Below are 56,339 nucleotides of genomic sequence, written 5' to 3' on the forward strand. Positions count from 1 at the left end.
TTATCACTAATTGAAGATACTCATTGATTGATTGATTTATTTATTTATTTTTAAATTGATTGAATTATAAAATTTATCAAAGTTTGGAGGAACCCTAGTATGAAAACAAATAAGTCTTATAATAATTTATGAATCAAATCCATAATCTTTTATGCACATTATTACAGTTAAAATCAAAGCAAAACATTTAATGAAATTATTCAATCACGCATTTAAATTAAATATGCATTTCATTTAAAAGATGATTAACATATTCATTTTGTCAAATTTATAGAAGATGATTCAAACATTTTAAAACCAAACCAAATTAATTTTGTCAATTTTTTTTTGAAAATAATCAATTTTCATTGATTCATTTGGAACATTGGAAATGGTAATCAACCCGATATAAATTTTTAAACCAAATTAAATTAAAATATAAAACAAAATTTTTTTTTGATGCCTAAAAAATAAAATATATAATCAAAAATTTTAAAATAATATTCATTTGGTTTTAGGATCCGGATATCCGAATCCGATTTACTTGGATCCAGATTAGGGGAAATTTGGCCCTGGTGCGGGAAAACCCTCAAAAGTTGGCCCCTCACAGAATCCGACCCATATCTAGGTTTACGGATTCATTTTTTTTTCCGATCCGAACATATATATATGTACCATTATCCCTATTTGAACTAAATTTTTCACTACAAATGAATATCCGATAATAGTAGTTTACCACATATCATAACTATTTTAATTTGAAAAAGAGTTAAATATTTTATGATTTTGTGTAAACCCAAAATAGAGGTAATAATTTATGCCTATATTTGTGTAAACCCTAAATAATTTATTATCTTTTATAAATTATTAAATTAGTTTTCAATAGGGGATATATATATATATATATATATATGAAAATTATTAAAATAATATATTTTTTTTTAAAGATATAAGTAGTTTTGTTTTAGTGGATAAAAAATAAAAATAAATAAATAAAAATTACAAAAAAAAAAAAAAAAAAATTACAAAAAAAATAGGATATCCGAAATCATTTGGCCCTAAAAAAATCCAAATCGGATGGATCCAATCATGATTTTATGGTTTGAATGAGTTTTCCAGATATAGTAATGAAAAAATCCAATCCAAACCCGTTCCATTTCCTGTCGTAATTTTACTTTGTTTTGGGTGTGGCAGCCCTTGATAAAATAAATGGCGCCTTTATAAAAACTCCTATACAAACTTGTTTACTTTTAAAAAGTTAATTGATATCCACGTTATCAAGTATTTTTTTTTGCACGCAAGTAGGAAATCCACGTTATCAAGCAACCTAGCTAAGAGCCTATGAATGTAAAAGTTGATGTCCACGTGCCACGGTATCTTCATCTTTCATTCAATTCCTAACCTCTTTGAAATACTAAGATGATTCATGCATCACCCGCAAGAATTGACAAGTAGAAGTATTGTATTTTATTGCACACCACAATTCTACTAGAAAATCTCACAAGGAAATCTCTATAAAGTGTTGCAGCAAAGCCAAAGTTAGGTGATGAGTGCGAGCTGTCCTCGGAAAAACGAAGTCACTGAAACTTCGAAGTAAAACATAGTTACACTACATACATCATATTGGACGAATGACGATATATATATATGTGTGTGTGTAATGTGCAAATTATATCTCCAATAGACTATTTTGTGCAAGTTGCATTTGTTAATTATTTTCAGTATCATACAACTTAGTCCACCAACATTTTTAAAGAAAAATAATATGAATCTCTAATACCATTGAGATTATGTATTAGTAGTTAGGAACATGTTGGAGAAGCAAGTACACAATAAAGCCGGTCAGGGACTTAATTAAGTTGTGGGAAAATTAAAACCTAATTAAGAAGGATGAGAATTTCAGTTTGTTTGTAAACTAGGTAGTAGGTACAACACAGTACAACACAAAAGATTTGAATATTTGAGAAATATAAATAAGACACAAATGAATCCACCTGTGAGGCTGTGACCATACATTCAACGGTAAAGGAACTAAAGGTTCTAAATTTCTAATGCTGTGACAGATGATTTTGGCCTAGTTACCAAAAAAAAAAAAAAATGATTTTGGCCTGACGTACAAATGTCTGATACTCTGATCTCAAGTCTTATTAGTGATTAGTGTCAAATTACGAATTCTTTAGGTCACAGGCAATCATCGTTAAAGTGAATGCTACGTAGCCCCTTCTAGGTTCATTACTTCGTTGTACTCTTGGCACCTTGTCAACGTACAGCAGTTGAAATTTTGTACTCAATAATGTTCGGCGAAGCGTAGTATATTGATTAGAAAATTTTCCATCATTATCTAGCTAAATTAACGAATTGGGAACATCCATTTGGGAGGTGATTCACTCTATATGAATTATCAACAATTCATTTATATATCCTCTTTTGAAATATTTTACAGATTTTTTTTAAAAAAAAATGTTGCCAAGATTAAAAGTTATTGATGCCCCATATAGCACTATATTATTGGCATATAAATGAATAATAATGCATATTTTATCAGATTAATTACCGTGATATATAACAATCTAAATTTTGTAGCAAAACTATCTTTTTCCTGAAGGATTTTCTAGGTACACGTGACTGAATTTGCATTAGTGCAGGCACGAGAAATTACACTATATATTTTACCAACACCAGTAAAGATGCTAGTGGCAGTTAGGGTGCTAATGGGTCGGTTTTGGGTCGGATTTTAACGGTTTCAGTTTGAATTTTATTATTTGCGGTTCTATCGGTTTTAATATGAGAATTATAGAACCCAATCCAAAACCATCAAAACCCACATTTTGTTATCAGTTTCGGTTCTAATTCGGGTATTTATAATTTATTATGATTATTAAACAATTTTAATAATTTAAATACTAAAATTTGTTTTTATTTTTATTTTTATTTTTTTTATTTTCCTATATGATAATATTTTATGTATAATTAGTGATGTATCAACATTCATATTTACATCAATCTATGAGCATATATCAATCATACACGTTAAAACATTTACTATTCATTTGATAATTTCAAGTTTTGATATAGAAATTAAAATAATTAAATATCTAACCCCAAAAATTTGATTTTTTTTTTTATATGTACATACATATATATATTTGTTTTCTTGTATTAACTCGATCGTGTACACTGCACGTACAATCACATATATTTGTTATCTTGATATATTTTACGTGTATACACATATATTTGTACACGTGTATTAACTCACATTTTAAATCGAATATGCGAATACATGCGTCTTACAATTACATCTCATCAATAATTTTTAACATGAACACTACATATTGGTTTATAATAAGTGTGTGTACCACAATATATCATGCATGTGTATCATATTTAAATATACACGTGCATAAGTTAATAAATATATAATGTATTAGTTAATTCATTATATACACGTTGACATTATTATAAACATCTATGATACATTTGTTTAACGTATTGTTATAAAATATACATTTAACAACACACATTCACTATTATGCTATATATATTTAATAGACTTTTACACGTAAAAAACATATTTTATATTATAATGTATGAGTTTGATTATTTATATATAATATAATATTAAATTTTATATATCGAAATCATAATAATTGATTCTGGTTTTGGTTCGGATACCCACAGATTTTTTATTATTTATCGGTTATGTTATTAATGACTCGTTTTAAATGGGTCTAACTTTTTAAAATCTATAATCGGAACATTCAATTTTGGTTCCGGATTGACACCTCTACATTATCAGTGTATTTGAGAAAAAAAAAAAACAAATATACTAGTAGTACTACTACAACAACAATTAAAATTTTATGGAAAAAAAAAAAACAACAACCTATTAAACAATTTCAACAATTCAAAAGACATGTAGCTAGGGAAATAATTAAAACGTGGAGAACTAGCTAGTGAATCCAAATAGCACTGCTGTCCTTCTAAAATCGTCATGGTAACGTTACAGAGCCGTCATGAAGAGACGCTTGTCACACAATAATTGTTGGTCCAGATTCTACTTCTGGAAGGGGACAAGGGGTGGCGAGACTAGGTAATAGGTTTTCCCATGGACGTCGACAGTTGACAGTTCTGTTACGTGGCAGGTGTCAGGCTCTTCAACTCTTCAAGACGACAAAAGCAACAAATCACAATATTTTGTTAAACAACGTGTCTGCGCGTAAATGTGTGAACCAAACACACTTGTTTTTTCCTCCTGCAAAGGTGTACCAGGCGAAATATTAGTACACCTGTTAAACTTCAAAATTTTCCTTTTTGCTCTATTTTGGTCACCTAATTCTTCTCTCTAAGTCACGACTGTATGGTATGCTTTCAATAGCATATTTTGCTTGGTACGAAAATAGTAGACTTATACATAGGGTGAAGCCTTGTGCCATGACGGCTAAGCTAGGGAATAGGGTTGCGACGTTTACGGTAGGGCGAGAATTTGTTGATTTGAGATAATTTATCTTATGCTATTTTGAGCAAATGTTGTCGACCGTTCAAAGCATCCAATTTTATCATTCAAATTTCTTAAAACGTATAATTCATAAAAATAGATCTAGATAATATGTAGTTAACATCTTTATGTATTCAATCATAATTTTCTCAGGTATTAATAATGCAAAACAACTTCTAGCCTTGATACGTTCGCACGTCCATATATCGCTCTCAACTAAGAAGAAATATTATTATGCTAAACAAAACAAACATCAAGCGAAACTATATATACATAACACTATCTTTATTATTAAAAAAAAACAAAACAAAACAAAAAAGCAAAAAAGAAAACCTATACATTGGTTATGGACTTACGGGCCTAGCTTGTATTATCATCTATATGCAAGTTGCAATTCAAAGTTTTTTATTTCAATAAATGTAACACATAATTGACATTTTTGTGTTTCTCTGCGATTAGGATATATTGACTTCGAGGATTTCTGTTTTATCAATAAGAAAATAGACTTTTACAAAGACATTATTAAGCTTTTGGAACATTGCAAGTACGCTAGATTTTTGTTTGACAATAAGGCTATGCCACGTTCAAATGCTGTCCTTTTTATTCAATGGTAGAAGAAAATAAAGTGATAATGAATTTTGCAGCTAAGTGTGTGTGAGACTAAAATTTTGATGGAACAACCATACAATTGACAATGCAACAAATGCTTCTTGCAATATATCATTGACAAACCTTCATACATTTAAGTGCAGGCCGGCCGGGGAACTATATATCTAATCAAAGTACGAATCAGCTGGTTTAAGGTCCACAAATTGTATCTTATCCTTGTGACCAGGACTAGCTACTCCCATCAAAGGGGAATTAATGTATATGGTCATGGATGGATTCAGAGCATCCTCCCTAGAAGAAACAAAATTAATTATATGTTTATTTTCTCAGCGCGAAAAACACAATTTTCTTAATAGTTAGAGGAAAGGATAGCTCCTATTTAACAACTGTATATATCATACATGAATGCATTGCAGTGTTAAGAAACATGCATTAGCGGGAAAAAAAAGTAATAAGAAACATGGATCACCTAGTGCAGAAGTCCGAATAAGTTTCTAACATTACAAATCTTATATATTTGGCGTTCAACACGGCTAGCTAGTTTTGAAAGAAATTTCCACCTGTTTTGCGGATATCTCACAATGCCTACGTGCAATGATCAAGTCCATCGAGGATGCATATCATGTAAGTTGTCAAGAAGCTAGCACAAGCTTTCGTACAGCTGCAAATGGATACATTTTGGTTACATTTGCCAATTTAAAAATCCAAATCCGATGAAGTGTAAAATCAATAATAAAACGAAACATTGGATATCCAATTTGCAGCCCTTATTAAGAAATACATACAATGGTTCATTACTACTATACATGTACTAATTAAAATCTTATGTTACGATCTTGTTAAGGTATGAACTCCACGAGTCATACAGCAGATTCCTTCTAAGATACATAAACATAAACATAAACGCAACGTAAGACCCAAGATAATCAAATAATGCATAATTGCATGTGCAGGAAAACAGGAAAGAGCACAACACGTAACTAATCTGAAACCAAAAAGGCCATCTATTTGCATGTACGTTCGTACCAAACAAAGAAACACGTAGATAATTAGACCAAGTCAACAGTCAAAAAAATTTCCAAACATAAAAAAGTCAAAATACCTTGTAGACACAAAATCTTTCTTTTCCCTTCAAACGTAAACCGTCCAAAACCCAAACTCCCCAACTGTTTTTTCACCCAAAATAACCAGTTTCAACGGACGTTTTACACTATTCCATATATTCAATCCAATTTTCCCGCCAGCGAGTAATTTCAATCAAACTAGAAAAACATCATCCTTACACGTGTCATACTTTCACCCATCCGCACTTCCACTAGTGGTCCTCCTCGATCCATTTAAATATAGCATCGCTCCCTTCTCCCACCTTTATTTAGTTCTTTTATCCCACCAAAATCGCCTCCCGCTTTTCTCCCCTTCTCCACTTGTGGATTTGTTTCAGCCTCTTTTTTCGCTTTTCTTCAGATCTGGTTTTCCTCGATTCCATCTTTTGTGTTATTTCTTAATCAGTTTCATAAATGAATTCAAGATTAGGAAGTATGTTCGACGCAAGTACTCTTCCTAGAAATAAATTTGGGAATATGTTATACTCCGATCCAAATATCTCATCAACAAAAAGCAACGAAGAAGAATATATAGCTCGCAATAGTAGCGCGTCGGCGCAAGCAAGTAGTCCAGCATATTACGATAGAAGTGAAGATAGCTCTCCAAATTATAATAATAGCATGTCACCATGGAATCCAGTATCTCCATTCGCGCGATCACCATGGACGATGACGTCAGCAACAACTACAACTACAACTACTTCAACTAGAACTCCTTCCCAAGAATTTTCCCCTCCAAACATGTTAATCGCCTCGCTTGTTCGCGAAGAAGGACATATTTATTCTCTTGCAGCTTCAGGTGATTTGTTATACACAGGCTCAGATAGCAAGAACATTCGCGTTTGGAAGAATCAGAAGGAGTACGCTGGATTTAAATCCGGTAGCGGATTAGTGAAAGCTATTGTGATTTCTGGAGAGAAAATCTTTACGGGTCATCAAGATGGGAAAATTCGAGTATGGAAAATCTCTTCGAAAGACCTGAGCCTGCATAAACGCTCAGGAACTCTTCCCAAATTTCGTGATATTGTAAAAAGCTCAATGAATCCAAGTAATTACGTCGAAATAAGACGCCATCGCAATGCGATATGGATTAAACATTTCGACGCAATTTCTTGCTTGAGCTTGAACGAAGATCAAGGACTACTTTATTCCGGTTCTTGGGATAAAACATTAAAAGTATGGAGAATATCAGATTCTAAATGCTTAGAATCGATTAACGCGCACGACGACGCTGTTAATTCGGTTGTGTCGGGATTTGATGGACTAGTTTTCACAGGTTCAGCTGATGGAACGGTGAAAGTTTGGCGTAGAGAGTTACAAGGAAAAGGGACAAAGCATTTTTTCGTACAAACTTTATTACAACAAGATACAGCAATAACAGCGTTAGCTGTTAATCAATCTGGCTCTGTTATTTATTGTGGTTCGTCCGATGGTTTAATAAATTTCTGGGAACGTGAAAAGAGTTTGTCACATGGTGGAGTTATTAGAGGACATAAACAAGCTGTACTATGTTTAGCAGCAAAAGGAAATCTTGTATTTAGTGGTTCAGCAGATAAAAGTATTTGTGTGTGGAGAAGAGGAGGAGGTGTTCACACGTGTGTATCTGTATTAACGGGCCACAATGGGCCTGTTAAATGTTTAGCAGTTGAAAAAGATGAAGAGTCAAGGGTTGATAATAAAAGTTGGATATTGTATAGCGGCAGTCTTGATAAATCTGTCAAGGTTTGGAGAGTTTCAGAACAAGCACCTAACTTGCAAGAAATGGCTGCACTTCAACAACAACAACAAACATCTGAAAATGGGTTTTCTGGAGTTTATTCTTTTCCTTCTTCTACTAGTTTTTCTTGTCCTAGTTTTGGACAAAGTAATAACAATGGTACTACTTGGATTGAAACAAGAAGATGAGGTGATGAAGTGCTCCATGTGTCCGCATATAGTCCTGTCTAGTGTCTTGAGTACTGTTATAGTTTTTTGCTTTTATTTTAATTTTTTTGTTATATTAATGTCATGTGATTAGCTGGAAAATTGTATATAAACATTATATTTGAAAATGATAATTGAACTTTTTTCCTATTTAATTGGTTTGGATTAAAGTGGTTTATTTAGTGGGCCTATTTGTCATTCTTTATATAGCCAAATCGCGCAGACACCTGTTTGATGTAAATTCAGTAAATATGTATAGGTCAAGGAACCTTGATACCACGCACCCCACTAAATGATACCGTGATGGCATCTCTATGACTCTATCTCATTGAAAGATGACTGATTTTTAGTGGAAATGATATCCCTTGTCGATAATATCCACAAAAAAATCAATCATTTTGATGTCTCTAGCTCGACAAAGTTGTCGTTAAGTTTGCAATTTGTTAACGATCCATAGTCTTTAAATTTTGTAAAACATTTTTGACAAATTTAGACATCGAAAAATATTTTTTTTAAAAAAAGGGTGAACTAGTGTTACCCCCTACTAGATGAGCCAATTAGGATTTTCCTCCCACTAGATGAGAAATTAGGGTCTCTTCTCTAAATACACACAAAAAAATTTCGGTCAACTCATTTTGACTTTTTTTTGTGTATTTTTTAGGGAAAACCACTATTTTCCATGAAGGAATTAATTGGCTCATCTTTAATACTAGTTAACCCAAAAAAAAAATGATATATATGTCAGGAAGATCATGCCACTGAAAAATCAGCTATTAGTTCGTAGTGTAGTTCAACATTTTGGTAGGACTGTTAATGTGCGGATGTCATTATTAGGTGTGTCAACATAGCCTGACAAAATATATATGAGTTGTACTTTGTCAAAATAATTAAGTTATAATAGAAGAAATGATGAAATTGGATAGGCCTGCATCTTCTTAATGTGCTAATTCTTGAAGATATGAAAGTTGGTTAAGTATCAATTCACAAAATCCATTTCTCAAAGACCAAGGTGATAGATATATTATGTACATGTGCTACTAGTATACTGGTATTTGGTGGGCCGAACGAAATAGAAAGGAAGAAGAAGATGAGAGGGTTACCTGAAAGCGGCGGTGCGAAAAAAGCACGGAAGAAGGATGGAGGGGCCAGGTGTACATGTTATGAGGCTAGCTTGCTTTTTGTTTTTTGAGAATACTAAAAGATAAAAGAAAATTAGACGTACAGACGGAAAATGGAAAGTGAGTTTAAGCGTCCCTCACCCAAATACTACCTCTATAGTTAGTAGTGTAGTTCAACATTTTGGTAGGACTGGTAATGTGCGGATGTCATTATTAGGTGTGTCAACGTAGCCTGACAAAATATATGAGTTGTACTTTGTCAAAATAATTAAGTTCTAATAGATGGAAGAAATGATGAAATTGGATAGGCCTGCATCTTCTTAATGTGTTAATTCTTGAAGTGGATATGAAAGTTGGTTAAGTATCAATTCACAAAATCCATTTCTCAAGGACCAAGGTGATAGATATACTATGTACATATGCTCCAGTATACTGGTATCCGGTGGGCCAAACGAAGTAGAAAGAAAGAAGAAGATGATGAGAGGGGCGGCAGTAAAAGACCCAGCGGAGCCTGATCACAAGTACCATTAGTGCAACAAACACCACCACCACAAGGTAGAGGGGGCAGTAAAAGGCCATGAGGACCCATAGAAATCATAGGAGGCAGAACAATTGTGGCATAGTTAGTTTTTTTTTTTTTTTTTTTTTTTTTTTTTTTTTTTTTTTTTTAATTTTTATATATGATTGCTATAGTTTGTTATGTTTTGGACGTTCTAGTGGACTTGTAGTTTGTTTTATTTTGTTTTGATGTTCTAGTGGACTTGTGTGTGGTTGTGTTGAAGTGTTGAATTGATGTTCAACTTCACTGGTAGTCTCAGCTCATCCGACCTCAAGCACCACCTTAACATATATTCTTAGAGTGGAATTAATCTCACCTCCCATCAAGTACTTGGGCTTAGCTCTTACTACATCGAGATTAGTGGAATTGGTCACAACAAGGATAACAAACTGGAATAACACTTTCTTGACCCTAGCAGGGAAACTGCAATTAGTACACTATGTGTTATCATTCTTTCATATAACTATTTGGCAAAGACCTTCATATTGGTACACTAGATAAAATCTCTAAGTTTACAAATAGATTTGATAGGCTGGTCCGAGTATGGAGAGGAAGGTGCATAAAACTAGTTTAGTCATTGTACTATAATATGTAACAAGTGAAAATGAGGTTTCAACATAGTGGACCCTAAGTATGGAATGTTGTTGCACATTGTGGATTGTTAATCTACAAGACTATAACCAAGGAAGAAACTTTATGGATCAAATGGATTTGGGAGTATCACTCGAGAGGTAAATTTTTTTGGACAATGAAGATCCCTTCAGACTACTCTTGGGTGTGGAGATCAATACTTAACATAGAAGAAAAGCGAAATAAAAACCCCAATTTGCAATTTTAAAATTAGGGTACGGTTAGGAATCATTTTGTATTAGTAATTAAGGTTATAATACTAGAACAAAATTAAGAATTAGACTTTGGTCCTAAAATTTATATGAAGCAAACATGCGAGATGCACGTGTTAGGGGTATTCTAGGTATTAACCTAAAGTTGGACGATTTGATCACAGTCAACGAGTTTGACTAGCAGAAATAGGACCAAAGTCTAATTTCCAACTATAAATTAATTGACCAAAGCCTAATATCATTACTATAAGTTGGACCAAAGCCTAAATTCCCCCTAATGATAACATGGTTGTCGTGGATCAAGTAGATATTGCTCGAGTTCAGGTGGATGTTGTTGTAATTGAGTTGGAGGCATCAACCTCTAAATTGATTGGTTAGTAGGTAGAAGCTAGTGCTCCCATGGAACAACAACATACGAGATATAAAGTGCATACTATCTCTCCACCTCGCACAAGATCGAGAGTTCAGAAGCAGAGGAATAGACTATTGTGAGGCCAAAGAAATGCAAAGAACCATCTCCAAGTGTGGTCAAGGGGAACTTATACCTGGTGAGATCAGTCCTACCTTAGCTATGATGAAGCAAACATCCAAGGCAAAATATAAAAGTAAAAACCTTAAGGAGATTTGGGATATATGACACTCGGTCTAACATACACTTGTTGTGAGTGTGGGACCTTCTTCTATAATTTTGAGAATACACAGAAACATCTAAGGAATGACCATCCGGTCTTAAGAGATAAACTTTGTTTGGTGGCATACGATAGATGTTTATATGATGTTATGTCTATGTGTACCCAGGTGGGTTATGTTCATGAGTTATATTCATGAGTGTTCATGATTGTAAAGCTTATAGCCTAATGTTGTTTTATTAGGATTCTTTCTCTAATGATCATCCTCTTAGAGAGGTATGCAACTCTTTGAAGTTTAATCAACATGTAGGGTCTGCCTTAACCTTGTAAAATTTTCAAAAAAAAAAAAATGAATATAGCTAATCAATTATTAGCAACTGGTTTTGAGAATGTAAGAATACGTACAATAAAGCAACACTACAAGAGATGAGGGTTTTAGCAATGCTTGCAAGCATAGCAAATACCAACAAAGCTGCAACAAATTAAAAGATCTTTTGCTATGCCTTAACTAGTGTTGCGCGGTCATTGCAGCTTGTGACGAAACAAAAGCCTATTGGCAATGTTAAAAATGTGGCTAATACTCATTCTTTTCACTATACTCAAAAGCGTTGCTAAAAGATCTAAAAACGTAGCTGATAATATTTTGGAGTTTTTTTTGTAAAATGACTAATTATTTAATAAAAATCATTAGCAATAATCCATAAGCGTAGCTAAAGCAGCCCATCTACAACCCTTTGGAGCGTAGCTGAAGGGAGAACATTGGCTACACTTTCTTACGTTGTTGCAAATAGAAGTGCATTGACAATGTTTGAAAGCATAGCAAGAAGCATGCCATGAGTGTAGGCAGTGGCAGAGCCAGGATTTTATATTAGGGTGGGCAATTTAAATTAATATGCAACTCATTAGAAAAGCAACTCAAAATTTATTACACCAAAAATTGGAAATTCTAAACATTTGTACATTAATTATCCAAAAAAAATGTTTTTTAAAAACTCGAAATCAAACAAAAAAGTACAAGTGTCTAGGGAGAGTATCCATTTTGTTAAAGCGTTGCATGATCGCTTCAGAATCAATGCTTTTAAATATCTCTTTCTCAATATATGTTACTAAGTAAATGTTCGACCACTCATCTCCCATATGATTCTGGAGTCAATTATTTACAATATGCAAAGCTAAAAATACTCTTAGTGGTGGTAGTGACGGGCGGAATAAGAGATGAAGTAATGAGCAAGCCAGAGAAACCACACAAACTAGAGAATGAGGGAAGCCAGGCACAATGTTTTGTATATGTTTGACCGTGTTTTAGATTTTTGTTTTTGTGAAACAAAAACATAAATTGACCGAAAGAAGCATTTTGTTTTCTTTCTAATTTAAGTTTGGATAAAATGCTCTCAAGGGCATCAAAATTTTGAACCTTTGGAAATAAAAACCAATGCACATCATACATTGAATTGAGACATGACTACAAATTTTTTTTTTTTTTGGGAAAGTTCAAGGTGTGCAGCTGCCCACCCTTGGCTCCGCCCGTGAGTGTAGGTAAGCGTAGCAAAAAATCGCTTTTGTTCAAGGCATTGGACGTGGCAGAAGGTGGTGCTTCAATATAGTACAAAGCATTAGCAACTTTGCAAAGTGCAGCTAAAGGTGGAGCTGTCTCATTGATCACTTTCTTTTTTTTTTGCCCCAGCGCCTGTTAGCGGGATGAAACCTGTACAGTTTCTGTTCAGTTTTAAAATAGAGTCCGGCTATGCAATAACCGAGTACTAGGATTAGATTCCAGTTACCGTTACTGTACTATATTGTCGCCACCTGTCTCTACTTTAACTCGACCGCTTTCTTCCTGTGTTTTTTTTTCCTTAAAATATATTTAATCTGTAATGAAATATCCCGCGAATAGAGACCGCCCAACAGCTTCGTCTTCCTCCTCGTCCTTTCATATCCATGATAAAAAAACAGAACACTCAAACCTCTTTTCCAATTGGTGTTTGGTTTTGCACTGATATTAGGTAACCTTCAAAACCCCACTCTTCCCAAAACGTTCATCCCTCAAAAGGTCAATCAACATGTTACAAGTGATTGATGCTTAGTGCCTTTGGAGAGGTGGTAGATTTATTTTCCAAGTACTGATCACATACTCTCAAGGCCATTTTACATTTGTATCATAAAACTTTGAATATGTATGTTTTGTTAATTGTTATCTTATAGCGGTTGTGAAATTATAAAGATGCCAACTTATTTGACAAGTAATGGACTGATATACATAATTAATGATTTCAAGTTTGTAACAAAGTTCGTCATGCTTGATGCTTGCAAGTTTCAAGCTATTATCTGGTGCTCTTTATTTTAAGAGAAGTCCTTTTGTTTCATGTTATTGAAAAAGCTTGGGCTAGCTTATTGATGGTTGAGCCACTGTAAATAAGGTTGAAGGTTGAAAGGGTGGAGGGTGTTTGGTGTGAGATGCAAGAGAAAGATAATAAAAAAAATCAATTAAGCTTTTTTTATTTATTAATGGTGGTTTACAATGTTTATCTCTCTTTGTTGCAAATAGTAAAATGCATAGCTTCTTTCTCCTCAAAGTGTTGTGTCTCCTGACTATTGTAGAATGAATTTAGCTCTCCCTCTTCTCGAGCACACTTTCCTCTTTTATAGTTGTTTCCATATGTATTTCTTCCAATAACTTTGTGAGGTACCTGTAATTTAGACAATGATTGAAATAAGGACAAATATCGTTAGTGTATGATATTTGGCCACCATATTTGGATTTTGGGAGAAGATGATGAACATTGGATTGTGGTTTGTGGGTAATTTTGGATGAGTTGTTTACTTGTTTTAGGATGTAATTTTGAGAATGTTAAACAAGAAAATAATGAAAAAAACCCCGGAGGAGTTAACGAGAGTTAAAGTAGGGACAGGTGGCAACAATGTGGTAACGGTTACTGACACAGTAACCGGCTTAGTGTATAGCCGGACTCTTTAAAATAGACCATGTTTTTTTTTTTTTTTTTTGGGGATTCCACGCTTTTCCAGTTTTAGAATTTGCTAACAATCATATGAAACGAAACATTGATCCATCAAACAAAATCTAATCCAACCAAATATTTTTATAAGTTCAACCAAAACCAAAACTAAGTGCAAAAATATCATCCAAAATACATCATCATATTTAACCATCACTATCCAAAATGTGATTGTGTAGCTGTTAGACACCGTCCGTCTAGAAAATATTCCCAACTTATAGCATTCATTCCTCCTTGGGATCCCCAAAATCCTAACTCACGTATTTAACACATTAGCCCAATTGAAATTTGCAATTGAAAAGAGGTGGTGACATGACTCCATCCAACTTAATATAAAATAGCCAGTAAATGTTCCCATATTCAAGGTAACCAAGTAAGTTAGGCCTAGACAAATTATATATAAGATTTTTCTTAAGAATTTAAAGTAAAACATTAGTATGATGGTTGAATGCAAAATATATAAACACCTAGTAAAATAAATAGATAAAATATGTAAAAAAAAACCCCACATCTACTACATACAAAGTCATTAAACCCTACAATGTAAAAGTAATTGTTCTACCAAATCAAACTCGAAAAAAAAAAAAAAAATTCCTATAATTAAACCACACAGTGTAAAAGTAATTGCTTTACCAAATAAAATAAAAAGAAATGCGTACCTCAAATCAAAAGCTTCGCCTAGGATCCAACTAAACCACCTTGCCAGAAAATTTTACAAAATTAGAATCACCAAATACAAAAGCTTTAGTGGGTGTTTGGATCTCATTTTTTCGAAAGATCATTTTCTTAAAAAATATTTTTCTAAAAAAATATGTTTGGTTGAGATTTTTCTTAAAAGCTATTTTTAAAAAAAAATGTTTTTCTTAAAAAAAAAAAAGAACCAAACATATTTATTTCAATGCAAGTCCAAATCTGTGCTTGGAAAAGATAGCCAATCTTATAAACTGAACTTGCTAAGATAATACAAAAATATTTTTGACTGGAAAGATGCCATGATAAAAAAAAGTAGTTTAATTGTGCACTCATGAAATTGCATTGGGTACCCCCCAAAAAAAAAATATTACAATTTGCCATTTTCTAAAAAACAAATGTTTTAATTTGTATCCAGCCCAAACCCAACAACCAGTTCAACCGGTCTCGCCATGTTTAAACCACCGGGTCGTTTGAGTGTACACTCAAACGGTCTCGCCATGTTGTTTCAATGTACACTCAAACGGTCTTGCCATGTCGTTTCACTCAAACGGTCTCGTCATGTCGTTTCAGTGTACACTCAAGAGGTTTGCACATGTCGTTTAAGACAAAGCTTTCAGGTTTTTAGCTAGACGATATGGCGGAGTCGTTTGGGCAATCTCCAGGACAACAGGGCTAGGTCGTTTGGGGACTTTCTTAGGCGACATAGCTGGGTCATTTGGACTAAAAAAATTGAGAAGTTCATTTTGTTTTTTGGTCACTTTCATATCCCTAATTAAACGATCAATTCCAAACACAAATTCTACTTTTCTTATGCATAAACACCAAACACAAACTATACAAATTATATATACAAAGAAAAAAAAAAGTTATTAGTAACTATAATAAGTTTAATAAAATCTAAATCAAATCAGATGATTCGTATTGTTGGAATGTACTTCCAATCGACGTCATGAGGTCGTTTAAGTATATAACGGAGCGGTCTATGTATGTGGTTTGAGCCTAAAGCCTCGGGTATTTATGATGGACGACATGGCCGGTCGTTTGAGTATATAATAGAGCGATCTAAGGACGTCGTTTGAGCCCAAAATCTCGGACAACATGGCCAAGTCACTTGGGTATATGATAGATCGAGCGATCTGAGGACTTGTTTGTGCCCAAAGGGGGAGACACGTACTAGACCATTGTTTGGGACTGGAATATGCGACATGGTGGCGTTTACTGGTATAGGCATTTCCGTTACTGATTACCATGTCACTTGTACGAAACAAGATGGGAATGCTCATATGACCACTCCAAAGTCATGTCGGGATTGTCACCTATGCTACATTAGTAGATTTGTCAATGTCAGAAATTTCAAAACGAGAAGATTTTCAATTTCAATTTTTGGAAAAGAAAGATTTTCAATTTCAATTTCAATTTTCATGTACAAGGTAGAGCACGTTGCTTCCTAGCAAATTCTTCCAGCTCTCTCTTTTTATCTGTCGATATTCTCTTGCTTGTAGTGATTGTAATGTTCTCTAAGACCATCGCGTTCTTTAGTAAATATTCAAGAAGCTTAAGTTCATTCGTAGAAATTGTGTTTGTATACCTAATTAAGAAACCCATACTGAAGATTTCTGCTATACCTCAATTTCTACTGGAGAAGATGAAAGGGTAACTGGTTCGAAAAGGTTGTAACCGTTATCCAGTCTCTTTTTAGGTGGGGGGTGCATTGTGCTATTGCTATTGGACTTGGTTGTTGGGTTTGGCTAGAGGCTGCCTAATGCAATTTGGTGGGTGTAGGATACAGGACCCATAAAAAATCACCCCTTATCCTTGCACGTAGGAAAACAAGTGATGAGAACTTGGGATTATGGGAGACTGAATTATGGAGTAAACTCAACAATTTCGACGGTCTTGCATCTTGGAACTATGGGCTTGGAATGAGATATGAATCATGTATTATGACTACTTTAAAACTATGAAATCCATCAGAAGTCAGAAGGTAGATAAGCCCAATCTTGGATGTTTAACCAGTACAAGTCTACAACCGAGAAAAGTACCCACAGTACGGTCACATTGAAAACATTAATAACATTGACTTGAATGTTTTTTTTTTGATGTAGACTTGAATGTTTCAACTTCTACAAGAAGAATTTTTATGTTAGTGTTGACTGTTAAGAACGTGGAACTTACTTGAACATTAAATTAGCTCAAAGATTATTGTGTGGAATCTTGTTACCGTAATGACATAAGATTAGTCATTGGTTTAAAGTAAAAAATCATAAAAATTGTACCAAGGTATTATTACACACACAAAACAAAAAGGTTGTTCCAGTCCATTGTTATTTGTTATTAGTCTTAATCATTTTCCATAACAAAAATATTAGCAACGCAAACACACAAAGTAAACATAATTAGTCAACCACAAGTGACAAGTAACAACCCAAAGTCTAGTAAACACGGTATTACCAGACTCAAAAGTCAAGAGTCAAGAATAATAAAATTTCTCAACTAACTTATAATTCCACGTGTCAACCACGTCTACAATAAACTATAATATAGAGACAGTACTCTGTTTCTGTTGCTTCAAAGAACAAAAAGAATCACGTCTGCTTTTGCAGTGTTGAAACTTCAAAAGGTACTTGTGCTCATTTTTTCATGGTATACATTTTCCTTCACTCCTTTTCTCTCTTTATATTCTTATCTTTTTTTTTTTTTTTTCCCTTGGGAAAGTTTCTTAAGTAAAACATTCTCATGCTTAAATTTACGGTTTGGGTCTGTGTTTTATATGTAGGTAAGAATGAAAGAAAGCTTTATAGTGAAGCTACTTAACTGTTTGAACTTTAAATTTGAGTAGTGAGAAATTTAGTTTAGTTTAGTGTGTAATTAAATGGGAAAAGAGATGATGGATGTTATGAAAAAATGACACCGGTGGGCGTAAAATTTCCGGATAATGAAGAAGAAATGGAATATTCATTTGCTATTGAATATAATGGTCCACCTCTTAGTTATGAGTTACCTCGAGCAATTCCGGTTGATATGAAAAGTATTCCAATTGCTTCTGTGGTGTCATTGAATAATTTTTCCAATGAATTGTCGTTGCCCATCGTTCAACCGCTTGCTGACCGTGATACTATGGAAAAGAAAATTTCTAGGGAAATGATTTTAGGTTCTGATTGTGTTGTTTCTCCCACTTCGGTTATTGCGTTTGAGGAGGGTAGTCGAGTTAGTCCTGAATGTGAGTTATCTGGTGAGTGTAGTAGTTCTCTGAGTGGTTATGAGCAGTGTTTTGAACTCTCTGATGTAGTTGATAGGTCGGTAGAGTTAGGGTCTTGCAATGACTGTAATTGTTCGGGTATTAGAACTGATGACGATGAGCATTCGGATGAGTTGTCGGATGAGTCAGCTTCTAGTTCACAAGTTTTGTCAACTGAGATTTCGTGTGAGGATGAGGCGGAGTGTGATAGTGAACTGCAAGAGCATGCTGGAAGACCATCGAATGTTACTTTTAGGGAAGATGATTCGAGTTCTAGTATATTTGATGGAGCAAGTTCCATTGAGTCTGAACATTCTCATGTCCCAAAAGAACCTGAGCACAAGGTACAAAAACGGTTGTGCTATCGGTGCTCTAAAGTAAGTCGATTTGGTGAAAAAGAGGCTTGCCTAGTCTGCAATGCAAAGTATTGTGCTAATTGTGTGCTTATAGCAATGGGGTCGATGCCAGAAGGAAGGAAATGTCTTTCTTGCATTGGTTATCCAATCGATGAGTCGAACAGAAGAAACTTGGGTAAATTTTCTCGAATGCTCAAAAGGAAGCTTAATGAGTTGGAAATTAGACAGCTTATGAAAGTTGAAAAGTTTTGTGAAAAGAATCAGTTACAAGCTGAACATGTTTATGTGAACGGGCAAAAACTTTCTCAGGAGGAGTTGATCAAATTGCGGAGCTGCCCAAGACCACCAACGAAGCTAAAACCAGGGAAATATTGGTACGATAAAGTATCTGGTCTTTGGGGAAAGGTGAAAAAAGAATGAGGATACCTTATAATTATTTTTTTTGGGTTTTTTAAAATTTTTCCATAATTATGAAAGTATTTTGTGGTGAAAACTTTTACAGGAGGGACAGAAGCCTTGCAAGTTCATTAGCCCCCACCTTAATGTTGGTGGTGACATCATGAATAATGCTAGCAATGGAAACGCAAATGTCAAAATAAATAATCGGGAGATAACAAAAGTGGAGCTCCGGCTACTTCAGGTATTCTGAGTTGGGCACAATCAATTTGTGATTATTCCGTAAATGTTTAGAGTAAGAATCAGAATATTTTCTTTTAAACACTGCAGTTGGCTGGAGTCCAGTGTGCTGGAAACCCTCATTTTTGGTTGGACGAGTGTGGATTCTACCAGGAAGAGGGCCAGAAACTTCCAAAGGGGAACTTATGGAACAAGGTGTTGTATGTCGATATTTTCTTGTTTAATTGCTAATTTTTCATATTAATTTGTTCCTTTCCTTTCGTTCCCAAATGTCAATTAACTTTAGGCGTACTTTCAGACTGGAATAAAGGTACTTTGTGCTGCTCTGTCGCTGCCAATTCCTTCAAGTAAGATTGTGAATCCTTCTGCAGAAGAGGTCAATATTCTACTCAGTGGAGCTATTCCTGAGTATCTTAAGGAGCGAGCACTTCAGAAGCTTCTTCTAGTTGGATATGATGGGTCTGGAACGAGTACAATATTCAAACAGGTAGAAATGTAGAATATCGTGCATAACTTTTTTCTTTCTCCTCCCCTCCCCACCACCCCTTCCCCAACAATTATTTTGTTTTCTTTCAATTTCCCAAGTTTGAGTTTATTTATTGCTCTAATTTGTTATGGCCTTACACAAGCAACACGTTATCCAAAATGGTAAGGCTGGTTGAATCAGTCGTCCAGCAATTTGTTATAATACTCCTTGTCTTTAATGTGTTGTGGGTCTTCGAACCTTATAATTCTTCCACTAAGTTTCCTTGTGTATGGTTTTTGCACTCTAAGATTCTGCTTAACTGTATTTTTCTACTTCATTCAGTATTTTGATCTTCCATTGTTGTAGTGTTCAAATATATATTTTATCTTTTAATATCCATTGATTTAGAAGGCAATGCATACTCCTTTCTTATTCCACCATTTGTATTACGATACACAAGAAAAATGTTACATTTTGGTATACAAGCTTTGCTATTGGCTGCTGGTGGATCTTCTTTGCTGTTCATTTACTTCTGCTAAATCGCTAAGGGAATTGTTGACTTCTTTTATTGAGTCAGTGAGATGCTTATTTCAGGCCAAGATGTTGTATAAAGCTGAACCTTTCTCAGAGCATGAGCTTCAGGATATCAAGTTCATAATCCAGAGGAATGTATACACTTATCTTTGTATACTACTTGAGGGGCGAGAGCGTTTTGAAGAAGAAAGTTTAGCTCAGATGAAGAGAACACATCAGCCTGATTTTGTTGGTATGATTTTCAAGCAATGAATTATATTTCAACTTCATACGTGTTTATGAGAATGCAAATTCATGTTATCCAGCATTTTAAGCCTGTTGAAGTATATACCTGCATAGTATCATATACTTCAACAAAGCCTGAGAACTGTTGTCACAGAATTGCAAATGATGCCTATATATAATGATTTACATTTAGTTTTGGAGAATAAGCCAATCCTGAAAAGATCTTTGTCAGTGACTGCTTTAGATACACATCACAACTTCTTCAGGGGATTTCATCTTCTAACACACTTCAACTGTTGCCTCAGTTCTTTGATCTCTTTGCGCTTCATATGATCTGTACCTCATATGAACTTAATTAGTCCTTTCTAATTTATTCTGTTTTACCTTTGTTTTTTTTTTTCAAAATGGATAAAAAAAATGCAAATGTAGATAAACCTGAAAATAGAATGAATGATATGATTGTATATGCCTATGAATATGTCAGCTTTTGGATGTCCCAACAATGCAATGTCAGTTCCCCTAGCAACTTCTTCGGACTCTGATTTGTGTCTGACTATTCCACTGATCTCTTCACTTCTTCTAGGTATGTTATACCCTAGAAAAAATAGATTTTGTTTGACCATTATTTAGTGTGGGTGCTTTGTAGTAAGGAAATAACTCAGTTCAATTAGAAATGAGATTATAATCCTCATTATTATTCTCGCTTGGCCTATTTATAAGCGATTAGGCCGGTTATATTTCTTGGTGATTTAAGTACACAGAATTCTAAGTTACAGCGTCATCAATCGGTGTCCAATCACTTGACTGCATCTAATAAAATGTTGACATTGTCGTACATTGACCAGGCTTCCGTCTTCTGGAACCCTCACCCGGCTGGCATTAGCTGTCTCGGATAATCATCTTGCCAGGCTGGAAGGTTCTGTTGTCTCCTATTCACCAACCAAGTCCCCTTTTGCTGGGAATGATTATAACTTTTAACCCCCTTTGAATTTGACCGACATGGGCAACGTTCCTATCTACTGGTTTCATCTCCACTCAAGTACTTAACTGTTTGCTGACTCATCCCCATTAGCCATCTTGTGTAACATCGACTCCTCAGTCTTTTACTATTTTATGCCGAGAGTCCTGAGATGACATTTTACCACCATACATTACGCTAGAAAAGACTTAATAGTGATTGGGATATCCTAATACATAAATCTAGAGGCATTGAAATTTGCATAAAGAAGGTCCATATTTATTTCGGCAATTCCTGCAGAGTTTCCTCCACAAAGCTATCTCTGATATTCCGCATCAAGCAGGCTAAGTGTGTTCTGTTTAGCAGTTAAAAGTGTGAAATGTTAACATAATAATAAAATGATTATAGTTTTGATGAAGTATATTATCGTATTACCATGGTGTTTGATGTTTGGATACTAGTGATGGTTTATCAACTCTTACTAGATTTTATGCTTTTGCCAAGTTTTGGACCACCTTTCATTAAAAATTATTCTAATTCTTGACATTGATACTTTGCTTACACAATGAATGCTTGGAATCTGAAAGCAAGTTTCGTTTAGCAACAGATTTTGCTGTTGAAGAAAATGACAGATCGATCTACTCCATTGGCACAAGACTGAAAGCGTTCTCTGATTGGCTTCTCAAAGTCATGGTGTCAGGTAACTTAGATGCCATTTTCCCTGCTGCAAGTCGTGAGTACGCACCATTAGTTGAGGAGTTGTGGAAGAATACTGCCATTCAAGCCACATATGACCGTAGAAGTGAACTAAAAATGCTGCCTAGTGCTGCTAGTTATTTCCTGGAGCGGGTAAGATTAAAATTCTTGATGATAGCCTTTTTTGGGTTTCTTTTATTTATTTATTTATTCTATTTTTTTTTGCCAGTTTTCTCCTCTTACAAGTTCAAATTTGATATTCGTTTGTTGGTTTCAACTGTATAATAGGGGTTGGTTGGTTGTGGTTGTGGCATTTGGTCTCATACAATATACTATCAAAATTAACGTAGTTAAAAGCACTTTTAAACTATTTGAAATGGTAGTGGCCTACTACAGAAGTGTTCTAAACTGATAAACTTGAATCCCAAGGAATTCCATTTGCTGGAACTCTGTCGTAGCCCATGTGTAAAAAACAAGCTGTTCCTGTTAGATTTCATGTCCTAGAACTTTGCTATTAGACACTTGTGCTAAAGTGTTTCGGGCACCTCCTTGTCTTTATCATTAATTCGTAGTGAATATGTTGTCATACTTTATGTGCGGATTAGTTTTTCAGGTTTACTTTGTACATTTCATGTTCTAAAAACTTATCTTCTTAATCACTTTGTGGCACATCTCAGGTCAAAGTCAAACACTCCATATTTTATGAGTTTTCCGTAATGGACAGCAACTAATAACTTTTCTATGTGTCGGACACATCCTGATTTCTAACAAATTAAGCAAAATGTGTTTTTGGTGTGTTGAAGGAAATGTGTAGGCCATGTCACAAGACTACTTCTCCTGCAGTATTTCTTTGTGGGGTTTTTCCATGTCAAGCACCACTTCACAGCCTTTGTGTGAGTCGAAGTCTATTTTCTAAGAATTTTGCCTTGGTGGACACTGTCATATTGGTATCCATGAAGAAAATGTAGGTACCTTCTTTTAGCATGATATACGGCCCAAGAACGCTCCGACGGTGATGGTATATTGGAAGTAAATTGATTCAAACTGCCTAGTAATTGTGCTAAATGAGGCTACCACCTTTTCTTCTTTCTTTTTTATTTTTTTTTGTAATAATATGTTAATTAGCTGAATATGTAGAAAATACTTCATGTCACCTCCTTGCTTACTGTATGAGATCAGAGGTGTCTCAGAAGTACCTTGGAAAAATACCTCAGAAACACCCTTTCAACACACACACACGTCAATATTCATGGAACACTTCTTGGAAGATTAAAATTTACTCAATTAGCAGATGATAGATGAGAAACAACCCTTTGCTTCTAATTATTGTATCTTGCAATTTTTCGTACATTTTTTTTGGGTCGTATTACTTTATTTTGAGTTTTATCAGTTGGCTTAGAAGGTTTCAGGCATTGTCAGTTTTAGCAGGGTACTTTGCATGTTTTTGTGCTTTAATTTTTCTTTTTTTTGGCACAGGCTGATGATATATCAAGAAGAGACTATGAGCCTTCCCATATGGATATTTTGTATTCAGAGGGTATAACTTCCTCTAATGGCATTACTTCCATGGACTTCAAGTTCCAGCAGCCATTGCAGCAAGGCAATGTTGATGCTGCTGAGCTGCATGACCCCTTATTAAGGTTAGAATCCTCTTGAGAAGAATGGTCATACAGACATTGAAATGTATAGTAATGATGATGAAGGGTTAACCTCTGCTCCCTCGCCGTTCACACCACAAAAGGCCATCTTTCAATGTTAGTATACATATCATGGACTGTTTGCTTTGGTCTACAAATCTGGAGAGGCTTTTGATCATAAGGGTCTAAAAGGATTATTAAAGTGGAATTAGATATAACTTGGGCAATAGAGAGGATTAGATTTTCGGAGGCTGGACCTCAATATTTGTGTTTGAGAATTGACCCATTTGTGATTTTTATGTTTACATAATGTGGCTTGGATGGATTTATGTCTCATCACATATGATATTTGCAAGTCTCATGGCCCTTAAAGGTAGATTGGATTCTATTCCTTCTATGAGACCTAATACTCCCTAATAGAGACTAGAGATGGTCAGAGTTGGAAACTCGGAATACTGACAAGAATGGTGATTTTGGAACACAACTGCTCCGAACTGTTGGACCCAGAGCACTCTTTTCTGGATTTGGAAACAAGGAATTGACAGTCTAGAAAGTCTGCGTGTAGACCATCGGATGGCTCTATTTAGTCACCATCTCCAGTTAGTACTTAGTACCAAGTGTTGCCGTCTACTTCTGTGACTGACCAGCTCTGAGAGCAAAACTTTTTATTCTTTTTTCCCCCCCAAAAAAGTCAGAGAGGCGTGAACTTTCTGCTGGGTCTATTATCGTTTTGCCTTCACAAAATTGCAGTCTGCCTTCCTGGTTGACTTCGCCTTTTGTACTTATGGAATTACCTAAATATCGTTATGACTATATATTGGGATTATATTACATGTGCTTTAGTCTTAGCACTTGTTGCTTGCTGGTTGCAGGTACCAGCTCATTAGAGTAGATGCTAGAGGCCTTGGAGAACATTGCAAGTGGGTTGAAATGTTTGAAGATATTAGAATGGTCATCTTTTCCGTTGCATTGAGCGACTATGACCAATTTTGTGATGATGGCAGTGGGGCTCCCACAAACAAGATATTAGCAAGCAGGAAGCTCTTTGAAAACATTGTCACTCACCCCACCTTTGAGGGTATGGACTTCCTTCTTATACTTAACAAGTACGACCAGCTTGAGGAAAAAATTGTATGTGTCCCACTCTCTAAATGCAATTGGTTTACCGACTTCAATCTGTTGCTAAGCAATCATCATGTCGACAATAGCAACAATACCAGCTACATCGCTTCACCAGCTGAGCAGGCTTCGCATTACATTGCAGTCAAGTTTAAGAAACTTTTCTTGTCCCTCACTGGGCGTAAGCTCTATGTGTCGGTGGCCAATGCTTTGAAACGTGATAATATTGATGGAGCTTTCAAATTTGCTAGGGAAATTCTGAAGTGGGATGAAGAGAGAGACACCGTAAATGTTGATTACCCATCGTATTCCAACACTGAGGCAGTTTCATCTCCATAATTCCTGTTAAAATGCTTGTAAATATAACAACAGCTCATATCAAACTCAAATTCAGTTCAGTGTAAATGGAGTTCATGTGTTCCGAAAGAGAATAAATTTCTATTCTCAGAGCAGTAAGAAAAGTTCCAGGGCAAAACCAATGTGATCGTTTGTCGCTGGAAAGTTAATACCACTGAAAACATTGTGCAAAGTCTACTTAATAATGACTATGATATATTAAGATTTATGAAATATGTCCATATAACTATCTAATCTGGTTCCTCCAAAAATGTTAAACAGACATTCAGGTAGTATTCATGATATACCTCTATCAAGTGAAAAAGAATAAAAGAGAGCAGTCTGAATGTGTTATGGACCTTATGTATGATGTCTTGAGAGTTGACACTATAATATAGACCAACCTGAGCTAAAAAGCCAATAGTAATACTGTATTACTGGTTACCTATCTCCTTTCCTTGTCCAATTTTTAGGATGTGATGAACTTGAGATATCATCATGAACGGAAGAGGTTTAAGCATATTTCTGATTGTTATTTAGGAACTAATAATTTAATTTGGAAAAGTGAACAAAACGTCTGGGTGGTGTAGTTGGTTATCACGTAAGTCTCACACACTTAAGGTCCCCGGTTCGAACCCGGGCTCAGACACTTAATTTATTCAATTTATACATTTTTTTTTCTTTGCATCTTTTTACCTTCTCTCAAAACTCTTGTACTTGGTGTCTTCCACAAGGGGGAAAAAAATTGGTGATTGATCGACAATGTAACACTCACAGTATTTTCTTTGCATCTTTTTACCTTCTCTCAAAACTCTTGTACTTGGTGTCTTCCGCAAGGAGGCAAAAAATTGGTGATTGATCGACAATGTCACTCACAGTAAAAGGTAGACACAGCATATAGCACTAATGAAGTACTGGATATTGGCGTAACCGTTATGGAATTATCGTAAAGTTATCATAGACTCATTGTTAGGAAAAAGGCCCCTACTTGTTTTCGTAAGCTTTTGAAGTTCAAGATTTTAACCTGGCGAAGATAGAGATTCTGAAAACCAACTTTGAAAATGAATCCAATCTTCTACCGTCAACAAAATCTCAAGTGGTCCCCGTTAACAACCTCGCATTCCAATAAAAAAAAAAAAAAAAAAAAAAAAAAAATCTTAAGTGCAAAGGAATCATCTAATTTTCCTTGTTAATTGAGATGCTCTCAATAATTTCTACGCGGGAACAAAATTTAAGGAACAAACTCCTCAAGCTGAACTTTCTGTTGCAATAACCAACAACACATCTTTTTTTCTTCTTTTTAATTACAAACAGCTTTGCCATCATAGCAGAAACTCAAAAAGCACAACACATATGCTTTGTGTGGTATATACAACTCTCCATCCAAACTTGAATCAGAAGTGTCCTCATTGCTCATCTAACAACCTATACCGGACCTGTTCATGCACACTCAATAAGATGTTTTTAAGAGCCCAACCAGCACTTTCTAGTTTCTTCAGTAGATTACCCTTCCATCCGGCACATCTCTTACTACTATCTACAACTAAATCAAGCCATTCACTGACAGCAGAGTCAGAGATGTCATCAGCTTCTTGGGTTTGTTCCCAGTTTTTCCTTCTCAAGAGAAGTGTCTTGCGGATATGGCACGCCTGCAACACATTATAACAATATTACAATTGGTGCATGTCGATTGTCGACAGAAAACTAAATCATTGATGAAACCATCTATAGTAAGTTTATTTCAAACCACTAATTTCAAAAGAATTCCATAACTGATAAAATAATGACAAATTTTCAGGATGCTACTAATATGACCATATCCAGTAGCAAGATAGTGCCTCCCAGTTTTAGGTCTCATGAATCATGATAAATAAAGTACACCAAAACACCGTGAAAATCTTTCAAGAAACTATGACTGCCAATGCCCGGCATTAATTTTGGAACACCGAAGATGCAGGAGTCCATGGCAAATAGGCCCCATTGATTAGTCCACGGAAATTAATGAGAGGAAGCCTACACTTGGACTATATAATCTTGTCACCTGTGGACTAACTAATTACTATATGATCAGATAATACTTGCTGCATGTGTTTCTTACAGAAAGGAAAAGATTGGTGACAAAACAAGGTCCACATTTGAGATATGTATATATATTTTTAAAAAGGACCATTAACCTTTTTTTACCTGGAAAAGGTGAGATGGCATGGAATTCTCAATCAGATAATCTTCCAAATGACACAGGGTTTGATTATTAGTTGATTTACCCAAAATAAAACTTTTTGATGAATGTAAGGTACAGCACCTGAAACCTTTGCACCATAGAAGGTACCACTTAATAATTAAGTTAAATGTTGAATAGCTGTTACCTGCAACAAACCCATGATAATATCTGTAGTGTCTGCTCCTTCACGAAAACTAAGAAGAACGCCCTTCTGTAAAGAACGGACAACGACAGGATATTAGAAACTGGTCAAAAGTGCCAAAATATTGTTACTATTCCATGGTACATAGTTTACAGATTACTAACTTGCAAATCTCTTGCAGTCTCCATGCAGATAAAGTAAGGATCCTCACTTCTCAATGAACACATTGTCAGCATAGAAAACTTGGGTAGTGGGTCCTTGGGGTCAACACAACCGATTCTGATTGGCCATTGCTTTCTGCCTGATCAAAAGCCACATTAATCCATCTGGTTGTTCCATCATAGTTTTTATTTTTAGCAATTTTTTGAGCAGCTAACATGCTAAATAATAAACTATTTGAACATGCTAAGTTTAGGCTCACCTTTACACCATGGAAAATCAATGCCTTCTTTCTTGCTCACATCTGCTGGTGAAGGGACGGACTCCCACTGAATCCATGTATCCAGTATGATCAAAAGCCTATCCTAAATACCAGATCCGTATAAGGCGCTGAAACTTCAAGAGACGACATTCCATATTTTATTAACAATTTGAATAATATAGAGCTATGTTACATGGACACACCATATTTTGAAAAAAAACTGCATCAAACACATATTGTATGTGATATACCTCAATATTTGATATTTTGTCGTGTCAAACACTTCATAAATGTGTCAGATTTGGACACACCTATCCGTGTCAACGTAACTTAGATATAGAGGTATAATTTCACATGTTTTAACCTATAACTCTACAACTAGGACTAAAATGCACTGGCCAGAACAAGAGACAGAGGAAAGCACACTAAACGTTTTGTCCATAAACCAGAACCAGAAAGTGAGAAAAACAGAATATGTACATCTGTATGCTCAACGTGTGCTTCATTTTGCTTGGGGAAATGGATTACTTTTTCATTAGCATCTTGAACCTAAAAATACCGAAATTTCATATTTGAACGAATGACAGTAAACAGCGCGAGGGATGAGGAAAACCAACCTTTGTTAGAGTTTGCAGATGTACATGCTTGAGTCCTTGATAGATCCCAAAAAGGTCAATTGCAGAGAAAACTGGGTATATAACTAGAGGCAGACCTGCTTGCAATCTTATGACAAGTTAAGTTAGTCATAAACGGGATCGGCAATTGATATCAGTAAGTCCTGACATACATGAGACAATAATATCATACCACAAGTAAGCTTCTACCTTAGTGCGCAGTGACGTCAGTTGCCTATTAAGCTATTACCATTAGCTTCCAAAATTTGTGAGGAAGTAATAACTACTTCTTTTAATTCTTAGAGCATCTTCAATGCTACTCTATTGTCCTACGTGTAGAGTGGGCAGCTCAAATTTTCCACACCAATCCATACTCTATATCAAGTTGACAACTCACCACACTCCATTTTGAGGGTCAAATATAGAGCTTGATTTGCTTTATCAAGTGCCACTCCATACTAGCTGCCCAAGCTGCCCCAACTTGTCACATGTGCAAACAACCAAATTTAATTACTTTTCTATCATTATGAATAATTTCTAATTCAAGAATGGTGTGTTGATATGTTAAAAACATATGATTCTCTTTGCAAGTGTGTTCTTCAGTTGTGAAGGGATCAGGTGGCTTAGACCCTTACTAGTATTGTGGGATTATAAATTTTCTTATGTGATTAAGGTGTATGTGCACAAGTTTCCTTATGAATTTCTGCTTTCTATAAAGTTTGCATTATTAAATCAAAGCCACATAATCAAACAAGCAACAAGTATTCTCTTAAACGGACTTATACAGTGTCGTGCACAGCTTATACATTGTCGTATATAAGCTTATACATTGACGTATATAAACTTTCTCTGTTATATAGTGTCATGCACAACTTATATAGTGTCGTATATAAGTTGCCCAGGAATAGGTTGTTCAAGACACTATATAAGCTGCCCCTCAAACATGTCCGTTAAAGAGAAAGCCTGAACAAAGCAATACTTCACAATTAGTTGAAAAAACCATTTCACATTCAGTTCAAAATAACTTACAACAAAATAATAAGTGAAACAAACTTGCACAAAAATAAGAAAGTGACAGAGCAGCACATATCAACCATTGCTGAATTAATTTTGCCCACGTAATTCCCACAAATGATCTATCGAAGCAGCTTGCCTACAACAAAATTCGCAATGCCGACCAAGGAACCGTTGGAACCTTCCTTCATAATTTTCATTAATCTCAAATTCCCAATTATCGTGTGATTTGTTTGAATGAAATGAGCAAGTAGTGTTTGATCTTGATTTGACTCATCCATCTCAATTTCATGAAGAGAAGAATTTACACCAAAATTCATTGTGCTAAAATTGGAATTAGAAATGGGTGGAACTAAGCTTCTTTTTTTATCTGTAGAAAGATGTAAGATAGTGAGTGGTAAGGTATGTGGACGAGATATGGGGTGGTGGTAAGGAAAGAGGAGTCATAACATTTTACCATAAGTGAATTGTGTTCATTATAAAACAATAATTTGGACTGTGGTGCGATGGTGTAGAAAAATTTTCATACTTCAACTAGCATCATCTTTTAAGTGGATGAGTTCACTTTGCACTCCAAATCAAGTAATTGCGTTGAAGATGCTCTTATGGTACTTCAATGATAAGCAAGAAAGGTAGAGGGTTCCTAGATCCAATGCAAAGTTTTTTTTTAAAAGGCACAGAGAAAATCCATATACATATATATATAAGTGGGAAGAGTACCGGATAGAACAACTTAAAAAAAACACGCTTACATCTAACAACTCTACTAATTACATCATTTTATGGCAACAGGATGCACTAGATAACACTTCTAGAATACAAGATCAGAATATACACTATCATCATATTAATGTAGTTTACAAATTTATTACGAAAAAATTGAATATATTTTAATGGATTAAAAGTACCTTTGGTTATTCTTGCAAAGGATATTCAAGAGTGTAGCAAGGACTAGACCAAGGCCATCGAAACACACTGATTGAGTCTGTAACAAAAATCCAAGGTCATTTTATATGCAACACATTAGAAAACAATAAAAAAAAAAAAAAAAAAAGAAGAAATATAACAAGCATATATAGCTCACCTGTGATTTCGCAGAAAGTGCACCAAGATTATCTTTCTCTGCAAAGCTTCGATGAACAGCAGACTGCTCAAACATTCACAAAGTTAGAGCTCCACCAAAAGGAACAGTAAGGTCTAATTATAAATGAGACTCTTGATCATTGCCTTATAACAATGTATTGCTTCAACTTTCTCATTCCGTTGTCTAGATTATTTGAAACCAATCCATCCGTTTCGTTTATAGTATCAAATTCAAGGTTTGCTATATTAGGGCCAGGCGACCAAATCATACTGTTAGGAGTTAAATGAGTAGAGAAATTGGAGATCTGACAATTTGCACTGACGACTAGGCCTCTGTTATTTCTTTTTGACATTGGCCACACCGCAGAGACAACAGTTGTAATGTCATACAGCATATTGGTGTGCATTTGAAAGTGATGATCATGACATAAAAATAGCATTTTCTGAGTTATCAAAAAGGACTAGAGATCCAATCTCTAATCCTTGGTGCGGACAATTTAACCTTGAAGCACATGAATCTTTAAGCAAATGAAGAGTGGTTTTCTAATTGTCATGCTCAATTATTAAAGACCAAAGTATACAAATTCTTTACCAAATATTATATAGCATGTGTAAAGGTAAGTCATTGATCAATTCGTCTTTGTTTAAGAGCTGGTGTGTTCTTATAAGTCATTTGGTTAGGCAAGTCTACTTGATGATCTTGATGATGACGATAAGTCATGAATAGTAAGCATTAAAATCATCCTTATTGTGATATTCCATGGCATTAACTATCTGGTGAAAGTATTTATTAACCAATCCAGATACACATAATCATGAAAATGTAAATAATAGTGGAAATTGAACAAACGGAAGGAAAAAATTGCCCAAACTAAAACAAGAGCACATTCAACCGAAAGAAAATTCCAAACTACAGAGTCAAAGGCCTTACACCAGTTGCAAGGTAGCATGCTAGACTTATTTGCTTCGCAATGTTGGCCACAGTTGCAAGCAGCAAGAAGTAACGCGGGAAAAATGGAGTCAGCAACTCGATACCAATGCTCAAACTGAACACAATGGAAGTCGAAAACCTGACCCTCTACATGACACAAAGACAAGTTCAGAAGCTTTTACTTTTATACCGAACACATAAAACTAATAGTGAACTGATATGCACACACCTTCAAATTGGTGTCAAACGCCGAAGCCAAAGTAGCAGTATATATGCATCGACTAAGCCGTCCAAGCCCATCCTTCAACACCCAATTCAAAGCAGCAGCCGATGGAAGCGAACGTGTGTAACCAACTCCCATAGCTCGAAACATTGCCTATCATCAACATTCCACTATATCAGCACATAGCTTAAAATGCACACATTGGGCTAAATAACATTAAAACCACTTCAACTACTAATCAACTTCTTCGCGCATTCTTAAAAAGCATAAAGAAACAATTTTTAAGCTAATGAAACAACAAAATGAATAAAATAAACAATGATTAAGTCTTTAATTCATGTACCTGAGTAGCAAGAACTTGAAGAGCAGAGCTAAAAACCCGACTCACAAACTTCCACTTCACATACTCAATATAATTCTCTTTCACTCCACTTGGTATAAAAAACTCCCAAAACTGATTCGACACATCCTCATTTATAGATACAACCTCATATTGAGTTCCATTCCATAGTAATTTTGAAGACTTGCCCCCTTTCTCAATTACCATCAACAGATGCTCAAAGGGTCTGTTCTCTTCATAAGTGGTTTTTAAGGAGTGGGAAAAAGTTTGGGTTTTGGGTTTATGGAATTTGAGGTTGGGGAAAACAATGAGATTGGGTTTATGGGAATTTTTTTTCCATGGATGTTGCAAGTGTATAGTTTGAGATTGCATTAAGCTTTGTGTGAGGATTAAAAATGAGGATGTGTATTTTTTCAAGTGTTGTTTCTTGTGTTCTAATTTTGAGGTTTAAAACGGTTATGGCTAACTGGCTAAGGTTTAGGGTTTTGGGGTTACCTTAAATTTGTTTTAAGGTGGTTGTTATACCACTTTTTTGGAGATGCCCATAATTCCATGAAAGACACTTTCCATATATTCCATATATATGGGGCAAGGGGGTGCATGTGCATCAGTTCGTGTTTATGTTTAACCAAAATAATGCATGAGATGGTTCATAAGTGTACACACGCAATTTTATTTCTGACTTCTCAGTTACAAGAAACTATGTACAAGATCAGAGACACTTAACAATATAACAAGATTAGTGGATAAAAACATTTAGCTCATAGTAATCCTCTTAATCTTAAGCACTAATGCAATCCATTATGATGGAAATGGTAGCCTCAGAGTAAGCGACCTTAGGACCTGACTTGAATTGAAGAAGTCGAGCAAGAATAGGCGGTGATGACTTGGATGATTTGCTTTTAGATTCAGCACTAGCTGGGCTCGATGAAACACTTGGAGACATAGACTGACTTTTTTCACGCAGTTTTGCAGACTCACTAGTCCAAATATCAACCAATGCAGACATGTTTTTGGTATTGTGACAAAAAAGAAAGAAACAGATATAGATTCTTCGAATGCTCTACTAAGAGTGATTGGAGGTTTGAATGTTTGATGATGATGAAATTTAACTAATGAAGTAAGGAATATATACAGCAATCAAAGCAGCAGCAAACATGAAACAACGGGCTCGATCAGTGGAATGTAAATGGAAAACAAGTAGTACATACAACCCACTGTTCCAATGGTTTGGCACTTTGCTATGATGAGGGGCCCGATGCGCACACTTTCTTAATATCTTACTATGAGCGGTTTTAAGATTCTCAGTATTGGACTGGTGATGGTGGGCTCAATTTTGCTTAAGTCGGCGAAATGGATGTTACGATCTGAGAAATTTTTTGCTCCTTCGGCATTTTGCTCATTGCCTCATTGTCCACTAAAAATTGAACATGTGGTCAGTGGCGGAGCCAGGGGCCATGGTACGCACTGGGGGCACTCACTTTTCAGGAAATATATTCTGAATTCTCCCCTCAAATCCAGCATTCCAAACACACCCTAATGGTATAGGGAACTACTATTGCAACTCACTATTTGAATAAATCAATGGTTACCAAAGAAGGATATATAAACAAAAAGCAGGGGAGAGAGAAACCATCGGTTAAGTAGGTCAAATTATTGTCAAAAAATCCAAACAAATAGAAAACCAATCATGTACTCTGTCTCCCCAGATTTTAGCCAAAAAATTACTTTCCTCCTCATTTAATTTAGTCAAGATGAAGTAGCGAGATGAAAACTAACCCAGTTTAACACTTTAACCCCTCCGCCAACTTCTCTAACTTTTCGCCTCATTTTATTTTGGTAACTCCTCGTTAGTAGTTTAATATATATGTATTTATTATTTCTATCTTATTCATCTTTCTGTCTAGATTTTTAGAATAATGGCAATATTTCAAATTTAATTAAAAAGATGTTGTCTTTGAAATTGAGAATTTAACTAACCTTTTGATATTTAATTATGTTTTTTTTTTTTGGCAAGCTAGTTTTTAAATGAGATCAGTAACTCATATATACTACCCTACCCTAAGGACTCTTTCTTAACTTAAAAACGTCATAAGCAAAATACTCAAGTTACCTCTATTATTACTTTATTATTAAAAAATAGAAAACAAGTTTGGTATATATTGCATAATCAATTACTTTTTAAGTGGCCCACTCTCTCATAAGCAATAAACACTCAAAACAAGGGCGTGGTATTTACACCCCTACTAATGAGATTGCCCCCTTTGACAAATTCCTAAGTATTGGCCTCCTCCATCATCACAATAACAAACTTCCACAACTTTTATATACTCACGACAACTTGCTACCATGGAATGTGGGATCTCGTGGCAACTCACTGTCATTGAAATATTGGACATGTAGGGTGTAAAAGGACACATAGGAAATAACTATTATTATTCTACCATTTTGCCAAGAGGGTGTCAATCCTATAAAATGGGGTGTAAATACCGCGCCCCCAAAACAAACACCCCACAACCTGAAAAAGGGAATTTAGTATTTTGATCTCTGTTTTGGGAAATAAATTTCAATTTTGATTATTGGAGTCTCCACAAGGCAATTGGCACCCACGAATCCCATGAAGTTACAATAATCAAAGCAAAAATTAGTTGTAGCTTAAGTTCAAACGAAAAAGCCTTCCATACTTCCATTAGAGTATTCCCAATGAAAGTCATTATGAGGGGAAATTGAGAGTTTTCACTTTTGAATACCAAAAAATCCTTGCCTAATGCAAGGGTGACAAAGTCGGTGACTTGTAACTAAGTCAAAACAAGGGTAGCACTTGTTAATGAGATTTTCATTGAGTTGTGAGCTTCAGACGAAATGTTTTATTCCGTCTTGTTGTGTGTGTGTGTGTGTGTGTGTGTGTTTTTTTTTTTTTTTTTTTTTTTTTTTTTCCTGTACGGAATGCTTTATTCCGTCCCACGTATTTTTTCGAATTTTTTTCAACTTCGGACGGGATGTTTCATTCCGTCCGGCACATTTTTTCGATTTTTACATTCAGACGGAATCAAACATCCCGTCCGAGGTTTAAAGTCACCTCTGCATCGGGCAACATTTTCTTGTTTTTCACCACAAAAGTAGCAAAGAGGGAAAATAGTCCTACGTGGAAGTGAAAAAAAGTTGTTTGTATTGGGAATGGTCTTATCTTAATGAACAGTGTTTTTCACGTACGGTCATAGGAGTATTTTCGTCTTTACGCTTTCTATTTGGGGGACATTTTGGTCTTTTGGCTGTCTAAGGGTATTTCCCCCAAAACTCTCGAATATTCTCTTACTGCTCTCGACCTCTCACTTCGTCTCTCCCATTCTCTCTTCTCAAGCTCTTCGTCTAAGGATAAATATCTTGATTATTTCCTCTTTGATGTGCGCAAGTTCTTCTTCTTTGGTCTTCCTTTCTCGGTGTATGCAATTTCGGTGAGAACTGAACTTGAATAAATTTTGAAGTGTTGGAGTATGTGCTAAGAAGGAACTGGTTATGTGGGATTTGTTTGTTGAGTGGAATCCAAATACAACTATATACTTTCATGTCTGCCCATAGATGACATGTAATTAATTCGTGCAATTTTTTACATGATATTATTCAAGGAACATTACTTATTGGTTCTATTGTCATACAGGCAAGCCTTATCTGTATACTTAGACCATTACATACATCATAGAAAGGAAAATGATAGTTGAGTTTTTTTTTACATTGGAATGTTTAAGAATTGTCATGAATTACCAATGTCAGAACCTAATCACTCAAGTAGGAACATTTTGTTTTACATATAATGCCTATTTATACATAATGCCTAACAAGTTGTTCCGTGAGACTAATCTCTTTATGCTATATATTCATTTATCCAGGAAGTAGATATGACAATTCTTGGACTTTCAAGAGGAGGCTGAGAAGAAACTGACACTATTGCGAGATTGAGCTAAGGTAATTTTCTAGAATCTTAACATTATGTGATTTTTCTAGGACCGTGTATTCAATTGCTATCCCCTACCTCGATCCAATTTCCGGAGTTTTTTGAAAAACAATTTAAACCATCAAGAATTTTAACATTATTTTTGAGCTAAGGTAATTTTCTAGAATCTTAACATTATGTGATTTTTCTAGGACCGTGTATTTAATTGCTATCCCCTACCTCAGTCAATTTCCCGACTTTTTCCTTTTTGAGTTTTTTGGAGAAAACAGTGTTAAACCATCAAGAATTTTAACCCCCCCCCCCCCCACCCCACCCCACCCCCCTCCTTGTTGTCTCAATTTTAGCTCCATAAATGAATAAACTACAATTGTTGTCTCAGTTTTATGATGCCAACTGCAACTGAATCCCTCAAGTGACATTCCCTAAATTGTACCTATTACGTTGTTTGGTCATTTGAAATGGAATCCATACCTGTCTCTGATTCTACCTTATTACCTGTGAGTGGTTTCCTGACCCATGTTCAGGGAGCATACAAATCGAAGTGAATTTATAACATAAACAAGAGGATCTAAAGTACACTATTAGAATTTAGTTTGAAATCAGTATTGTCAGAACCTCCACTATTAACTTTTTGTGTCAATAAGGTACAACATATTTCCAACAGTATTGTCATAACCTCCACTATATAATGAAACGGGTGTTATATGTATAATTTACAACATATTTCCATTTCAGTTGGACATATGTGGTTCTACATATGAAAACAATTCATCAAAATTTTCTGATGAAAGCATTTCACCATTTTATTTTCCTGAAGGCAGTTGGATATATAATGTGGAGGGAAACTTGGTACCTAAAAGTTCAATATTATGGTCAGAATGAAGGCAAACTGCATTCAACTGCAGTTATGTTAAGCTAGGATCCTCTCAAAACTACTATTTCGTAATGCAATTGTGTGTTTAATTTGTTCCGAAAATGATATGTGGTGCTATTTCAGGTTGCTATTCACTACCCGAAGTTTGTCAAGTGGTAAAGAAGATTGGGGCAGTAGCCTGCAGCTAATGTATATGTCTGTGATGTTTCTATACTTATGTTTATTTTTTGTGTTTTTGTACATGTGAAACCAACTTTGTAATTTTTTTGTCTTAATGAAAGTATAGTTTACCGAACTCTTACAAAACAGCGTGATCAGGCTCCGTGCTCTACAAATCTATATTGTTAATACGTGCATCACATCACATGTGCATGATGCTAGTGACATATAAAATATGTACTTCAAAAAAAAAAAATAAAAAAAAAAGAAAAAAGAAAAGAAAGAGAGAGGTACATAAAAAGCAGTGTAGCTCTAGTCGTCATTTTTCAATCTCAAGGGCTAAAACATTCCATTATCAATTTATCACGACAATGGTAGCCTCAGACCCTCGGAGTAAGTGAACTCAAAGATGTACAAGGAGAGACAATTAACAATATAACAAGATTCGAGGATAAAAGCATTTGGTTTATAGTAATCCTCTTAATTAATCATAAGGACTAATGCATTCCATTATCATGGAAATGGTAGCCTCAGAGTAAGCAACCTCAGAAAGCAACCTCAGAACCTGTCTTGAATCGAAGAAGTCGAGCTAAAATAGATGGTGACGACTCGGATGATTTGCTTTTAGATTCAGCACTAGCTGGGCTCAATGAAACACTTGGAGATATGGACCGATTTTTTTCACGCAGCTTTGCAGACTCACTAGTCCAAATATCAATCAATGCAGACATGTTTTTGGTATTATGACAAATAAGAAAGAAACAGATATAGATGCTTCGAATGCTCTGCTATAGTTGGAGTGATTGGAGGTTTGATGATGTCGAAATTAATTGATGAAGTAAGGATATATATATAGACAATATTGTTGGGGATTATACCAATACCAATCGGTTCCCCCACTACACAGATAACGTGTATGAACACACTTCAACTCAGTGATAAATCTCAAATATCACAAACTACCTATACTAACATGCCAAACTTCATTGCTTAAAACAACTATTAACAAATGTATAATAATGTAAAAGCTGTTGCAAAACCACAACACAAAGATTTGCTTCGTTGATGCCTACTTCCACAAGAGCCAGTTCTTAATAAAGTGGGAAGGAAGATTACAATCTCTTTTCTTAAGATCACTCTTATCTCTTTCTGAGGTTGTATCTGCGTAAAAGTTCTCTCTCTTTTGTTTTAGTCCGATTCCAATCCTTCCGATTAGGTTAGGTTTTCAAAACCTTGATTTTTGTTTTTATCTCCAAAACCAAATTTCGCGAATATCTTGTAGCAAAGCCCACGAAAATTAGACTGACTGGAAGGCCCATGTGAGCTGAGTCGTGCTAAGACACCGAAAATTAAGCGCCCTATGGCTGGTCGCCTATTCTATTCAACGCGAAGTCGCTTCATCCGTGGCCTTGGCGCCTTTTAATGCCGAATTAAGCCCGTTTACGTCCACCGTTCCTCATGTGAGGGATAACTCAACAATCTCCCCTCCCGAAAAAAAAGGGGGCTTCCTCCATGCAATTTCCAAATCAACGGGGAGGAGTCTTTGCCATTCCGCAATAGAAACAAACATCAAACTTACCTTTCGGTAAGACTTTGGTCATCATATCCGACCCGTTCTTGTCGGTATGGATCTTCTCGATACACAAATGCTTGTCTTAATACTTCTCTAATCCAATGATAACGACGTGTATGTGCTTGGATCTAGAATGAAAACTTCGGATTCTTGCTTTCCAGTGGATGGCGCCCACCGTCACATAGAACTACAAACCGTTTTTTTACGCTTTAGCCCTTATTTCGTCGAAGAACCTCTTCATCCATAGCAACTTTTGCAACACTTCGATGGCTGCAATATACTCGGCCAGAAGTGGAGAGGCAAACACACTTGCAACTTAGATTGCCAAGAAACTCCCCACGTAAAAGTAACCCGGATAACCGGAGGTGGACTTCATCGAGTCAACATCACCCGCCATGTTCCGTGATCGGTGTAGCCTTCAAGTAAGGGCTTACTTCCACCAAAGCACAAACATGATTTGGAGGTGCCTTTGAGATATCTCAATATCCACTTAACACCTTCCCAATGTTCTTTACCTGATTTGATGAAATCTGCTTACAACCCCAACGGCGAAAAGCAATATCCGGTCTAGTACACACCATGGCATACATCAAACCCCCAATCTGCATAAGGAATCTTTTCCATCCGACTCGCTCATGCTCACCCTTTGGACACATCTCTTTGGTCATGCGGGCGGCCGCCACCGTTGACAACCGATTGGCCGGCGATCCATGTTGAATCTCTTCAACACCTTTCAATGTAGCTTTCTTGAAAGCCACAACTTCCCACTCTTTTCATCACGGTGATCCGCATCCCAAGTATCTGCTTTGCTTGACCCAAATCCTTCATCTCAAAGGACTTACTCAAGTCTTTCTTAAAGCTTGATATCTTGTTGATGTTTGGGCCAACTATCAACATATCATCCACATACAAACAATAAAGACAATGAAATCCCCATCCGGAAATCTCTCAACAAACACACAATGATCTAAGCGGACTTCTTGTATCCTTGCTTCCGCCATAAAGGAATCAAACTTTATGTACCAATTGTCTCCGGTGCTTGCTTGAACCCATACAAGCTCTTTTATCGGCTTGATACTAGGTGCTCCTTGCCTTTGACCTCAAACCCCTCCTCGGGTGTCCATGTAGACATCTTCTTCAAGGTCTCCATGAAGAAAAAGCCGCCTTAACATCTAGGCTGCTCAACCTCTAGGTTCATACTTGCGGTCATACCCAATACCACCCGGATAGAAGTCATCTTCACTACAGGAGAGAAAATCTCATCAAAGTCAATCCCTTTCCTTTGACCGAATCCGCTTCACAACAAGGCGAGCTTTGTGCCTTGGGTGAGGATTGTTCTCCCTCATGCTTGACTTTGTATATCCACTTATTCTTGAGAACTTTTCTCCTGTGGGTTTCTCAACTAACTTCATAAAAGTGATTCTTATGCAAAAATCCATCTCGTCATGCATGGCCTTGAACCACTTTTCTTTCTCGTACGCTTTCGAGTGCCTCTTGATAGTACATAGGTTCTCCACCATCCGATAGTAGCAAATGCGTTATGTGGTGGATACCGGTTGAAGCTAGTCTCCTCTGCACCTCCTCGCCCCATCTGGCCGGTGCCTCGTGAGGTTGCACTTCTGCTTTTCTTCGGTGGTGGTTCATGCATCTCATCCGCATCTTCTATACCAATAGGTTCTATCCCATCATGAGCAATAGGATTCTCATCATGAGCTTCAAACTCATGGTTCTTTGGCCTTCGCATTCCACGGTAGGAACTTCGGTTATGAATCAACAAGATCATTGGTGAAAGCCCTGTAACTTCTCACCCTCCTCAAAGTCCGCTATGGTTTGGTCTTCTAAGAACACAACATCTCGACTTCGGATTACCTTCTTGTTAATCGGATCATAGAGTTTGTAACCAAACTTTTCATCTCCATAACCCGAAAAATGTACCGCTTGGCTTTGTCATCAAGCTTGGATCTCTCATCCTTCGAATATGCACAAATGCCCCTCGCACCCAAATACCCTCAAGTATCCATAATCAACATCTCTGCTGACCATACTCTCTGCGGATAATCACTATTCGGAGGCTTTGTCGGGCGACAGTTGATCACATGCACCTGTTACTATTTTTTGCTTCTACCCAAGAGCTTCTAGGTAGCTTAGAGTGAGATAGCATGCATCTCATCCTCTCTACAATGGTACGGTTCATTCTCTCTGTTATTCCATTCGTTTGCGTGTGTTTGGGAACGATTCGCTCATGACGAATCCCATGACTCGGCAATACTCTTCAAATGGCCCAATGTACTCACCCCCATTATCCGGCGAATACATTTCAACAACTTCCCGGTCTCTCTTTCCACCATGCCGTGGAATTTTCAAACACGCCAAGTACTTCATCCTTGGTCTTCGGACTATAGGCCCATATCTTTCTTGGCGATCATCAATGAATGTCAAGAAGTACGGCTCCCCGGTGGGACTTCACTCTCATAGGACCACATAAGTTTGTGTGCACTAGCTTCGAGGGCGATTGTCCTTTCGTGAGACGGGAATCTTTGGAAAGACACCCCTTTAACGCTTTCCTACCAAACAAATGAGTACATGTATTTAAATGTGTACCTCTAATGTCCGGCATGGCCTTTTGCTTAGCAAGAACTTCCATCCCTTTTATGCCCATGTGACCACGGTCTCTTGTGCCACAGGTTCGGATGAAGCTTTTCTTACGCGATTAAACTTCGCTTTTACACAAACTAGCCCGTGTTTTGTAAAGAGAGCAAGTTTTCTTTCCTCAATCTTCTGATGGAACCTCTGCTTTCGGTTCCATACCCCGCTACCAAACGAGTTTACAAAGCCATCGTCATCTAATTTCCCGGCCCGAAATTAGGCTTAACCGTATGTCGGGGGACATGTCTTACATCCTTGAGTGTCAAGGTGTAGCCGACATTGGTTTCTACATGAACATCTCCAATGCCTATAATCTTCGAGACTCCACTCCTTACCCATCCTCACTTCACCATATTCACCACACTGTAGGTAGTGAAGAATCCCCTTTGATAGGATGCTCCCCAGTATCTATCACCCACTCAGTATCGACACATTTAGGTACTAAGACAAAGACACACCACAATCGACACAATTCCCACTAGGTCTTCGACTAGTATGCGGTAGTATCTCCCGTGTTTCCGTTCCTCTGCACCATGTCTTCATGTACCGCGGTTATTCTTCTCATCCCTCTTGGTGTTTTGCACTCATATCCTGAAGTGGCCTTTGGTGGCACAATAGTAACATTGCCTCTCTGCCTTAGGAGTTCTAGCTTCACCCCTAGATTTATACATCATCACCTCTAGAGCGAGATGGTTTTCTGTTTTGACCTCTCCCCGTTTCTCTGTGAAAAGGACCTGCGAGTGAGGAGTCGCTTCTTGCACTCCTTCTAGTCTCTTCATTCAACAAAGCGTGGTAGCCATCTCCATGGTAACAATTCCATCCTTGGTCGCTCCATGTAGAAACTGCTAATGTCTCCCAACTTTGGGGTAGAGAGCCTAATAGAAACAAAGCCCAACTTCGTCTCCCAAATTGATCTTCATCAAATGCATCCGATTGATGATATTACGTACTTCATTAAGATGCTCGGACATTGAAGAACCTTCTTGATACTTCGTGTTGCGCAAACTTCTTAACAACTAGTACTTTGTTTCCACCCGACTTCCTTTCATAAAGGTCTTCGAGGTTTCTTCCATAGGTCAAGGTCGTAGTCTTTTCCCACCACATGGTGAAAGACAACGCCGTCAATCCACTGTCGAATGTATCCAATCGCATTTACGTCAAGCTTTTTCCATCGGCCTCATCGGTCTTTTACGGTTTTACTCCTCATTCTCAATGGGAAGTGCCAAGTCCTTGCGGATTATAGCAAGTCTTCCATCTTGGCTTTCCGGATGGTGTAGTTCTTCCTATTCAGGACTCATCATATGCAGTGTTCGCGGAATGGTCCATCTCTATAAGTTATTTAACCTCAAATCTTCTCTCCGAATTTCGTCAAACACCTTCCGACCAAGATTCGGATAACACCCAGGCTATTCTAACCAAGGCTCGATACCACCACTTGTGGGGATTATACCAATACCAATCGGTTCCCCCACTACACAGATAACTTGTATGAACACACTTCAACTCCAGATAAATCTCAAATATCACAAACTACCTATACTAACATGCCTTCGCTAAACAACTATTAACAAAGATAATAATGTAAAGCGGTAAAAGCAAAACCACAACACAAAGATTTACCGTGGTTCGCCAATGATGCCTACTTCCACAAGAGCCGGTTCTTAATAAAGTGGGAAGGAAGATTACAATCTCTCCTTTCGGTCTCTCACCTTACTAGATCACTCTTATCTCTTTCTGGTTGTATCTCGTAAAGGTTCTCTCTCTTTGTTTTAGTCCGGATTCCAATCCTTCCGACTTGTTAGGTTAGGTTTTCCAAAACCTTGATTTTTGGTTTTATCTCCAAAACCAAATTTCATGAATCTTGTAGCAAAGCCCACGAAAATTAGACTGGCTGTGCCCTTGTGTGAGCCTTGACAAGGGGTAAGCCCCTCTATGGCCGGGTTATTCTATTCTTGGAACTCGAAGGAAGTCGCCATCATCTGGCGGCCCGACTTGTGCAATGCCGAATTAAGCCGTTTACGTCGACTCTGTTTTCTCTCCTCATGTGAGGGATAACTCCAACAAATATACATGCAGCAATCAAAGCAGCAGCTAACGTGAAACAACGGGTTCAGTGGAATTTAAATGTAAATAGAATACAAGTTGTTGTATATACAAGTATACAACTCACTGTTGCAATGGTTTTGCTAGTTTGCTATGAGGGCCCAATGCGCACACTTTCTTAATATCTTATTATGAGCGGTATCTATGTTTCAGTTTTCAAGTTGCAGCGTTATAATATGGCTTTTTTGCAATTGCCAAGCACGGTTTCACTCTTGTCAAGTATTTTGCCAAGTGTTTAACAACGTAACGAGTTCGGATTTTAATAAGAAGCCATGGTGTGACGTTACCCTCACGAAAAAAAAAAAAAGGGTGCACCACCAGTAGTAGTAGTTTTGCATTGAAATACACATGGATGGATGCGTGGTTCATTGAAAATCTTAATGTATGTAGGAAGTGTTGGAGTTATCCCTCACAACATGAGGAGAGGAGAGAAATCAGTTCAGCTTGTGTGGAAAAGTAAGAGTGCGCCCCGTGCTCTCCACAACCAAATCTGAAACGAGCCCCGCACTCAAGCGTCTGGACATCGTCCAAGGCAAGAGCGCGCCCCGCACCTGTTGTAGCACAATTCCGAGCGCGCCTGCGCCCATGCCTAATTTTGGCAAGATTCTATTTTTGCGGAACCGCGAGTTTTTCATTATAGGTTGGGGTTTTTGGCAAAACCAAACACACGTGAAACAACACAGAAGTAAGAGAAAACCCAATCTTGAAAGCTATCAAGATTGAGAGATAACCTTTAGAGAGATACAAGCCTGTAAAGAGAGAATAATAATCTAGTAAAGTAAGAGACTGCAAGGAGTGATTGTAATCTTCCTTCCCACTTTATAAAAGGATTAACTCTTGTGGTATGCAAAAGCAAGAGTGCGCCCCGTGCTCTCCACAACCAAATCTGAAACGAGCCCCGCACTCAAGCGTCTGAACATCGTCCAAGGCAAGAGCGCGCCCGCGCCCATGCCTAATTTTGGCAAGATTCTATTTTTGCGGAACTGCGAGTTTTGCATTATAGGTTGGGGTTTTTGGCAAAACCAAACACACGTGAGACAACACAGAAGTAAGAGAAAACCCAATCTTGAAAGCTATCAAGATTGAGAGATAACCTTTAGAGAGATACAAGCCTGTAAAGAGAGAATAATAATCTAGTAAAGTAAGAGACTGCAAGGAGTGATTGTAATCTTCCTTCCCACTTTATAAGAGACATCATTAGCCGAACTACGGTATATCTTTGTGTTGTGGTATGCTTTTACTGCTTTACATTATTATCTGTTGTTAATAGTTGTTTAGCGAGTTGGGCATGTTAGTTTGGTTGTAGGGAATATTTAGATTTGTCTGGAGTTGAATTGAGTTCAAATACAAGTTATTTGTGTAGTGGGGAATCGATTGATATTGGTATAAACCCCAACAGAAAGTGTATCATCATGTTAAGTTTTTGCGAGGATATCCTCTCCTCCTTGGTTATGATATGTGCTTCTTAGTTCTTACACTAGTGAATTTTCAGGTCATATGAGAATTAGAGATCAAGTGCTTTTGCAGTTTAACCATCTGATCTACCTAGCCTTAGATGATTCATCCTATATTGTAATTTGTAAATCAGTATCCTTGCATTGCATTTCATGTCAATCTGATCCTCCTGTCGAAGTCGTCTTTGACATTTTCGTAGTTCATTCTAGTCAACCTTGTATAATTGGTGCTTCATGTCTGATCAGATTGGCTTGTGAAGAGTATTTGCCTTGAGGTATATTGGATCTTATTGAGGTGGTCAAATTGTGGGATATACCGTTAACTTTTCTATTGTGACGTTTGGTGAATCTTCCATCATTTTGATTCGGTATCCGTGTGAGTGCTTCAGCCTTCAAGAGAAATTACTGTTGGGTGTCTCTCCTACACACAATCTTTTTTCTCCCTTTTTTCCTAGGTTTCGCCACTCATCTTTTCTCTTTTTTTTCCCCTCCTTTCTCTATTTCACTATTCATTTTATACCTCCCTCTCCCCCATCGAAGCCGTCCACCTGTCTTCCCATCCATCGCTCCCCTGTCTTCCACGTGTAGGGTTCCTGCTGTGTATTTGCATGTCTCGGACTGTTACTGTGCACACACACTCTTTGCATATTTTGACTTGGTCCCATTCCCATGCCGATCCCCTACTCCTCGGTTCCTACTATCTTAGCTGGCATCAGGTCGCATCACCTCTCATATCTTATATTGCGAACCCTACCACTACAGATGCCCTTCCAATTCCGCAGACTTATATGGGCCTGGGATCGAGAATATCAACTATTTTATTGCCACGGCGCCCAGCCACCCCTTTTCTGACTTCTCCTCGATATATGTGCGTGGTAGTGAGTACTCATTATGCACGTCTTTTCACTACCCCCTCGTATTCTGTGCCTCCATGTGTCACTCATCCGCTGGATCATCCGCCGACCCTTCGATTTCCACACCATAAGGATGTTACTCTTTTACCCCTCCCCCCTTTCAAATCCCGCTCATTCCTTCTTCTTTTCTCATTTCATTTCGTTTTCCTTCAAGTAGACTCATCCCTCTCCCCACAACTCCTCCCTCTCTCAAGCATTCCAGTACACTTGACCCTTTGGTGTTGCTCCGGTCAGGCCCTTATATGGAGGAAATCTAACTCAGGTGTGTTTTCTTCGTCCCTCTCCCCTTTGTGTAAACGATTTTCTTTACCACTTTCTTTTCCATTTGCACTGTAACTGTTGAAGTTCTCTCTTTTCTTCATGTTTGTTCATCTTTCATCTCCGATGTCGACGATGACCTCCGAGAACTCCTCCTCTTCCCAATCTACCGAGGTGGCCTCGCCACCTCCAGTGGTCGCTGCTGCGGCCCCATCCACCTCTGGACGATACATCCTTCCATTGCTGCCCCCATCCTGATATCGTAGACCTAATTTGGATACGATTAGGGCGGCGTATGGGATCCCTGCCGACGTCACCATAGAGCACGTGCCATCAGTCACCCACTACCCTCATCTAGTCCCCCTTTGGCGGGGGTATCTTGTAGTCTTTGTAGGCCAAATAGTCACCGGACTGCGGCTTCCACTCACCTTATTAGACATCGAAGTGTGCAATCACTTCAACATCCCTCCCTGCCAAGGCATTGGAAACTTTTGGAGGCTGATGTATGCCGCGAACTACTACAATAGGTCCGGTGATCCCAAACTGACCTACCGCGATATCGTCTCCCACTACTTCATAAAGATGAGCACCAAGGACGTTAGCGTTGGGTACCAATCCTTTTGTGTCCGCCCTAAAAAGAAATCTTTTGTTCTCCGTGTTACTTTCTCTGACAAACAATGGCACCACTATCCGTTGTATGTATCTGGGAACTTCTTGACCGTGGACCTCCCATCTGGGTTGACACTTAATCATCTTGCCTTCCAATCCAGTGATGAGTCTCGCTATAGTCTCTGTCTCTTTCTACACTTAATCCGCGTTAATAACACTCTCTTGGTTGCCTTTCTTTGCAGGTTGGCTTGACTCCAAATCACGCGTCTACTCAGGTACCATCTGCCCTATTTTTGAAAGACTTCGTGGTCTTGGCTCAGCTCAAGCCACCCTTTTGAACCTCCATCCAGTCACCGATACCCCATGTTAGAGGCCTCGGCCCTTCACAACTTCGCAGGCTTTTCTGCTCCCTTTTACCGTCCTCCTCCTCCCAAAGAAAGAAAACCATGAGCCTCCCCTCCCTCCAGAAAGCATTCTAGACATCATATATATTTCCCGACGCCATCCCATCCGCGACTCCTCTCACTCTCACACTACCCCTGCATCCAGTGAAGCCCTTTCCCCACTTGCTTCCGCAGACCCTCCTTCCTATAGGTCCATTTCTGCCTGGGAAGACCAGTACACTTCTCCACTCTCCACCCCCACTAACATGGACATTACCAAAATGAAACTCTTTGACAGTGATGCTGACAATGATGATGAGGTGACCAAAATTTCACCCACGAAGGTGATGGCTCCTGTGGAAAGACCTCTCGCAAAGAAGCCTAGAACCTCTGAATCCAATGAGCCGACCATTGCATCTCTGGCCCTTGACTCTGCGGTCCTTGCGGTCCTACCCATCGAGCTGGCAAAGAACCTATCCCTGAGGAGTTCGCTCCTACTTTCAAGGTTCGCAACCGCAGGGTCACTGTCGCAGATTCAGCCTTTGAAAACCCTACCGTGGCATCTTCCCTCTTCTATGGTTCCCATCTCCCCAAAGACATGTCCTATGCAGAAGGGGGAACCTTTGAATAGCACCGGACCTCCCTCTATACTAACTGGGAGAAGGTACTGGATCTTTATCTTTGCTTTAGTTCTATCTCTTTTCTCTACTTTCTCATGGTTTTTCTTGTCTTCAGGTGAGCCTTGACATTTCCTATATGATCCACGGTCTCTTTAGCGCCCTGACCAAGGTGGATTCGCTGGAGAAGGAATACTGTGGTCCTAATGGTTTGAAAGCCACTTGCGCCTGCCTTCAACATGAGCTTGAAGCCACGGACCTAGCCAAAACCCAAGCTCAAGACGAATTGAAGACCGCGGAGGCCAACCACCAACGATACATGAATACCGTCAACGACCGCTTGAGTCACCAGCACACAACCCTCCTTCAGCAGCATCAGGAGAGTACGACGGCCCTTCTGGAGAGTCATAAGGCAGACATGCTCACCCTGCAGGGCCATTTCAAGACTATGGCAGACAAGCGGGTGGCTAGGAAGGTACAAGAAGAACTCGATAGGCTTTCCAGGGAGGGACGAATTTTGCCCGAAACTCAATCCACCCCCACTACGGAGCAGATTACCGCGGACCCGAAAGTTGTTGTAGGAACTGAGGTGTTGACCCCCCTTGCTAAAGACCCTGCCACGGAGGCAACCACTACCACCGAGGAGCTCCCTGTGGCGAACCTCCCCTCCCTGGAACCGCCTTCTGGAACCCTTTAAGCCTTTTATGGATGATTTCTTGTGTTGGCTTGTCGTACTCCACCTTTGTTTATGATACTTTGATGTATTTGTTGTGAAAACTCTGCATCCCCCCTGTTGGGATTTTGCTCTGTGTATGTTTTTGTTCATGTTCCAGTGCTACACTATTACTATTTTTGTCTTTCTTAAATCAAGTATTAATGTGATATGATTTTCTTTTGCTCTTGCATCTATACTTAGTTCTCCGTCGGTTCTTTTTACCATTTCTTCACTCCACTCTATGCTCTATTGCCTCTCCCCTGCTCATTTACTGGGGCAGCTCTCTCTCTCTATCTTGCCATTTGACCAGGGCATCATATTTGCAGGGACATCTGCTGTCCACCTATCTATTGTATGCCGCCGATTCTGTCTGGCCCATTCACCATACCCCTAGGCTTGATTTGGACGCCCTGTCCGCGAAGGGCTCTTCCCCCCCCCGTTGTCTCCTTAAAGCTGATGAGTCCGCTGGGGCCATTCACTATGCCCACAAGTTTGATTTGGATGCTCTGTCCGCGAAGGGCGTCTTTCCCCCCCTCTCATGAAGGTCGATGAGTCTGGCGGGGAAATTTATGCCCCTAAGTTTGATTCGGACGCTTTGTCCGTGAAGGAAGGGTTGTCGTCCTGCCCGGTTGTCTCATGGAGGCCCCGAGTTTGATTGGGGCAATTCCGCCATCGTAAGCCCTTAGAAGTTTGATTTGATTCGAGTGATGTCCGCGAACTCCTCCCCTGCCAGTATCTCTCGAGGGTCGATAAGCTCTGCAGGGCAAGCTCTTGCCCCTAAGTTATACTTGTCCTCTCTACTTTGTCGTGCCCAATTCTCAAAAGTGTCATTGTATTATATATGTGCAAACAACCCCAAGTCCACTACCCCGGACTGGTGTTACATTTAAACATAAAACCTTTTCAACATTCTTATATTCCAAGGTTTCTCTATCAGTTTTCCTTCCATGGTTCGCAGCTTGTAGGTGCCAGCCCCTCTGACATCCACCACCGAGTAAGGTCCCTCCCAATTCGGTCCTAGCTTTCCATCGCTCACTTTCTTGGGCTTGGAGTTACCCTGTGGAGTACCAAGTCTCCCACCTAAAATTGCCGCGGCCTCAATCTTTTGTTGTACTGCCTTTGCAGGTGCCTGTGATACTCCTCTAGTCTGACCCATGTTGTGTCCTTCCTCTCCTCTGCCAAGTTCAAATCTCTAGATAGTATTCCCCAGTTCAATCCCCCTTCCACGGCCTTAGTGCGGATCGTGGATGCCACCATCTCCAATGGGATCACGGCCTCTATGCCATAGGTGTGGTCCGATAAGCCCAGAGTACATGACTCAATTCGTCAGCCCATGCCCCTTTTCTATCTTCTAACTTTCGCTTGAGGTTGTTCATTATGGTATTGTTAGATGATTCAGCCTGTCCATTCCCCTCGAGATTGTAGGGAGCCGAGAACCCTTGTTTCACATGATAAGCCTACAAGAACTCTTTTACCTTCGACCCCGTGAACTGTGTTCCATTATCTGCTCTGATGGAGTGCGGCAATCCAAACCGGCATATGATGTTTTCCCATAGAAACTTAATCACTTGCTCCTCCTTGACCTGCTGCAAGGTCACTGCCTCTATCCATTTGGTAAAATAATCTATGGCGGCTAGCATGAACCTTCTCTTCCCGCTGGCCATGGCCCACATAGCGAACGGCCACGGACTCGACACGTTGTGTAACGGCTCTGCTGGAGCAAATATTAACTGGGAAAACCTCTAACATTTTCCACACTTCTTAACGAATTCTACTGCGTCCCTTTTCATATGAGGCCAGAAATACCCTTGCGTCAGCAGCCGATGGGCTGTAGTCCTTCCCGCAGAGTGACTCCCATAGTCCCCCGCATGCAATTATGCCAATACCTCCTGCGCCAAGTCCCGGTCCCAGGCACCTCAACAGCGGTCCATCAAAATTCTTTCGGTACATCTCCCCTTCTACCAACGTGTACCTCCGCGAAGTCTGCTCCAATCTTCTCCTTTCTTTGTTATCAATCACCTCTCCCCCTGATAGAAAATGCTTGATCGGGTTCATCCATCCTCCAGTACCTTCCCCAGTCTGGTGTATTTCGTTCACCTTCTCGATACTTGGCTTCTCCAACCTCCTTACTTTTATGGTCCTCTCTTCTGACCCGGGTATTGCAACCGCGACATAAGCCAGAGCGTCCGCATGCCTATTTTCACCACGACCGAGATGTAGGAACCTGATCTTCTTGAACTTCGCCGCTCTATTGTGTACTACTTCCAAATACATTGACATTCGTTCACACCTAGCCACAAATCCTCCATTCGTCTGACACACTACCAAATTTAAATCTGAATACACCGTCAACTCGTTCACCCCCAAATCCTCTGCCATCCCCAATCCCGCTATCACTGCTTCATATTCTAACTCATTATTGGTTGCCACAAACCCCAACTTCATAGACAACGCAATCCTGTCATTATCTAGTGTAACTAATATGACGCCTATGCTGCTGCATGCATCAGTAGCCGACCCCATCCGCAAACACTCTCCATCCATTCCTTTTATCCCATGGATCTAGCAAGTCTGGCTTACCCTCGTATTCAGGCTCCATAACCATCTCCTCCCCCCACGTAGGATCCTCTGCTGGGAACTCTGCTAAGAACTCAACCACTGCATGTGCCTTTTCCACAGTCCTTATTTGATATTGAACTTCATACGCACTCAGCATTACTACCCATTTTAGCATCCTTCCAAATTTCTCTGTTTTCAGTGCTTGCTTAAGGGGCAGATTTGTCACTACCACCACCGAATGTGCCTCGAAGTAAGGTTTCAACTTCAGTGCCAAGAATATCAATGCCAAAGCGTATTTCTCCACTCTACTATACCTTGTCTCCGCATCCAACAAGGTTTTACTCTGGAAGTACACCGGCTTTTCTACCTTGTCCATCACTCGGACGAGGACCGAACTGACCGAGTATTGTTCTGTCCAAGACAGCAAAGGCGCCTTGCCCAAATAAGTAAATAACCTTTCAGTTCTTGAAACGCTTCCTCGCATTCGGCCGTCTAAGTGAAGTCAGGAGTCTTCCTTAGTAGCCTATACAGCGGTCTACACTTGTCCGATGACTTAGCAATGTCGCGACTCTTTCCGGCCAGCCGCTATACTTCTTTAACATTCTGAGGCGAAGGCATCTCTATCAGTGCTTGTATTTGCTCAGGGTTGGATTCCTCGATGAGTCACAATGTATCCCAGAAACTTCCCGATGGTCACCCCAAATGTGCACTTCTCTGGATTGAGCTTTAAGTTGTGTGCCCGCAATATGTTAAATGTCTCCCTCAGTCCCTCTATGTGCTCCTCCTCCGACATAATCTTTTCCACCATGTCATCTATATATATTTCGATTCTTTTTCGAATCTTGCTCTCGAACAATTTTTCTCTCAGCCGTTGGAAAGTGACCCCGACATTCTTCAAACCGAAAGGCATCCTCGTGTAACAATACATGCCTCCTTCTACTATAAATGACGTATCTTCTCCTGATCGGGTCCATACATCGCGACCTAGTTATACCCCATGGACGCATTCATGAACGGGAATATCTTGAATCCCGCCGTCCGGTCCACTAGCTCGTCAACCCGCGGCATAGGATAACTGTCTTTAGGGCACTCTGAATTGACATCTGTAAAATCGACGCACATACAGACTTTCCCGTTCTTTTTTGGTACCGCGACAATGTTGGATAACCACTCTGTGAACTCCACTTCCCGTATTATTTCAGCTCCTTTCAACCTTGCAACCGCCTCGCGGATCCCCTCTGCATACTTCGGCCTAACGCTTCTCATCTTTTGCCTCATAGGTTTAGCATCCTCCCTCGTGTGCAAGTGGTGACATGCGAACTCAGGGTCTAGTCCGGTGATGTCTTCAATTGCCCAAGCAAAGATATCCTTATTTTCATAAAGAAATTTTATCGGTTTATTTTTTCCACTCTTCAGGCAAACTAGACCTTATTGATGTAAACTTCTCTTCCTCCCCCACCCCCACCCCCACATTCACTATCTCAATCTCATCAAGAGTCTTTGGTACCGCCGGCGACTCCGTCTTCCCCTCCGCAGAGGCATACTGTAATTGTTATGCTTGCCTCTTTCTAGGGTTCGAGGTCTCTCCTTCATCGCCTCGGATCATCCTCTTCACCGTCCCCTGATGACTATTCCTAGCTCGCCATCACTTGATCTCCATGGACCTCGAACATCCCTGCTGGGGTGGGGAATCAATCACTTGGTAATAGGTGGAAGGCACCACCTTCATCTTGTGAATCCACTGCCTCCCTAGAATATATGGCGTTGTACTGCGAACCGGCGTCCACCACCTTGAATCGAGAGAACATTGTCACCGGCCCCGTTGTTACAGGGAGCAAGAGTTCTCCTAAAGGCTCAGTCATACTTCCATTGAACCTGTACAAATTTTTTTGTGATGGTCTCAACTGTTTCCTGTCGATCTTCATCTCCTCCATGGTTCCTCGGAACAACAAGTCCTCAGTGCTGCCGCAATCAACCAACACTCTTTTCACCATGCAATTGCCCAATGCCACGGTGATCACCAACGCGTCCTCATGCAGGGAGTCAACCGCCTTCAAGTCCGCGTCAGTAAACATGATGCTTCCCTGTTCAGTCGCTGACCCTGGTGCAGGCCGCAACTGCCCCGATGCCTCATTAACTTGTTGTATTCTTGCAGTTCGTCTTATTCTATCCTAGTGGCCGTTATGACTCAAAATCTCCCCGCTGAAAATGACATTGATTGTCCCTAGTATCCTCCCTTGATCGGGCACTTGCTCCTCTTTCCCTTTCCCCGCTGTAAACTCCTTCAGTAAACCCTTCCCTATCATCCTCTGTACCAGCCACTTAAGCGCTTAGCATTCATTCATCTCATGGTTCCGTATTTGATGGTAAGCCTGAATAAGGCTTTACTTACGTATTTTCTCCGGTTTGCTTCAGCATTTTTCATAGCTCTGCACAGACATTCTCGAATCGTGACAATATTTCACTCAATCCCGATTCAATCTTTTGGTTCAGATCCCCATCGATTTTTCTCTCTATACTCCCCGACCTCGACTCGCTCTCTCCCTCCCGACGCAAAATAGTATCCCCCCAATTCCCACCGCCCTTTGTCCGATGCCTTAGACCTTCCGCGATCTTCGCCCCTTCCCAATGATAACACGGCTTTCCCCCCTTCTCTCATCTCCTTTCCTCGATGTTGTCTTCATATGTAACGCCCGTGATTTTTAAATACGATTTTTTTATTTATTAATTATTTATTTATTTATTTTCAAAATTGGCCTTGATTGGACTGGGATCGGATACGGGGTTTGGAGCGAAGTTAGTGTTAGGGCTCGTTTTGACCCAAGATATAAAACACATTTTTCTAGAATAGGGTTCATAAAGAATAAAATATATTAAAATGGAAGGCGGAGAAATTTCGTTAATCGTTGGAAGGCGTTGGAAATACGACGGGCCGGACCAGGAGGGATTCGTTTGGGTTTTAATCTGTGAGTAGTTCGTTTTTCTACTTCACCGGTATACTGAAATCGTTTTATTTGTTCATTCTTTTTCGTTGTGTCTCGGTATTATTAAACTAGTTAAATATTGGTTATTGTTTTTGGGTGATTAGTGAAACTGTCCGAACGGTTGAAACTCGGGAAACTGAGATGAAACTGTCGACGTTTGATTTGGGCCCGTTAATGGCGGCGTGAGCCCAAATAAACAGTGGTCGTCCATGGCTTGAATGCTGTTAAACTGTTGGGTATTTTGTTGGTTGTTATCGATGGTTAAACTGTCGGGGGTGGATGGGTGAAGTATGTTGATTGAACGGTGTTTAGGGATGGATGTTGGGCTGTTGTTGTATGCGGGTTGGGGTGAGTTCGAAGCTTGAGAGTCCATCAATGGCAGCACGCCCAGACGTCCTCCAGTAAATCGATTTTAAATGTTTTTGATTGTTTTGTTGATTGTTTTGGTTGGATTGTGGTTGGATTTATGTTTGATTGTAGTGGGGGGATGAGCGGGTGCTGGAGAGTGTTGATGGAGAGCTTAGGGAAGCCATTAATGGCGGTCACGATTTTCAGATCTAGATTTAGAAAGAGTGTTGATTGTATGATTTTCGGTTTTGGCTTTTGTTAAAGTTTAAAGGGTTTTCATGAGGAGGGAAACCGACTTGATGAAATGGGAGATGGTGGTGGCCGGAAATTTGGGCTGCTGGTGGTGGAGGAAAATTGGAGAAGATGAACAGTAACCCATATTGGGCTTGGGCCTGGGTCGGTTTCAGTTTTTGGGCCGGTCTAATTTCATTTGTTGCTTGGGCCGAAATGTTTAAGTTTTTGGGCCCGGTTTGTTTTAGTTGTATGGGCCAAATTCTATTAGCTATTTGGGCCCGGTTTTGTTTTAATTTGTGGACCAGTTCAGTTAAATTGATGGGCCGAACCATTTGTGTGTTGGACCAGTTTAATTAGTTTCCTTTGGGCCCGATCACTTAACTGTTTTGGGCCAATTTATAATATTGCTTGGGGCCAGTCCATAGGACGTAAAATAGATCTAAATGGGTCCTTCAATGTTTAGACTTTCGGGTTTTAAGGTTTGGTTTTGGCCAGTTGGGTCCGAATCCATGACCTTTAGCCATGAGCCATGAACCACGCACCTTTCCTTAAATTTACTTAACCACTGGCTATGACTACGAACCCGTCGAATATGGAAACGATAGTTTGACTTTTTGACGATATTTACGACTTGACTTTGACCATCGACCGTTGACTTTGACGGTTGACTTTTGACTTTGACCACATGGCATCTGCTGACTTTGACTTTGACATGTTGAGTTTGATCATGCGACCATGATGGGTTGACCTTTGACCTTTGATCGTTGACCGTTGACTTTGATCATTGACCATTGCCTTTTTCGACCGTTGATCGCTAATGTTGACTTTTCCAGTTTTTTTCATGTTTGTTTATATGACAAATATAAGAATAAAATATCATCGATATTATATAACTTGGATGGTCATTATCTAATTTAGATTTGGACGCCGAGTAGTGTGTAAAAGATATATATATATCGGGGCTTTGATTGTGGGATCGGTGGATTATTTGTCATACTTACGCTTTATGCCAGATATTATAGGGACACATATAGTAATAAAATGTCAGGAAAGTTTCAGATAATTTAGCGGTCATTATTCAAGAAAAAGATTTGACCTTGATGTGTCATTTTTTTGACACATTTGATATTGAGATATTAGGAGATATTATATTCCTAATAATGCTATAATAAAATGTATGTGATACGTTGAAGATTGCGATATATATAATATCTTTGGGATATTTATATTAACGCAATATCTTGGAAACGATATATACACCCATTATTTTATATGTGAGATGCTTAATATAAGATATTGGTGAATTTCCACCGGGAGGAGTGGTGTAGTCTGATAATATATTGGCACGCTGAAAAGAACGAAATGAAAGACTATGAGATATAATTGAGATGTTTCTAGATATTACGGCTTTAAATGTAATAAGGTAATTGACCGCGACGACGTGATATAGTAGAAATGTTTATGAGTCATTAATGTATGACACTAATAAATTACGAACGAAAATCTTAAACCCGACTACCACAACTCATGTGATTGGCCCTTCCGGGCGTTTTCATTAACCGAATGGCGCTTCTGACGCTCTTCCGGGCGCTTCAAATGAAAATTCGAATGGCCCTCCCACGTACCCGAATAATATAATAGTGGCTTGATTATTCCGCTCGCGAAAATAAACGATGATGCGCAATATTTTATGCCGAATAGTGGCGGTGTTTTACATAGATTTGGCTTCCGTGTGAGGATTTACTCTGTCGCGGCATCCCGCCAGTGGTGGTTACGCATCTGAGTGGCTCATTATGTAAA

At 38.3% G+C, this 56,339-nt stretch overlaps 3 protein-coding genes, 1 non-coding gene and 1 pseudogene across 11 annotated transcripts; 3 read left to right on the forward strand and 2 right to left on the reverse strand.

The window, feature by feature from the left end:
• Positions 1 to 6,219: 6,219 nt before the first annotated feature.
• On the forward strand, positions 6,220 to 8,267 carry LOC147501481 (protein JINGUBANG pseudogene; annotated as a pseudogene). The gene has a single exon (XR_015221392.1). The product of XR_015221392.1 is annotated as a protein JINGUBANG pseudogene (transcript).
• Positions 8,268 to 17,485: 9,218 nt separating this feature from the next.
• LOC147501482 (extra-large guanine nucleotide-binding protein 1-like) lies at positions 17,486 to 25,402 on the forward strand. Of its 7 annotated transcripts, XM_086606543.1 has the most exons (10): positions 17,515 to 17,610; positions 17,744 to 18,966; positions 19,064 to 19,201; positions 19,288 to 19,392; positions 19,496 to 19,684; positions 20,258 to 20,429; positions 20,907 to 21,005; positions 21,988 to 22,229; positions 23,553 to 23,716; positions 24,586 to 25,402. In XM_086606543.1, the coding sequence occupies exons 2-10, from the start codon at positions 17,872 to 17,874 to the stop codon at positions 25,169 to 25,171; spliced, it is 2,790 nt and encodes a 929-aa protein (XP_086462669.1). In that variant the 5' UTR covers positions 17,515 to 17,610; positions 17,744 to 17,871; the 3' UTR covers positions 25,172 to 25,402. The 7 variants fall into 7 exon arrangements, with proteins under 7 accessions (XP_086462671.1, XP_086462674.1, XP_086462669.1 ...); XM_086606545.1 differs by lacking the exon at positions 20,907 to 21,005 and having other exon boundaries at positions 17,486 to 17,587; positions 21,982 to 22,229; XM_086606548.1 differs by lacking the exon at positions 20,907 to 21,005 and having other exon boundaries at positions 17,486 to 17,587.
• A 341-nt stretch (positions 25,403 to 25,743) lies between these two features.
• On the forward strand, positions 25,744 to 25,817 carry TRNAV-CAC (transfer RNA valine (anticodon CAC)). Its single transcript has one exon. It is a non-coding gene; the product is annotated as a tRNA-Val (tRNA).
• Positions 25,818 to 26,340: 523 nt separating this feature from the next.
• On the reverse strand, positions 26,341 to 33,332 carry RUS4 (root UVB sensitive protein (Protein of unknown function, DUF647)). Its single transcript, XM_086606549.1, has 10 exons — positions 32,161 to 33,332; positions 31,824 to 31,970; positions 31,595 to 31,741; positions 30,665 to 30,727; positions 30,489 to 30,565; positions 28,570 to 28,675; positions 27,953 to 28,055; positions 27,696 to 27,832; positions 27,535 to 27,600; positions 26,341 to 26,817 (listed from the first exon to the last, which is right to left on the reverse strand). Exons 1-10 carry the CDS (start codon positions 32,527 to 32,529, stop codon positions 26,575 to 26,577), a joined length of 1,458 nt encoding a protein of 485 aa, XP_086462675.1. The 5' UTR covers positions 32,530 to 33,332; the 3' UTR covers positions 26,341 to 26,574.
• Positions 33,333 to 50,175: 16,843 nt separating this feature from the next.
• LOC147501485 (uncharacterized) lies at positions 50,176 to 50,859 on the reverse strand. Its single transcript, XM_086604316.1, has one exon. The coding sequence runs from the start codon at positions 50,857 to 50,859 to the stop codon at positions 50,176 to 50,178; it is 684 nt and encodes a 227-aa protein (XP_086460442.1).
• Between the last annotated feature and the right edge of the window lie 5,480 nt (positions 50,860 to 56,339).

The sequence above is a fragment of the Coptis chinensis genome, chromosome 4, assembly GCF_015680905.1.
Source record: "Coptis chinensis isolate HL-2020 chromosome 4, ASM1568090v1, whole genome shotgun sequence".
NCBI lineage: Eukaryota > Viridiplantae > Streptophyta > Magnoliopsida > Ranunculales > Ranunculaceae > Coptis > Coptis chinensis.

Bases quoted from the DNA above. Each gene is read 5' to 3' on its own strand.
- LOC147501482 (XM_086606543.1), top strand. From the start codon at position 17,872: ATGACACCGGTGGGCGTAAAATTTCCGGATAATGAAGAAGAAATGGAA. The intron at 22,230-23,552 runs GTAAGATTAAAA...TTTTTGGCACAG, and splicing joins CTAGTTATTTCCTGGAGCGG to GCTGATGATATATCAAGAAG. The intron at 23,717-24,585 runs GTTAGAATCCTC...TGCTGGTTGCAG, and splicing joins CTGCATGACCCCTTATTAAG to GTACCAGCTCATTAGAGTAG.
- RUS4 (XM_086606549.1), bottom strand. From the start codon at position 32,529: ATGCAATCTCAAACTATACACTTGCAACATCCATGGAAAAAAAATTCC. The intron at 30,728-31,594 runs GTAAGGCCTTTG...ATGTTTGAGCAG, and splicing joins CATGCTACCTTGCAACTGGT to TCTGCTGTTCATCGAAGCTT. The intron at 26,818-27,534 runs GTAACAGCTATT...AATGTGTTGCAG, and splicing joins TTATCATGGGTTTGTTGCAG to GCGTGCCATATCCGCAAGAC.
- LOC147501485 (XM_086604316.1), bottom strand. From the start codon at position 50,859: ATGAAGTTGGGGTTTGTGGCAACCAATAATGAGTTAGAATATGAAGCA.